This window comes from Polyodon spathula, chromosome 5, assembly GCF_017654505.1.
Source record: "Polyodon spathula isolate WHYD16114869_AA chromosome 5, ASM1765450v1, whole genome shotgun sequence".
NCBI lineage: Eukaryota > Metazoa > Chordata > Actinopteri > Acipenseriformes > Polyodontidae > Polyodon > Polyodon spathula.
This window is the reverse complement of record NC_054538.1, coordinates 67,743,324-67,815,412: the sequence shown is the minus strand read 5'-3', so window position 1 is coordinate 67,815,412 and position 72,089 is coordinate 67,743,324. Positions and strand designations below refer to the sequence as shown.

Below are 72,089 nucleotides of genomic sequence, written 5' to 3'. Positions count from 1 at the left end.
ACCGAGTACATCAGTGTTATTGTGAGATCTGCATGTAGAGGGAGAGGGATTGTGGCGTGGTGAGGAGGAGGCAGGGGGGATTGCGGAGGGTTGCATATCTGCTTAATGAAAAACTCAGATTTGCATTGCAACAGAAAATAAGTAAGCTACAGATGCTTAAATGCAGTGGTAGTCTTCACAGTTCTGTACTGTAATGTCATTTTAATTTAAGGGCCATTACACGTAACACCTCACGGCAGTTAAACTAGGCACCCTCACAAGACGATCGCTTCTCAAGTATACTGTAGTAAAATAGGATTCTGCAGCCTTGAGTAAACATAATTGTGATCATATAACAAGTTGCTTATCCATGAGAACTTGTTTTGATGTATCGTCCTCAGTGTTTGAGCACCATTGACATTTGTATACTGTATTTAAACTGCTGAGCGCGGAGGCGCTTTTGCTAATTGTATTGTAAATGAGTGTAAATGATCAGGCTGGAATCTTGATTTACAGTTTAAAACCAGTGTTAGTTTCATTTTTCTTACAGTGCGGTGGGGAAACAACCGTTAATAAAACAAACAAATAAAATAAACCTTGCTTTCAGTTGGAGAACTAAACAATACTTTGTGTGATCCCTGTGCAACATGTGGGAACTCATGACATCTAGTGGTCAACCCATTACACTGCAGGGAACAAAATTAATTCTCAAACTAACAAACTGACTCTGCAACACTTTTAAGAATCGACCGCTTAGAAGAATCAAATCATCTGGAATGGATGTGATTCTTATAAATAGAGTGCACTGTTTTCCTTAGGTGATTGCGGATTTGCTTTTAACACCTGTGTCTTATCCACACAAGAATGAAGAACTGGCTTCACACACAGTGATACACTAGTGATCGAAATCATTGACATGGAATTTGTTTTTTTTTTAATCTGTGCCCTCCGATTTTTACCCACATGCCTCCAGATAATCATAAATCAGCATTTTATATATGAAGTCTTCTAAACAAATGTATATTCCGCATGACAAAGTGCACAATTTTAAATGAAGTTTAGAAATTATACACAAAATAGATATTTTTATTTCCATTTGGCTGCTGCTCGCTGGTGCGAATTCTGCTTCTGTTTATTTTTCTTGATCTCGTTAACACGCATTTTGATTAACACGTTCCCCTTATCAAGTCGTTGAGACAGGAAGTGGCTTGCAAGTATGTGGCTTGCGACAGTGAATCTTTCTAACGACAAAAGTGTTCATTAATTACCTCATCATCTGATTTTTCAAAGCATTAATGTGTTGATTTGATTGACACATTTCATTTGAATGTCACTTGCTGCTAAAGCTCTCGTAACTGCACCACAAGTTCTATACAATAACACTGTTTTTTGAAAATCCTGCCCCCAGTCTCTGTAAAGGCAGTTTTTCAAGTAGATGAATGTCTCAAATAGTGCTGTCATTAGTGTAGTTGCTAAAACATTTGTTTATTTGTAAGATTTTCTTTATACCTGTACTTTTAGTACCTTTAGACATGGGCTTCATTTTTCCAATTTCCTACCTTTTTAAAATCCTATTATGTGTTTTGCATTATGTTCTGTTGCTGTTTCTGTTTCGATCAATAGGCTTAATAAATGATGTCATTTTTATTCATTCTGAAATGATAACACTATGTAACACAATTTCTGTTCCTGGGTAGTAAGTGTTATTTCCTAATTGCTTATGCCTCAAAAGTATAGAAAATGGCTATTATTCCCCACAAACTTTGCTTTTGTGACCAGGACAGTGATATTTCAAAATATCACTATTTCCAATGGGAAAACGGGGCAAATGTGTGTCTTTTCATTCACATAAAGTCAGAAAAAAAACATATGAATCCAAATTAACATGTATTTATACTAAAGTAATACAAAAATGACTACAAAAGACTTAGAAGTGAGTAGTTTTTCGAGATTTACAATTATACTGTAAATACAAAAGCAAAGTTTGTGGGGAATAATAGCCATTTTCTATACTTTTGAGGCATAAGCAATTAGGAAATAACACTTACTACCCAGGAACAAAAAAAATAAAACATTTGTTACACAGTGTTACTAACTGTAATTGTGGCACTTTTTATACTATGTATTAGTAAATGGAAAAGCACAAAAAACACAATCTCACATGGGGCAGAAATTTCAACTGACACAGCCTTAGTAGTCAGAAAGTCTGCATTAAGAATCTATTCAGACAAGATGGTAAAAAAAAAAAAAGAAAATGTAGTAGTTGGTAATTCTGATAAATAATGATTTATGCAGAAATAACAACAGAGAATGATAAAAGAACACACATAATAGGATGTATTAAACAAGTCAAACATTCAAAAAAATATTGATGGTATATGAATTATCCCAGTTTGTTGATATGTCCCTTGTTGCCAAGGAGGAATGCTGCATTATACTCCCTTCTTATACTGTCCATTGTGTGTTATGCTCAATGAATTCTAAAGCACGTCTCTGGTAAAATCTGCAAAGTCTTGACGTCAAAATGTGGCTGGAGGCTGCGTGGGAGCTGTCTGCGTGCTGTTGATAAGGCCTGGTACTTGATGTGTTTTGTGTAAGGGGTCAACGGCAGGCAGCTCTGTGAGCAGATAAATCTGTCTATGTGAGTGACTGGCCTCCTCGTCTGTGCAATGATAACAATGGCAACCTCAGTTTAGGGATGCAGAAGACCAGAGAATAGACAACCTATCCAGAGTGTGATGGAGAAGGTTACTCTGTGAGGTTCAAACGCAGGGGGAGGATACCAGGCTCTGCTGAAAACCTGCCTTCTGGGTTTGCGGATGCCCTAGTTGATTCCTGCTTTCAGCATGGTGCTCCAGTTTCATGTAGTTGTACTTTTGTGAATGGAGACCCACTGCCACGTAATTTTCTGTCCAGTTCTTTATCAATCAGGTCTCTCACACAGACACAGGTGAACAAGTTGACACTGCACTGTAGTTCAGGGAGAGACTCCAATCTCCTAAATGGTCTCCTATGAATAGCACACACATGTCCAATTTCTTACTTGCCTTGTTTCAGTTGTCTAGGGACCGTTACATTCTGGAAATAACAGTTTTGTAAAATAAAATATTAAACACAACTTAAATCTTCTTGATTTTTTTGTTTTGTTTTGTTTTTAAACACTATCTGTCTGTTTTGCTTCAAGTTATTGCTTAGTAACCCTTGACATTTTTGTGGCCATCTATTTTAATACATTTTTGTAAATCACTCTTGTTAGAAACCACTATGAATTATTTAAGTGTTATGTCGCAGCAGAGCTAATAAAGAAACCAGTAAAACGGGGAGTTTATAATCAGATCATGTCCCCCAAACCAATCACAGTACTGCTATAAGGATAATAAAAACAATACTTTCCTGGGAGGTTCTACGTCAGACAGCTGCACAACAACAACTAACTGAGGGAGGAAGAATAAAACATGATAGATCATAGGGGTCTGGTTTGTTAGTAGACAGACAGGACAGACATGACTCTCACTACTCGGAGAACCATGAGGAGCTTTCTCGGCGGTTTGGGAGAAAGATATCCATGAGAGCAAGAGGTTCCGGTATGGAACCGAAGAACATATAACACATGGAGAGTCCCTTTACTGCTCGGAGGACCAAGTTCTAGTGGCCTGGGGAGATGCGACTAACCACAGGGATGGAAAGGTCGCAGACCTGGAATAAGAAAGATTTAGACAGGGCCAGCACCAGGTGGTGACCTCGTGGTTGAGGTCAAGCCAGCGTCTAGTTCACGTGCCCCGAAGGAACCTGTGAACTTGAGACAGTTTAGAGACCAAGCTAAGACATATTTCTTGTTAGAGGAGAACGATTAGGATAGAGGGCCCACTTCAGGGCAAAAAGTGCATAATCTGCGAACGGCTCCCCTCTGGCTCCTGTTAGAACCCCTGCCGTGTAGGCGTATGGGTGGCACTGCCGAACTCGAGGCAGAGGGAGTGAGCTCACAACCCCCCAGAGAGAGTCCTGTGCATTGCTTGTGGTGTAAAAGAAGAGGACGAGGAGGAGGGAGGTGGAGGAAGAAAACAAACGCAAGACATAGACCGGAATTAGAATTGTGCTCATATAGGTCAATATAGATTGACAGGTAAGATGGACAAAGAGAAGCTTCCACTCTGCCCACCCAGGACTGATGAATTGGCAAGCGCAGCTCTGGAGCCAGGCTTTAAGATGGAGCTCGGGAGTGGAGGCAGAACCCCACAACCTGTGGCCACTATCATCGGGACTAATGGGAGGACTGGATTGAAACAGGATTGTGGTTGGAAATGGAGATTGTAGTGAGAGAGGGGCCCTCTCCAACACTCCCGAATTATTGCCTTAAGGCTGACATTTATGTGTATTTTTTACATTTTATTTTGTTTCAGATTAATTTTTACTCTATATTTTTGCAGTTGGTAGATTGGACTTATTTGATCTAGTAGGCCAACATCACTGACATCACCGTGATGTCCTGTGCTAAATTCTTATGAATTTTTTGTTTTCAGTTGAATGCACTACCGGTATTGGTAACGTTAGCTTAGTTGTCCTTAGCTGATCTTAATTTTCATATTCGGGAGACTTATCCCAGTCAGAATCTAAATTCCCAGTGGTTTGTGCTTGAGTGAGATGGTAACTACTTGTTGGTGTTTTGTGTTTTATGGTTTGAAATGGGTGAGGCAGCTCTGCCATGTATAGAAAAACATTCCGATTAAAAACGTTATTCCATAGTGATTTATTCCAACTATGTGAATAATTATTTTACTGAGTCACTCAGCTATGCGTGTTATATGACACAATGTTTATAATAGCTGCACTGTGGCCAAGTTGTAAGTGGTGCACAGGTTTAGAGCAGGTGCAGTGCAGATGCAGTAATCCCACAATGAAAAGACAGACAACAAAGTATGGGTGAAATGAGTTCTGTTTATTTTAATCCTGGTGTCTGATGACAAAACAGAAAACAAATCTGAGGGCTGGCAATACACAGTGATGTGTATTTCACAATGAATAATCAAGAGTTGCAGTCCAGCAAATAATAAACAATAATCTAGTACACAAAACATAAACATGGTCACCAGTCCAAAGTGAGTATTGTAGTGCTCGTGGTGAAAGTACAATTACAGTGGTGAACAAGTAGTGCTGTGTTGTCCGGGTTTAGTGGGTAACAGCTCCGGATTTTGTTAGCTGTCTAGTCTAACAAACAAACAAACAATGTGTTTTAGACAGACAGACAAAAGAAACAAAACACTTACAGTTAGTATCACAATACAGGTCCTTTCGGTCTTAGCGTTACCATCACAACGAACAGATCACCTCGCTATGTCCCCTTATAAACTGTCAACCATGATCCCTTGGTTAACGAGTGCAACAGCTCCTCCAATCCGCAGACGCCACATCAATTCCCTTCCGGATCAATGATTTAGTGTACCGTAGCTCCTCCCTCTTTTTAGATGGCCGACTTCTGCCGAACCCAGGGAATGAATTGCAGGTCATCCAGTACAGGGTACTCTGTTCCCTTTACACAGCTCCCTCTCAGGTCGGGAGGGAGATCTAGCACCAAGAATCATTCTATCTCTGTCACATACATAAATAGTAATGTTGAAGCTTGTGTGTTCTGTGCTTGTCTGTATGTTTTCCCATGTATTCACTGTACTTTATTCAATTTTGCTTTTACCTCAATAGACGGGTGAAGAATTGGTTCAGTACTGGAGCTGCACATTTAAGAAAGTACCACCCTACAACAAACATTCTTCAAATAAAAAACAAATTACTACAGTACCCAACCAGCTAATAACTGTCACCACACCTTCCCTTTGAACCTCCCACTCATTTAGCAAATCACTATCCTGGCATTGCTGAAACGAGACTTTAAATCATGATTTATTTATATAATTGATTTTAACTGAAAAAAATAAATAATGACTGAGTCATGAGCAAGTATTATTAATAAGACATTTGTAATTGAAATCATTTTGGTAAGGTTAATTATTATGATAATGCATTGCACCGACCGCATCACAGAAATCCCCGGACAGAGGAGAAGAAATTAATTTCACTTCAGATTCACAATGACAGTAGTTAATTATAACTGACTGCTTTTTCTTAGTGTCAAAACTCATTCATCAAAGGTAATAAGAAGTACTGTTTTTTATGTGAGTATAGAGTGTTTATCTTTATCAATGGTTGTACTTCTTTCATGGACATTTCTACAGTAACTAGTATTATCCAAGATACGACTCATACATAAGAATGTATGGTGTTTATTTATTATATAAACCTTTATTATATAAACCCTCAGCGCTTGTCAGGAGAATCAGGTCCAATTTATTTTCACATTCACTGTTTAATTTACATGCGCTGTTTAAAATATTTTTTGTCAAAGTAAAATAGGTTTAACAGGCACTGAATCGCAAAAGTACACTCAGTATTGCATCTCCAACCAAGCCCTGCCAGTTGTTGACTGTATTTTTCACATACCTCTTTATAAACGTGCATACTGATAAAACTCCTATCGGTCTCACTCGGCCATTGAAAGGTTTTCTCAGCTTTCTCTGGAGAAAAAACGACTTTATCTTTTAAACACCGTGACTGCTGATGGCTGACCACATCTCATAAACAGAACCCAACATCCTAACCGAGGGCAATTCCAATGCACCACCCATCTTTATTTGACATTAAGTTGTGATTTTGTGCATTTGTCTTCTCTTATCAGGGAGCTGTCAGTACCTTTCTGATTCAACAGATCCAAACCCCTCTAAGCTTTCATTTATCACAAGAAAACAACTGACACACTAAACTGAATCACTTTACAGCAATGCACATGAGCACTGACTGACTCCTGGTCATTCAATCCTATCATAGCATGGGTAAAAAGGAAGAATTCCAAAACCGTTTATTCATATTCATATTCAAGGGCTGAAGCAACCTTCCATTCACAGAGGTGTTATATTGAAAACAGAGCATGTTTGAACCCTAACCCGTACACCCTATAGGGATGCAAATAACATTACATTATAGAGCTAGTAGACATGTATTAATTGTTTTGTTATTCCTTAACAACCATAGATAATTATAGTTTCTAATTGGGTCTGGGCTATTCACGAAAGTCCCACCCACACCTATTCACGAAACACAAAAAAATAATTGAGGGACAGGCAGGGGGGCTTGGTTAGGACAGGGTTTGTTAAATTAGCACCAGTCAGCTCTCTGGTGCTAAACTTTCAAAACAGTTTAGCACCAATTTTTATAACATTTTACACCGTTGACCCTGCAAGTAGTACTGCATGCTTCTTCCCTATCCTCCTGCACCTGTAGAGAAATTGACAATTTGCTAATTGTGTAACTTTAGGATGTACTTCCGGGTCAACGTGCAACAACAAAATTAAGTTAGCACTCATGTAATTCTCTGTTTTGTTCAGTGCAACCTTTGTGCAAATGCTTCTTGGGTGACAATAGAGCCCTATTCTTTCCCAGGAAGCGTGCACTGCTTGTACCCTTTGAGGAAGGGAGGGACACAGCAGAGAGACGTGCCCCTTCAAGATGGCAGATGGCCAGAAAGTGTACTTATTTATGCTATGGTGTGGATAAAGAAACCACCTTTGTGTAACAAAGTGTGCAATAACAGGACTTCAGTAGAAGACAAACATTTACAGGGTGATTAATGAGCAACATAACAATTACATTATATTACAGAACATGTTTGAGATGAGCTCCACTAGTGGCCTGGCATCTACTAAGTTTACTTAGCTTGGACATGTATTCAAATTTCTAAACAGTGAAAAGCTAATTTAGATGAATAATCTCATTTTCGGTAGTGTTCTTGATATTGCTAGGACATTGTCAAGAATAGTGTACCCTTTATGCCTTGCTTATGAATCACCCTGTGTATATTAAACTCATACTAAAATCTGAAACTGCTTCCGGCCATGGTTGTCATGACAAAGTCTCCCTTTTTTCACTGGATGTTGACTGATAATTAAGAATCACCCACACAGTATGAATGCATTACAAATGTGATGTTGGAGCATTCTCTCCACACCCAAGAGGATATCTACATTTAATGACTTAAAGTGTGAATGTAATTTTGTTGTATTCTATAACCTGGATACACAAATATAATGTTGTATTCTTAACAGAGAGAATGATTCAAGCTATACAAATATGTCTCACATGGAAAACTCACAACCCAGAACAAATGGCAATTTTTTTAATACTAACAATTTGTAACATGGAACAATCGTGCAGAATTAAAACTGTTTAACCTTTCTATTGAAAGCTTTGCTTTGTATACCAAATATCAAATTGATATAATCTAAACAAAAACGGTATCTTAAAAAGGAAGAGGCTCTGAGCTGTCATTTTACTCCTCCAATTTAATCTTGCAAGCTGACAGCTGTTGAAGAATGGGAATACTTTGATTTTGCATGACACACAATATCAATATGATAGACTAAATACAAAATAAATAAACAACATAAAACTCATTTTTAGTTATTTTAACTATGTCCATATGTTACCCCATGGTTCTACCAAGTTAGAAAATAAACAGAACAACCTTTGTTCCTGCTGTCAAACCAATTAGCCAATCAACAGGCAACAGATGTTCCAAGCTACTGAGGTGTGGAGGCAATGGGCCAGCCTGTCCAGAATGGGTTGCTGTAGCGCAAAGAGACTGCTACCCGCAACCGCTTTTTTCCCCAAGCCCACAAGAGCGCAATGCAGAGTTTCCAGCAGGCCCCAGCCAAGTTCGGCAAATTGGCATGAACAGGATTCAAACACTTGCACTCCATGCTGTGTGATTTTTGCTATTTCAATCACTTATGGAGTAATTTAACTATGAATATTGAAATAACTGAAAAGTCTGCTAATTGTGCAGTACTGTATATACGCAATGAACTTTCTTACTTACATTTAAACAAACAAAACAAAACACTTTTGTAAACCAAAAGGCACATTGGCCAAAACAAACAAACAGATACAAAACAAGCGCTGTGCCTTTTCCACTCCAACACGTGTAGTAATTGTTATGATTTTATTTTTCCTCCTCTCTCCTGTTCTCCAAACTGCACACCTAACTCTGTGTGAGTGATTGGTGCATCTATATATATACAGCTGTGCCGGGATTCAATTACTAATTAATCATTCACTTGAATCCCAGCATGTGAACTTATTTGTGCAATCCTCGTGCCCACATACCAATGCACACTTTTTCTGCACGTTAAGTGATTTTGCAATCCCTGTGCCAAAATAGAACTATGTATTTTAAATTACCCATGATAACCCGCACTCCGTGCACCAATACATACACACCACATACAAGATATAACACAAAATTACATGTAAGTACCCAGCCTCACTCCCCTCCATGACAAAAAGTGTCTGCTGGGATTACCCATAATTGGCACTGGTTTTATCAATGCATCTTTCGATTTATACATGAATGTAAGAAAGGTTACAAAGAGGAGGAGGCCATTCAGCTCATCGATGCTCAACCGGTTTGTAGTAGCTAATTGATCCCAGAACGGTCTAGTCAGTTCTGTGGCTCTGGAGGACAAACTAACTGCACTTGTGTCACTGAGGGTTATTCTGCCTTCTGGGATTGAGATACATCTATAAATTATAGCCATTTCCCAACTCAGGAGACTCTGCTGTCATGTTAAAGGTCAATTTTAATCACTGTACATTTCACCCTCATTATAAAAAATATAATTTATAACACTCAGTTAGAAGATTTGTATACCCTCCAACTGTTGTAATAAGGGTACTAGTTATATGACTGTTGCTGACTGCTTTGAACTTTAAGGTAATATTATAATATCTCTGCCGGTGGAAGATTACTTCAGCCCTTGTTCTACAGATGCAATGTTATTGAACATAATATATTCCTCACTGAGATAATTAGCCTATGCCCTCCAGGCTCATAATAAAGATTTTGTAACGTCTGATAGTATATTCAGGACAGGAGCAAGTAATACTATACACTTTGCAGGCAGCGCTCACATTATATTGGTCAGCCTGATAAGTCTAGACAAGCTAAAAGAGAGCAAGCTCACAGAATAGCAGCCAGACTGGGGCCCTGCAGGGATCAATTTCATTACAGTGCCCAAATCAATGGTCACCCCTGAGGCCTAGAGTAGGACTAGAATACAGTCCAGAATACCTTTTTTTCATAAATATTTTGGCACGTTTACCACAGTTAAATATGAATAATCATACATCGGTTGAAATAAGTTAATCAACTCACAGTACATGGACTTTAACAAAATAAATTCTTGGAACAACGTTTAGTGTAGAAGTTTTTCTCAATATTTTCAATGATTCCTCTTGAACAAAATACCTGTTGTCAGGTAATATACCTTGATGGCCCACAACAATATTACAATATGATATCTCTGCTAACTTCTCAGGAATACAGCCACTGCTCTGTAAACCCCTTGGTTAAAGCAACTTGCCTCACACCTGCTGTGCATTTTATTCTGGTGCCTACTGAGCATAGTGTACTGTACATCTTGTTGTAAATTAGTAGTTCTAATATGGATGTTGTATTTGCCAAATTTCAAAACTAGGCCCTCAAACATTTGGAAATATGTGTTCCATGTCAGCAACAAGCTCATGAATATCATATATGTGCCTTGGTTATTTTTCATGTCTTGTTATTTTTCATTTTGACAACTGAGAGCCTGATAGTGATTCTTTTGTGGATAAATAACACAGCTCAAAAATGCAGACATTTCATTTCTCTTTATATTGTGCAAAATGCAAGATATGAATATAAAATAGACATGTATATATATATATATATATATATATATATATATATATATATATATATATATATATATATATATATATATATATATACAGTCAGTTTCTGTCACTATAGTCAAAACAATTGATTCTGTTTGACTTCCATCAAGTATTTAGAGGTGGTAATTATTAAAGAATGGTCACATATCCCAAGAATAATGGAAACATTAGTCTTGCAGCCTCACATTGAATTAACATCCAATTAACACTCAATGGGCCTCATTTGCGAAAGGGCACTAAATTTGGAGTTAGTGCACACATAAAATAGTGAGCCTAACGTGCGTGATCAATCTAAATTTACTGCCCCATGTACTAACAGAGAACGCATTAATTTACATGCACAGTTCCGTATTCGAGTACAGAGTGAAGAATCGAACTGCACATCACTAGTTTTCAGGCCAGAAATATAGCATCTATCAGTGATTAAAGGCTGAATTCCATACGCACTAATAAATTATAATTTTAATGCACGCACTAAAATTAATGTCCTTTAGTAAATATCTTGTGAATACAGCTCACCTCAGTATTCTGAGCTGGATGCTCATTTAAACACATTATCATACATTACCATACAAATCACATATTCATTTTGATTACCATAGTGTGGCATAATAAAATTAGTCTGCACCATAATATGGCCACTATTCCACGATAATACATACAATTGCAATAGTAAATACGGAAATCATTAACATGCACAGTAATTGCAATTATCATTAAATCATGTACCAGTAATTTTCACATTGCGTGAAAGTATGTTACGCACTTTCATAAACCCTGCCCAATGTGCCCTGACTAATATATACTATATATATATATATATATATATATATATATATATATATATATATATATATATATATATATATATATATATGCGCGCACACAGTTGTCTTGCATTATAACGCCCCCCTTTATATCGCCAGCCCTCTGTCTGCTACCAACCAACTTCCTAAACCAAGCAAATGTAAATATAAGCATTGTAGTTTTCCTCATTGTAGCAACAGCGAAATAATCATGGCCAATTAAAACAACAAAGTTATGCAGTTAACCTTTGACTCGCTTTCCTAAGTTGTTGTTAACTGAACGTTCATACCGGTGTCATCAGCACTCCCGTTCCCAAAGTAAAACAGAAAGTACAGCGTGGCGAGTCGACCCTACATTTAACACCAGAGCAAAAGAAAAAAATCTGCAAGAATTTTCTTTTAAAAAAAGAGTTTGCCTGTACATATTCAACGTTTTTTGTAACAGCTTAAAAAAGAATGCTCTTGAGCTTAAGTGCAAGTGAAATAGGGGACAGTATTCAGCAGTACAGTAAAACAAACATAAGCTTTTTTATGGAATTGTTGTTTGGGTGATTTGAAACTAAAGGAGTGTTTATTTTTTTCTTATTATTTTCTTAAAGTGTGCACTGTTCCTCTAAAATAACCATGTACGTTTCATACAGATGGGAAAATATGATAAAATGACACTAGTAGACCTACTGTTGTGTTAAGAACTAGTACTGGAGTTTTAAAAAAGATTAATGTTTTATTAAAATGGCCTGGAGATACTGTAATTGTATAACTAAAAAAAATAAAATGTTTGAATTTATTACAAATATAGAAGGTTTTGTGTATTTTTCTTTTTTTTTTTTGGTTGACCCTCACTATATGTCACCCTGGCTTGTTGCCCTTTTTTGCCCTTGGCCCTTACCTGGCGGTATAAAGAGGGTTGACTGTATATATCTTATAGTTTAAGCAAAATTGCTGTTGTCAATGTTATTGAAGTAGAAATTGCCAAAGAGTGATGAGTATTCATGTTTCTTTTTTTTTTTTCCATGGCAGGTCCCAGTGCATGATCTACCATGGACAAAGTGCTCTGCAGCCTCCTGATTCTTGGAACAGCAGCGATGATGGTCCACGCATGTCCTAAATACTGTGTCTGCCAGAACCTGTCTGAGTCTCTAGGCACACTCTGTCCTTCGAAGGGCCTCCTGTTTGTGCCTCTGGACATCGACCGCAGGACTGTGGAGCTCCGTTTGGGTGGCAACTACATCATCAGAATCACCCAGCAGGACTTTGCTAACATGACAGGGCTGGTAGATCTGACATTGTCCCGGAACACAATCAGCTCCATCCAGCCCTTCTCCTTCGTCGACCTTGAGACCCTGCGATCCCTTCACATGGACACCAACCGGCTAACAGAGATAGGGGCCGATGCCTTGAGGGGACTCTTCAACCTGCAGCACCTGATTCTCAACAACAACCAACTGAGCCGCATCTCAGATGAATCCTTTGAGGACTGCCTGTTGACCCTAGAGGATCTAGACCTCTCGTACAACAACCTCCAGGGTGTCCCGTGGGAATCCATCCGCAAGATGGTCAACCTGCATCAGCTCAGCTTGGACCACAACCTTATTGATTACATAGCAGAGGGTACCTTCACTGACCTCCAAAAGCTGGCCAGGTTGGACCTGACCTCCAACCGGCTGCAGAAGCTGCCCCCTGATCCCATCTTTGCCCGCTCACAGAACAACATGGTGCTGACAACCCCTTATGCCCCTCTCTTGACTCTCAGCATCGGGGGGAACCCTTTACACTGCAACTGTGAGCTCCTGTGGCTCAGGAGACTGGACCGTGAGGATGATATGGAAACCTGTGCTTCCCCTCCAAGCCTCAAGGGTCGGTACTTCTGGTATGTGAAAGAGGAGGAGTTTGTGTGTGAGCCGCCCCTGATCACCCAGCACACCCACAAGCTCCTGGTGCTGGAAGGCCAGACAGCAAGCCTCAAGTGCAAAGCCATAGGAGATCCATCACCAGTCATCCACTGGGTGGCTCCCGATGACAGGCTCATTGGAAACTCCTCCAGGGCAACAGTCTATGACAACGGCACTTTGGACATCATGATCACCACCTCCAAGGACTACGGCACCTTCACTTGCATCGCTGCCAATGCCGCTGGGGAGTCCACTGCCTTCATTGAGCTTTCCATCATCCAGCTACCCCACCTCAGCAATGGTACTGGCCGAACCTCACAGCCCAAGTCCAGGCTCTCGGACATCACCAGCTCAGCCAAGACCAACAAGGGGGAGGACAAGAGCCCCCCAGAGAGGGTGGTGTCCGTGTCAGAGGTGACGTCAGTCTCCGCCTTGGTCAAGTGGTCAGTCAGCAAAGCAGCACCCAAGGTTAAAATGTACCAGATCCAATACAATTGCTCTGATGATGAAGTCTTAATTTACAGGTAATTTGGCATAGTCAGCTGTCTTGATAAACAATTCGATGTAATACAACAGAATGCAGCTCCTATAGTTTAAGAGAATTGATTCATTTTAGAATGCTTAGTGAGTGCAAATAACGAGGGCTTCCGTTTATAGAGCCCAGGCTGCATAATAGCATAACTGCACTGTCTTACTAGGGAGTAGAAAGATGGATTGCAGTAGAGTACCTGAGGAAACAGATCGGAGGATCGTTTTTCAGCAAATCATTCAAGTAATACAGTCCAGTAACTATCCTAATATGCATTTGCTCGTCCATTTTGTCTATTTACATATTTCTAATTATTATTTTAAATTATACCACTTGTGAGACAGACAGCCACAGAGCTAAACTTAATATGATAAATGGCTAAGTTTACAATTTAAAATACAGAGATGGATAGGTGCAGGCAAATAATTTCCTACCTTTGCACCATATTAAGAAAAAAAAGCCCTGTGTGTACAATCTGATCCTCCACACTGTAGAAATCCATTTTAATAACCATCTTTCTGACAGTCTATACAAAGGATTTGGAATGAGACTGGGGTGGGTTTCCATCTTCTCATCAAAATCTGCATTCAGCTTTCATACAGACCCCTTTTTTGCAGTAGGAACAAAGCGAGTAGTCTGTAGTGTAAAGTAACTTACATGCTATATCCTCGTAGAAATGGGTAGGAATTTATCCTCCATAATGCAACCTGCAGATATCACAAAAATATCTTAAAAGTGATCTTAAATTGGGTAGTTCCTTCCCTTATAGATTCTCAGCAACTGCACTTACCACATAATTTTGTAGAGTTGTAGAGGTGTGCAGGATTTGTATTCCAAACCCTATGTGGGCACTAGTTTTTTACACAACTCTCGAAATTCTGCAGACCACAAACAGTTTGTATTAATAGGATCATTACTATACAATGGAATACAATGGCAACCACAACGGAAATTGAAAACTAACCAATGAGGCACTCGCATTGTAATTAATTACACAAATTAAAAGCAGTTAAAAAAAAACAAACAAACAAAAAAAAACAATAAATGCATGCAGTTAACTCATGGTATAGCTTTACATTACTGAGTTTTTTTTTTTTTTTTACTGTACAGATTTGATTCATATTTCATCCTAATTTCTGCCGCAACAGTGGTCTGTGCAATACAGTCTGATTAGTCAAACAGATGACCTTCCTCCAGTCCTCAAACATCAGATTGCTTCTAATTTACTGTGTTCACATGCTACATTTGTCCTGATCCCAAAATAGCATTAATTTAAAATTATGTGAATAAGTGCCTGTTAATGAATTTGTTCAGTTGTGAACAAATGTCAGTTATCTTTTATTAGGGACATATTACAAAGTTTGGAGTCTGTTAACAACTGCCTCGTATTGAGATTTATTAAATGCCTGTTAAATTATATAAATCAATTAATACTGTAGATATGTCATTAACTTTCCATGACTGCAGTAATATCATTGTTAAATGCTATATTAAAAAGCAAATTCGAAGCAGAAAAATGCCTCCAAGATTCACATTTTGGAGATGAGATGCATTAGTTTTCAGGACTCAGTTTAATGGTTAAATTCACTGAAAATGTTTTTCTGAAAAGAAAAAAAAAATACTGATTGCAATTACCATTAGAACCTTAGGACTTCCAGAAGTTACGAATGCTTTTTAATTTGTAGGAACATTTGACAAATGAAGATTTGTAAATAGGGGGCGGATGGAACAAAAGTGGAGGGAGAGGGCACAAGGGAGACAGAAACATGGCTCGACTGAAAGGAAAGAAAAAAAAAATAATATAGGTAAAAAGAAAATCTGAAGTGCACTATATTATCTGTATGTCTTGAAAAAAAACATACATGTGTATATTACATACCAAAGAGTGCATAAGAAGATACCAATATCATTCTACAGCACCATACTGTTACTATTGATAAGTTCAGTATTTTGTGCTTATAATATTATACAAGGTATTTCAACATAGTCTGGAGAACATGTTTTGAAATATAGAAAGGAATGAAATGGGAGAGGAGAAGCATGAAAGCAAAAAGGTAATGGGGATGGAGGAGGGGAATCATAATAGCAGAGGAAATGGGAAAAGGAAAAGGGCAGAGAGAGAGAGAGAGAGAGAGAGAGAGAGAGAGATAATAGTATGTGGCTAAGAATATACTGTACTGTATTCTGCACAAAATAAGATTCAAGGCAGACTAAAGCCAGACAGATGGATTCAGGATAGAAAGAGCACAAACAAATAGGTGGCACGAATCAAATGTAGACATGTCTGCTTGAAATGAAAACCTACAATAGGAAAAAAAAACAGGGAGACAAGTGGAAGAGGTGGAAAGCGAGAGGTCTGGAGAATAACTGAAGATATGTCTGTGCAAGGTCACAGATTTTCTTTTTTTCTTTTTAAATTATATTTCATTGTTTGTAATAACTACCTCCTTCAACTACCCAGGTTCAGAAAGTTTTTGCACAGAGATGACAAAACCCAAAGGATCACTTAGCTCTGTGAAAGGAGACTGATTTTATCTCATTTTTAACACCAGCAGCCATAATTAGTTTGTTCTATTGTGATGATGTAATACTCTAATTACAGTTTTTTGCTCATTAACTTTTTGGTCAAGTCATACAAAATGCAGCTGTCCCTTTTTAAAGATGGCATTTGTAAAGTTTGTAATACCTGGAGAAAAAAAAAGACAGTTAAAACCAACTGCGGTCAGCTCCATCCATGGGAAATGCACTTTTGCTTTATTGTCAAAGTAAATTGACAAGATGAGCTTCCCTCAGAATGATCTGCCTGTAAAATGAAATCTGACAACAAAGATAGCCCTAGGACAAGGGTTTTCAACCTTTTTTTGAAACTGTACTCCTTCTGTCTGGAGGTTTCAGTTCAAGTACCCCTTTACAATTTTCATTCTACTAAATGGTATAACAGTTGCAATAAAGGGGAGAATATTCTGATTAACACATTTCTTTTTTTCCCTGTTTATTTAATAAATAATTTACGTCACAACAGTTGGAATGACAAACTGCTGGGTTAGGACAGAATACCAAACAGTAGGCTTAATTCTTAAAGCATTTAATTACACATATTTGAATGCACAGAACTAAAAGATAGCATTTGGGAATATTTTTGTAAACACCTGTATTTGCTTTCTATTTGGCAAAGTTAGTATAAATAATACAAAATAGTTTGCACCGTAAATGTTTATCATGCTACCATTTACTTCCCATCTCAGCATAATTATATGTACCATTTAAAATGTTTAAAGCAGCAAAAACATTAACTTCAAGACTATGATAAACCTTTTTATTGAAGCCACATAAAAATTATCCAAAGGGATTCGGTATAACTTTACACTTTCTGTAGACACTTTTCTTTCTTTGCTTTTCTTCTGCAAGAAAGAAATGTATCCTTTTCATCAAACCCTGAAAACAAATTCAACCAGCCACTATTGCTGTTACTAAAATGCAGCTGTGCCTAATAAATAAAACAAAAAACTGTTAAAGCATGAGTATTATGATTATTATTTATGTTTATAGGAGTATTTATACTTTTAAAAAATGCAGAAAGATTGTGATTCCTCGGTGATCCAGTGGTTAAAGAAAGAGGCTTGTTATCAGAAGGTTCATTCCCAAGTTTCTAAGTCACTTTGAATAAAAGTGTCTGCTAAATGACTACACAATGTTTAGAATAATTAGTCTTCAGTTATACAACAGCAAAGTTCATGAGCTGCACAGCGCGCTCTCCTGCTTCACCCACCCTAATAATAGATGTCAGTGTGGAAATCCACTCAATTGAAATCACGCATGCATACAGAGGGAAAGAGGAACATACAGACATGATAGATTCTGTGGGGTTTTGCTTTTTTTCATCTGCCGTTCACTTTGAGCTACTTACCAAAAATGAAATATGTATGGTTTAGAGATAATATATAATACATTTAAAAAATCAATTCAAGAAAATTATTTTCTTTTACTTTCATTTTTATTTGTGCATTTCTGAGTTATCCTGTGTACCCTGTTGTCACAAAGATGGCCAGAGTGGGTGACGTCAGACCAGACACAGGAAATAAATGACAGAGATAGGTGGAGTTTGGTGGAGCTGAGTGAATGTTTTCGCTCAGCATTTAATGAGTTAACAGAACAGTAAGTAAAAAGGTTGTAACAAACAAAAACACAGGACACAGCACATTCGCCAAAACAAAAGAGACAAACAAAACGGACTATACAGACAAACACGGTGAGCTGATTTAACGATTATTATTATTCTTCCTATTCTTATTACCTCCGTCTCCAATCCCATTCTCCACTCACCGGACACACAACCCTGAGTATGTGAAAACATGCTGCTTTTATGCAGCTGTACCGAGACTTGGCTGCTAATCAATCATTCAATTGGAGTCGCGGTACAACTGCACGTGAATTAATAAAGTGCAATTCCCCGTGCTCGCATATTATTACATTTTACTTGCACATGAAGTGCTGTGCAGTCCTTGTGCCTAAATACAAATATACATTTTAAATACTCATGTTACACAAACCTGTTTATATCCCATGTACCAATGACTATACACCAACATTAAAACACAACACAACACAAAATTCACACAGGGGCGGGCACTTTGTCACACCCCTATAAACCTTAGAAGTACCCCCAGGGGTACATGTACCCACTGTTTACCTCCAGGGGTACATGTACCCACGGTTGAAAACCTCTGATCTAGGGTTTTCTGTGTAAATTATACTTTACCATTTTACCCACACTCATTCCGCATTGATTCACCTGTCCCAATATTAGGGTAGTGCATATGACACATAAAAAAACACATCTGAAACTAGCGATAGTGCAATGTGCTAATTTCTTTAAATGTGCTGGCACAGGGAGTACAAAATTAATATCTATATCATACTTTTTCTTCATCTAACTAAAATAAAACAGCATGCAATACATTACATTTTCCTTCTGCTAACTTAAATGAAATAGCACTCAGTAAGTTATGTTTGTTAGTCTGAAACTTTAAATCTTATGGTATACCAAAAATTGATCTGTTGAAGACAGTATTCTAGGATGTAGTGCAATGTGTAATTTACAGAGTGCAAGGGCTGCGTGGAGTAAAACTTGAAATAGGAATTATGTGCTTGTGACTTTAGAAAGAGCACAGGATTTCCCCTTGGCTCACAGAGAGCCGTCCTCGCGGAGGCTGGGAACGCAAATTTTACTTCCCCCAAGAGGAAAGGAAAAAATAGTGGATAGATCGAAGAGAAGTCTCCTCGACTTACAAGGGTCACCTACGCTTAGGGAGATCGGTGAAGGAATTGTTACTTCCCCCAAGGGGAACCTAGAGTGATAAAGAACGGGAAAAAGAAGATGTGTTCGGATAGGTTTGGCTGGGGGTTCCCTCTGGTTCACAGAGAACCTTCCTGGAAGAGAGCCTATTAGATGGAAGTTGGGAGGTCAGTGGAGAACAGGAAGTGTGTATTGGTTGCTAAGGGGTGGGACAAGAAGATGAGAGAGAACGGTAGTTGAGTGTGATGCAGTTGTTTTTCTTACGAAAAATATTACCTCTGAATATCGGTATGATTTCTGTTAAAACTAAAATATATCCTACTCGTTTTTTTTTTTTTTCTCACTGTAATTTACCTGTTTGTTTGTAATTTCTCTGTACGAGAAACCAAAACTAAATCTTCTCAGTATCAAGTTTATTTATTTTTTTTGTTTGTTTGTTTTTTAATATATAAATTGTACAGGTCTGAGTAAAATTCCAATTGAATAAAAAACAAAACAACTAAACCCCCTACAAGAAGATATCTTCAGCCAGCTTTCAAATAGCGCTTACAGTGACCAGAAAAGCTCCAAGTTCCTCTGAGTTTAAGTTTTCACCACCCAAGCTGACGATGAGGTAAACAGACAACCCTTGTTTTATCCCCTGTTGTGTTTATCCCCTGTTGGGAAAAAGGGACACAAGGGACTGCTGTGCTGTAGGTAGTTTGTCTTGGGCTGTCTGTCAGGACTGTACCATAAAATAAAACGTGCTTACTAAGGTGTGTGTACGTTAGTTTGTATTACATGGTGGATTGAGGCTGCAGCCTCTTTGGGGGTGTCACATGCACATAGCCAGAGTTGCGTGTTTCTTTATTTTTTGAACAGGGGTAGAAAAAAAAAATACCTTTACGCTTCTTTATTGAGAGCGGCATTTATTCGAGGGCAGCGTCTATCAAAAAGCTAATATCTAATTTGAAGTAATGTGGTGTGTGTGTGTGTGTGTGTGTGTGTGTGTGTGTGTGTGTGTGTGTGTGTGTGTGTGTGTGTGTGTGTGTGTATATATATATATATATATATATATATATATATATATATATATAAATTGCATTCTTAAACAATCTTTTCAAGCCTGGTCCTATTGTTGCACAGAATATTGATTGGAAATGACTATATTCCTATGCAGTCATTTGCTTTCATGAGAAATACTTTTGTTTTATTAAAAAAATACATTTACAGTATATTATAAAATCTGAAAGTGTACTTAAAGCACTTTGTTATTTGAAAGATTCTAGAAACTGAGTTCAGTTTACATTATTCTTTACAAGAAATTAACCATCATAAATACATACATGTTAATTAAATGTTTTCAATTGACATGTATATGTTATACTGCAAGTATTATTGTTATAACACTAACTAAAGTTAAAACAATGTAAAACAGTAAAACCAAAGCAATCACCAGCCAGCCTGCATGCAACTAATCACAATGAAGCTGTGCACTATGAACCTTACCCTGCAATTCTGTGCCCTTGTTGCTTTCTGGGCTGGCACTCTGTAAGTTTATCCTGAGTTACTACAGAGAAAAGAGGCAGAGACAACAGCGTCACAGCAGGGGCGTCACTTCTTCAAGAGCTTGAGGGGGGGTTAGGGTTAGGGTTAGGGTTGGGGGCAAAGAATGCATTTAGCGGCCCTCATCCATACTAATAAAACTCTGCAGCAAACAAAAAAAACAACCTCTGGCATTGCATGAATAAATCTAGTGAAGCAGTGGGTATCGTCTAGGCGTCATTTTTGCAAAGATATCAGGATACCAGGACATCAAAATCAAGTTGTTTTTTTGGGGGCTTTTTTTACCAATGATTTTTCAGTTGCCATGACAAGCAGATCACTCAGACTAGACTTGGTCATGGAAGTTCGTAAATAGGTTTTAACCAAACTTAAAACAGAAAACAGACGCTCATTGTTGCAGTGGTTACTAGAAAAAAGAGTGATGACTACCTTGCATTTCTTACTCGTTTTGTTTTTCTGTTTCAGTCACCAACTAGGAAGTTACATACAAGTACACTTAAGTAAAACTCAAAATTCAAATAATACAGATGTGTAAATCAACCACAGGTGCAATTCCCAACACATTAAGTAAATTACATTGCTATAAAAAGACAGGCGTTGCATTCTCAGTTTTAGATTCACAAATTACTATAAAAAAATAAATAAAAAGCTTTTCATAAACTAGTGCTGACAGTGTTCTAAATCGTCAGGTACTTCCCTTCATTATAATGTTTAAAACTAGCTTGTACATTCTCTGGCAACCAAACCAATATCTTATTTCAGGTCTGCCAACAGTACAGACTTATTTAAATCACAGAAACAAAGCGAATGCATTGTGTCAAGTTTACACAGTAGTTAACTTGTTTACAGTTGCACATGATACACACACACATACACTCAGCACTACACTAGCAAAAACCAGGGAAAGGAAAGACAGACGCACACATACAGATACAGAAGTGGCATTTTTGTTTTTATGCTGCTCTCCATATACTGTTTTTACTATAGAACAGCCTAAGGCTGAAGTCAAGATGTGGAAATATTTATCAGAGCTCAGCTCCAGATAGCTCCGGCTGAATTTAAGCCCTGAGTATAATAGCAAGTGTCTTTTTAGCGTTGTACAAGCTCAAAAAGAGAATACAATCTAGTGGTGGTGCAAGTTTAGCTTTTCCTTCCCCTCTTCGACGCAGTAACTTCTTAATTAGTTAATATGGCACTGGCTATTATCAGGGTTGCTTTAATATCCATGCGGTGGACCTCCAGTGCCTCCCACCTTCACCTCCAAATAAAATATTTTTCTATCAAAAAGTTTTTCATAATCGGTAGTCCATCACTAAACCAGACATGTCTGGCTGTCTGATTTAAAAAATGAAAAAAAAAAAAGTCTATACACTAGGCCACTAAATTATATATATATTTCAAAGTAAAAGGGGGGAGAGCTGAAAAGTTTCACTGCACTGCACAAATACAGTTTAGTTGAGTGAAAACAAAACTAGTCCTAAGGCTGCTGGAGTAGGATAGCTGACACAGAGATAGTACATTTACTCAAACAGTATTTCCAATTTTATTTCTGTGTGTATGTGTGGGCCCCCCTCTGGCGTCCGGGCCCCGGGTGCTTGCCCGGGTTGCCTTGGTGATGACACGGCCCTGGCTAGTATTTTGCTATTTGCTTAGTGGCTGTGACATGATAGATGTTATAAACTAAGCACTTTTACTGACAAGTTCCCAGAACACATCTTAAACACTTGAACAGAATTATAAGTAAAACGTACCTTTCTCTTTTGCTTTTTGTAACACAACATCTCATATTGTTAATTTTGAATTTCAACAAATGCAAATTATCGCATTGTCAGGCTAGTCGCTGCACTTTCAGTGTCGCGAAGCCCATCCGACTTGTCTTTTAACTTCTTCTCACAGAACGGCCCATTTTATGGCCCCGTATAGCTCCGGGACTTGTCGTTTTTGAAAACAGACTGTTGTCTCAACACACATTTTTTTTTTGTTTTTTTTTTTTATCCTGTGTCCACAAGTTTATAATTGTGTTTATTTTATTTAATTTTTCTCAACTGAGGTGACACTTTTTGGTCAGGTCGTCATATGTCCAGTAATTAACGAGGAACAATTGGCTGTTATTGTTTTTTCAACTGTTGTTATTTTAAATGCCATATTCCCTAAAGAAAAAACAAAGCCATGTAAAGGCTTTTTTTAAAAATGTATTTAATTTTTTTATTTTTTTATTTTTAAAATTAGCGCTTCTTTATGACAGGATATGCAAGCCGTGCAATCAGCATTATAAGAACCAATCAGAGATCGCGAATTGCCACATGATTGCCTATGTCTACAGAAGTCGCTCAGGAGTTTGCTTGGAAAGTAGAGCCCGGCTCTACTTCAAGCGACTGGTTGACGTTCACATATAAGCGACTTGGTTACCTGCGACTAAGTTGCACAACTGATCACTCATATGTAGACCAGCTTAATAAAGTACTGCAGAGTTTCTTTACCCCTTAACAAGGCCCCTAAATCACAAGAATGTCCAAGAACAGGGGGTTGAATACAATGATAAATGCTCCTTAAAGATCCCTGGGGAAAGAAAGTATGGGGAAATTAAGGTAAAATTTGGAAGGGAACTTTTCTCTTACTTTCCCGTATACTTTGTCTTAAGAGCAATTAAGAAAAATCAGAAAGTGACAATATTCTGTTGCCATCGCGCTATACCATGTTGTTTTCAGTGATGTAAGCTACCATGTTACAGATGCTGCCTATCATACATAGCTGGAAGCTTCTTGTACTATGATCATGTGCTTCTCAATGCAGAGGTTTAATTATAATTATTCCAAAGGACAGGGTGTCAACAGAGGTTGAATTATATTGAACTTTGTAGAACAGCGATGAATGCTGTAGGATCAAAAACCTAACATCCTTTTATTGACCCTACAGAACCCACAATTAAACCTGATGTTCGATAGCATGGTTTTATATATTGTACAGAAAGGGTCAACAGACCAGGAGATACATTTGTACAGCTTTAAATAGTGTTTAGGTCTAATAAATCATAATGGAAAGAGAATGATGGTTCAGGAGTTTCAAGACCAAGAACATCCATTTACAAAATGAGAGATTGTAATATTTACACACTAAACACCAAACCTGTTCTATGTTAAAACATTAACATAACAATGTTTTTTTCAGACACTGGTATTGTTGTGCTTAGGCTGTATTATTTCGATTCCATTAAGATATAAGTGTCTCCCAAGTATAAGTGCAGAAAGTAATTTTAAGTATGGTGGTTAGTGTAAATTGATATAGATTGCTTATAAAACATGCTGATAAAGGAAAACATAAAATTTAATAATTGATTCAGCTTTTCTTGTAACTTTACGGAGCCATGTAAAAAATTATATCAATGCCATAAAGCATACTTTCACAATATGAATATATATATATATATATATATATATATATATATATATATATATATATATATATATATATATATATTTACATGCCCTATTCAATTAGTGTAGTTTATTCACTTTGTGCCCACAGGGCCAGCATAGGCACATCCCAATGGTACAGCACTAATACAAGAGAATATTTTCTTTGTTATTGGTTTCTCTTCTCATTTGTTTTGTCACCATTACAATATGATCCTATATCTATTAAACTAGTGTTGATTTAAATCAGTTCCTTTCTTTGAGGTATTAATCGGTTTGAAATAGTTTGGCAGGTTTTCCAGATGAGGATACATTAATTATTGGCATGCCAGATGTTTGCCTTGGAAGCATTGCTTGGTCTCCTCAACTGTAACTGATAGTGTTTTTATTGTAGCTCAGTGATATGGTAATTGTTACATCTCAATGAACCAGCTATCTCCAAGTTTTAATAAAAAAATAACAAAAAACATAATAGGATTGCTTTTTTTTAATGCTTAGCTAGAACTTTGTAGAGATTTTTTTTTTTTTGGCAAGAGTTTTCTGACTGCTAAGCAGAACAAAAGAAACAAGTGGATGGCATTAAACTGGCAAAACAGAAGAAAAACTTTATAAATACTTGGGTACACATAGGTAGGTGATGCTTTTAAAAAGTTGGCCATTTGAAATTATCCTTCACTAGTCTATTTCAGAATCATCTGAAAACAGAAATACTAAAGTAATTGTAGCTAACATAATTACAAAAGTATTCCATATAGCTTAACAGTGTGCATGTTTCTTTGAAAACTTGGTTGCTTTTCTGGAAAGGAGAATCTGCACCTAACCAACATGTCATCACCAAGCGCCATAAGGCTCCGTGTGGCTTTCACTCGTGTTGCTTCTTTTGTTTTGGCCTCTCAGTCACGCGCAGTGAGGCCGAAGCGGGAGACGACCGTTTCAGAGCCTGGAGGAAGGGCTACCCTCAGCCATGGATTCCCTGAGGTATCCCCCTACCAACAAAAAATTTTAAATAATGTGAGTAGGGGGGTTTTCATTACCTGAGCACTGAGCAGTTCGTATTTAACTCTGCTGGAGAGCCTGGGCTCTTTCCCTCAGTGCAGTCATGATCTGGGGGGCGGGCCGTGTCTCAGCTGCTTCACTTTCATTGATGTTTTTCTATATTTTTGGGGGGTAGGTGGCAGTGCACCACTGCGGTTTATTGCATTAATCATTCATTATTATTTTATCCATTCATGGTTTGGCGGCCCTATGCGGGGGAGGTGGCCCTGAGTGCCACTTCCTATCTGCAGCACTAGAATGTATGATATCATTCGTGTTTCCTAGCCAGGTATAACTGTCGAGCACTCACGGACAAGGTCTCCGGGCACATTTATCACGCCTCATTAAATCGTCTTTTAAATGCAGATCCTCCGTTCTGAAATACATTATTCTCTATGGGATATTGTATATGTTGCGCCTCAGTTGTGCTTTCTAGTTTAAAGATTGTTACTGGCTGAAAGAATGTCAGTCAATAGGGAAAGCAAGTGGTTGGCTAATTATAGGAAATAAGCCATTGAATGGGTGGTAACAAGCAAGTGCAAGACTGGCAAACCAGATACCAAATGTTATATATAAAAACAAAAATACATGCTCACTGTAACGTGTTTCTTTCAAAACTGGACGTTTGAGACTTAGAGTACATAAAGAGTAGAAGTGAACGACAATCACCTTAATCACAGCGTATAATATACACAGTCTTCTTATTTCCTTCCCTTGTACTAATGCATATTTTTTTATGAGATTGTTATATGCTTTAGCAGTCAAGGGGCCCCATTTACAAAAGGGCATTAAACATTATAGTTCTCCATAATTGCAATTAATGTGCAGTACGTTCATGCTTTTTCTATTTACTATTGCAATTGTATTCATTATCGCACTAAATACTGAGCATATTATGGCACACAGTCTGATTTTATTTGTGCCACACTATGGTAATCAGAATACATATGTGATTTGTATGGTACTTAAATGAGGCACCACGCTCTGAATAATGAGAGGAACTTTATTCACACCGTATTTACTAAAGGGTGATAATCGTAGTGTGCACCTTAAAGTGAGCGGTAATTAGTTTGTTCGGAAACCAGGCTTTAACCACTGATATCAACCGCTGGCATCATGGAAGCATTACTTGCATTAAAGTTTTCATATAGAGCAGTGAAAATGACCTGTAAATAACAGGTTATATTAAGAGTGAAAAAACATGAATTATGGTTATAATTTCCTAGATTGTATTTAGTAGTTCTTTACATTGCTACAAATAGTAGAGTGGTTAAATAAAACACAATAAAACAAGGTATTATAATTTAAATAAACCTCCTCCACTAGAATTTTTAACTCCTCTGCGTGCAGTTTTAGTTTGCGTTGCCTCTGCCTGTCCCCTGCAGAGGGCTGTGTCTGTTGATCGCTCATTTTCAGTCAATGTAAGCCACCTCCACCTTTCACAATAAGCCCTGACTAAAAGATATGCCTGGACTGCTGGGGTTTTTTATATCATGGTGGTCACGGGAAAGTCTTGGAAATTATCATGCACATAAAATTAGTACTCCCAATATGTGTAGTGTGCACGCTGTGACATGTAAATTAGCCAGATAGTGTGCATGTTAATTAATGCTTTCTCTGTAGTAAATGGGACAGTACATTTAGATTTATAATGCACGTTAGGCTCACTACTTAATGTGCACATTACAGCTACATTTAGTGCCCTTTCGTAAATGAGGCCCAAGGACTATATTTTGCTGGTATCTGATTGCTTGGCCAGTAAGTAGCCGAAAACTGAAGAGGGTTGTGAAGGGATTCTGTGAAATCAGGCATTTACAATTGTGATGGCCTTTGTGCTTTCTGGTAACACACTTGCAGTGTAAAACAAATGCTTGCTAAATTTGACAAACATGCATGCTGATTAATATATGCCCACTCATTTAGTGTGCTATTATTATTATCAACCATATTCAACAAAAATAGTATTTGTTTGATATGCCTGCTAACCACTGTTTGTTGTTGTTGTTTTTTTTGGGTTTTTTTAAAAGGATGATTCCGACTGCAAGCAAAGCCTTCCTTGTGAACAATCTGGTGTCTGGAGTTCAGTATGACTTGTGTGTCCTGGCCATATGGGATGACACAGCCACCACTCTCACAGCCACCAACGTGGTGGGGTGTGCCACATTCATTACCAGTGAGGACTACCCACAGTGCCAGTCTCTACACAGCCAGTTCCTGGGCGGAACCATGATCCTGATCATTGGAGGGATTATCGTGGCCACCCTGCTTGTCTTCATCGTCATCCTGATGGTCCGGTATAAGGCAACCAGCAGCGGCAATTCTGGGAAGTTACCAGATGTCAGTAATACTTACTCGCAGACTAATGGGGGTCATACTGTCCAAAATGGGGTGTTGCCTCAAGTGAAGCCCAAAGTGGTAGTGCGAGATGAGCTAATGGAATTTAACTGTGGCTCTTTGCAGAGCAGCTTGTCCTCATCCTCTAGCTCTCTGGTCAGTAGAGACTGTGACGATTACAGCCTCCACAGTGACAGGAGCACCCTGTCCAACAAGTGGACACCAGTTTCCAGGTCCCGGCACAACTTGGACCACCTTTTGGGGGCCTTCACCTCTCTGGAACTGAGGGGTCAGAGGCGAGAGGATGTTCCGACCAATACCAGGAACTCCATTCTTGCACCGCAGTCTGACAAGGAGCCCCTACTGGGCCGTGGGGAGACCAAGCTCAGAAGCTTTCTCACATTACCTTTGGAGAGCAAGCCCAAGCGGAGCCACTCCTTTGACATGGGGAACTTTGTCACCACCCAGTGCTGCAGCTATCCCAAAAAGATCACAAACATCTGGACTAAGAGGAGCCTCTCGGTCAATGGGATGCTCCTGCAATATGATGAGGGTGACCTGGCAGAGAGCAAAGTGAACTCCGGGAGCTCTGAATGGGTCTTGGAAAGCACTGTCTAATGTTCAGTCACTGGGTCTTCAATAAGAGAAAATAAAAAGTGGGACACCTTGACATCCTACACCTGTAGTGCATGAAGACCATCAGTGTGTGACACCTGTTGACCTGCGTTCCTTTAGAATTATTTTTAATCACAATGCATTGACTTCCAGGAGGCCTTGCACAGGATGAATCAAGCTCTCAACTTGGAAAGCATAAAGATGGATTTTGTATAATACCAAGGATTGTAGGGTGACCAAACATTGTTAGCCGGTTGTATGTTTATGAAATGCCTGCACAAAAAAAAATTATGTGCTAATGTAAATCTATCTTCAGAGAAGTCACATTTTGGGTCAAGGGCTGATTTTGAGAAGCGTTGTTTAAGAACGAGAATAGAATGGAATGATCCTACCAATAAACTTGGATTGCAACAAAGAAAATCCTAAAATGAAATCTGATGCAGATCGGGATTCAGTTAAGGCAAATTAAGGCAAATCGTTACTGTATGTGTAGTATAAATAAAAGATATATTTTTGCCTGCAAAAAGAAACTAAGTTGAAATTGATTTCCAAGTCATGCTTTCCTGTTAATAAGGTCCATTGAGAGTGGTGGCTGCAAAGTATCTGGTTAAGATCTGGAGATGTGAATTTCCCTTACTGCACTTGCATGAAGAATGAAAAAACAATTGTGGATGCCTACCTGCCCCTTTAAAGACCATTAATGTTGATCTAAAGTTGTGGGTACTCTCATCCTTTCCTTATTGTGTTCTTTCTAAAAAACAAACACCTGCTGGAATGTTGAACATGACGACGCCCTCCCCTAATCCCAAAGGTATTCAGATGAATTTGAAATGCATTCTGAGCCAACCAAAATCTCCACCAGTGGTTTCTGGAATATGCATCCTTTGTAAATTCCTCCATCAACCAAAATTCAGTTAGACACTTGAATATTTATTTATTTATTTATGTGTTATTTTTTTTTATTAAGATCCTTGCAGAACAGCATGAGAAAAGTATAAGTCATGGTTCAAGGACATGGTAAGACATATGGAGTATATCTACAATAAAACAAACACTTGTGAGATATCTGTTTTAAACAACAAAAAAAAAAAAAAAAAACTATGAAACTGAGACCAAGTTAATATGTTTTCAGTTATCAGCTAATTTGATTAAAACCTTTTTCTTAACTCGACTGTTCTTATTTTTTTTTTTTTTTTACAAATCTGTATTTCTCCCATGAAGCACAAATGTTCTTCAGATACCTTCAATCAACATTCTTAACGATAGCCTCTATGTTTCTCCGAATTAGTTACATTTCGTTCAATTTACTTTTATTATGTATTTATTTATTTATGGGTTTCTGACTGTAATGTTCTGTATATTCCATATGTTGTACAATAATTAAGTATGATGAGAAACTGTACACTACTATTTCTTTCTGTTTGTGTGTGTGTGGGGAGGTGGGTGGGGTACTATATCTTATTGTTACATGAACGTGTGTTTGATTCTGCAGTCACATTTCTCACCTTTAGTTGTAGGAAAAAGTTTCTGTGGTTAAAACTTTCTTTTGCTACTAAACGATAAACATGAAGAATTCTCAAAAAAAGAAAAAAAAAAACCTCACATGTGTGCAATTTATTTCATAACATTCCAAAGTTTACCGGCAGGCTACAGTACTGTGGCCCATGTACCTTTTTGACAGAGTTATGAAGTGTTATGACAGCTATATCTGTGCTAATTATTAGTGCTGTGCAGTTTGTTTAACTCTTTAGCCTGGTGTACTCTATCTTGTACTTGGGGAGTGTGTTTATATATCCAGATTGGTGAAGGGATTTTCACAGATCAAGCCTCTTTACTGTAATATGTTCTATCAATCTACCTCAGCACTGTCCTTATTAGAAAATCAAGGAGACAGACATGTGCTCCAGCCTAAAATAAGACGTTAATTCATAATCTGTCAGAAAAGATGCTTACTCCAGCACTACAGCTATGGCCACAAGTTTTGCATCACCCTACAGAATTAACAAATTTTGCTTCATAAAGTCAAATGAAACCTGCTGAATAATGTTACATTAGCATATTGAATTATATAGCGCTTTGAGTTTTCCATGTACTTAATGAAAAACTGACAAAACTTAACAAGAAATACTGTGCTATTCTTTTGTAGTATTCTTCTGTAGTTAATTTGCTTTTTTTATTTTTTATTATGTTTTAATCCTACAATTTTAGGTGACGCAAAATTTTTGGCCATAGCTGTACTAATGTAATCTGAGATTGGGTGCCACAGATTACCACAGGATGCCTGATTGTCTGCTTGCATAACATTGAACTGTTGCCTGTTCTTTTTAATTTCACATCACAAAATGTTTTGGATCAGGTAGAGGAGCTACAGTAGGCTAATGTAACATTTATTTTCCTGTGTTTATTAAGCAGGGTTCTACTTAAGATCTGGTCATTTATACCAGCCCAATTCTTGTTTGGGTTTTGTTTTTTTTATTTGTTTTTTTGCACTGTATTTTTGCAGTTTTCCCATTTTTTTCCCATGGTTATATTATGCTTTTACCATAGTTTACCATGGTTTGCCGTGCTTATCAATATGCTCTACTGTGCCATGCTGGTCTTTAAAATGCTTCCCTAAGCATGACCATGCTTTCATTGTGCATTATTACACTTGCTATGCTTTTATTATGGTAATCTTGTATAATGGCACGAGCATTGTCATTGCTTGCATCATTTGTTGCACCTAGTCACTGAAGTGCATGCTGGTAAATAACACAGCCTTAGCACTTTAGAATACCGTGCATTCATAACCTTTTATTACCACAGTAAAACATGGGTGATCATCAATTGTTTTACATCATTGATATACTCTTTTGCACCTTGTGTTCAGGAAAAATACACTGCTGTATTTGTTTCCCTTTTTGATCTTCCCCTGAATTTTGAATGAAATGTGTGGAGTTTCTTGGGAATAGGTGAGATTTAAGAGATACATGAGCTATGCTGGAGGATTACTAAGAGGATTCAATGTTTTCTTGCAATCAAGTAATAGGAAATGTTTAGTGATTTGTTGTGTCTATTTGCTGATTTATTTTTTTATTTTTTTCTAATCAGAACTTTTGGGATGAAAAGTACGACATTCATTTGTTTTATATTCAGCACAATTAAGGTCACAGTCCAATCCAATTAAGGTCACAGTCCAATCCAATTAAGGTCAGTCAGATAGCTTAACCTTTAACATTCTGAAGTCCTAACTGACTCTTTTTTGGAACATGGCACAGCAGTGGAACACAGACCCTACTTACAGAACTTTAAGGACTGTTTTAAATACATTTTTTAAGGAATGTTTTTATAAATCCCTCAAAAACAGTTGACAAGGGTTTCAGAAACTAAAAAATTGATTTAATTAAATAGGCCTTCTCAAAATAAATCTTTAAAATTTACATAAAACATTTTGTGAATGGGGCCCACTATCTTTATGCCATCAAGATTTCTTTGTAATGACAGTTGATTTAACAAGTTTTCAAAAATGCCATTACAATTAGCATATTGTAATCTGTGTTAAGGTGCTTTAATGTCAGATCTAGTTGGTTGCCATAGACATACGTTAAGTAGGCTAGCTCATCCAACGGTTCTTTACATTAGTAACTATGGATTACTAGAAATACAATAGGAAGATACAAAAAAGCCGATCACTAGATGGCGCTGGCTCTTACTTCTATACAGACACTTTGGCACATCTAGCATATGCTATTTATGACTGGGGGAGGCAATTAGAAACAAAGGGCAGCTTATGAACTCAGTAAAGGCATAGATTTACCAAACCATTAAAAAAAAAAAAAAACAAGATTTGAGTATTTGCAATAAGAATGACTCATTAATTTAGACATTATAAAGCAGTAAAATAAATAAATAAATATGAATATTCATAAAACTGCTCTAGGCCGTTGTAACTGTAACCAGCATGAGTCTTAAGTAGTTTCACAAATGTCAAAGTGAATCTAAATCATCAAAACAGACTTGTAATACTGTAGAATAGAATAACAAAATTGGGCAATGCAGATTGCAATCTTATATCAACCATTTTGCTGTCATTCCTCACAAATCATTTTGAGTGTTTCACACATCCACTACAAATGCCTGATTTGAAAAAGAAATGTATTTCTTTGTAGCTTCCCATGTATGGTTTCAGAATCAGAGATTATGCATATTATTATACTTGACGTCACACGCAATGCATGTGTCGAGTCACATGAAGATGACACGGTATTAAGAGCCGCTGTATTTGAGTTGAGAACAGTGGATCTAGAGGTTATGGTTGTTTTTCTTTGTTTTTGTTCTTCATATATTACTGAATACAATTTAAATGCAACCCCTGTGCTTCCTCAGCATCCCAGAGATGTACTGTTCTCTCTTCCGACTCGCTGCACGCCATGTTGTTCATCTTTCTCAAGTGTACTGACTGACTCAATGCAATGATGAAAATCTTCAACCCAGTCCCTGGCCCTGTTCAGCTATGGGCAATATTCAGATGTGTTGTGAGGCCAGAGTTGCAAGGTTTGGTTCTAGTTTGTCTTGACAAATTGCCAGTAGAAAACCAGACCCTCAAGAGTTGGATGTGCCAATGTAAAAAGGGCTTATATGTGTGTTTCAAATTAAACAATATATGTATTTTTTCTGATTACTTATCCAGCTGTGTCTAAGAGTTCTCTTTTCAGTACATTCGGTTTTTTGAGTTCAGAGAAAAGCCAGTCTTACTCCTGTTTAATCCCCAGAGGTTACCTTTAAGGAAAGGGTTGTCAGACTAGCTGCTTATAACCAGGGCATGACCTATAGTACACAGCTCGAGTAACATATTTATGTGTTGAAATGCTGGGAACTTTTTATAAAACATTATTTTCATTACACGTTTTAATATACGTGGAAATGTGTTGCACAATTCGTACTATATTTGCACCAATTTTTTAAAAAACGAGAAAAAAACTCCTTAAGTAATAAAAAACAACAAGATGCAAGTGAACCTTTGAAAGGATTATTTTCATTTTCTTTTTAGAAAATAAAATGGTACTAACTGAGCACTGGGGTCAATGTAGCTGTTTAAAAGCTCCTTTTTGTTTTCTGGCCTTTTTTCAGTGACTTTTTTCAGTGTTTATGAAAAAAAAGCACTGTAAAGGACTCTTACAAGGTAGGGCATAGAGGGTGTACAAAATCAAATATTTCTCACCGATGTAATATTTCTCACACATATATTATTCATGGTATTTGGTTTCCAATTCTTTCTTTGTTTCCGTTTTTTTTTTTTTTTTTTTAAAGTTTAAGCTCAGCAAGCTTCATAGCAATATGTTCTCTACTGCAGACCACTAGTGCACAATATTAATAGTTCCTCAAAAATACTTTTTGCAACAAAATGTATTATTCATATTATGTAGAACACCCAGAGCCTAAAGTTGTCTTGTGAATTAAAAAAAAAAAAAACAGTTCTGTGCAGAAGGATTTAAAATGCACCTGCCATCATTATTATCATTTCCTTTTTAAAATCCTAGTTTAATGGTAGTGCTTACAGTTAGACACTGGAGTTTTCTTCATTAAGAGGACTTGAAATATATGGCCCTGTGACAATAATAGTGTATTTCCATGCTGGGTTGTGTAATGTGTTCTTTCTACATCCAGCTTTGGATTACTTAATCTATATTTGTGTCAGGACAATCAGCATGCACAATTCATCATTTTTTATTTTAGTTTCTTTTTCTGACACAGGTATAAAATGCACATGAAAAATGCTAAGTGGTAAAATATTTCAAAATGTGATATTTTCAGCTGGAGAAAAAAAAAAGTGTTTTTAATGTAAGAAAGGAAAAAGAAAGAAACACTAGAATGTTTAGGATTGTCATTCTTTGAGGTAAAATCGTTTGTTCTCTATCCTGTGGCAATATCCAACCAGACTATCCAGAAGTATAGCATATCTATAAGCTTTACTGATGAAGACACAGGGTGTGAGCAGACCTTAATTCAAACGGCTCTCTTGGGCGGTATGTTGTGGCAGCCACAAGGCAAGGTGGCTATCTCCTGTATCCATGGAGACACGGTGACATACCCTGTATTAAAAGGATATTTATCGGTATGCCTCATCAAACATCACCTGGTAGTAGGTGCAGCAGAAAGGCTTCTACACCCAGTAATTCAGGACCGGGACTGGCTAAACTATAAGGAATTAGTGAAATGAATGTCAGCCCCAATCTCACATGTAAATGTGGCAGAAAAAAAGAAAGGGAACTCGAGTGGTGAGATTTTCCTCTTATAACTGATATGTTCTCCCTCACTTTTCATCCTACAAAAACAAAGAGAGATTGATTGATAAGTGGGAGGGAGCATCAATAAGACGAGGCCTGTAGGTTTCTGTGATTTGACTCTGATGGTAACAAAAGATTACAGCAAGTATACAAAATACTCAAAAAAACGTCCCATCTGCACCTCTGTTTATCATCCTCAGACAGATGATTTGGTGGAACATTTCAATCAGACTTTGAAGCAGATGCTGAGACTTTTTGCTGTGATACATACTGCAGAGTTTGACAGGGTTCTCTCCCTTCAAGCTCTTGTACAGCCAACAGCCTCACAGCATCCTCTATCTGGTGAGAGGGGTGGGAGGAGCACAAAGCATGTGCTCCTATTCCGAGATCGCCCAGATTTGGTTGGTCGATTGGCACGGGACAATTTAAAATCGGCTCAGCGCCAACAACCGCAGCAGAACAAATGGCATTTGTAGCAATATGGGATTTTTTGTAATATCTGCTTCTGTAAAGGAATTATATTAAACAGTATACATGTGTTATTATTGTACACTATTCCTCATATATTTACTGTTTGTCACATACACACAGACACACACCTCCTAATATCACCACCAGTCCTTCCCCTTTGTGTGCTTATGCCTTAATGATTACTTTCAGTATTTCCCTCCATGTACTCTGTGTGAAATGTGTAAGGTCCAGAGGCTTAGGTCACCCCATCACTGAGGCGGCTGAAGCCTAACGAGTGATGACAGGCTTTGCAAAATAGCATTGTGTGACTGCTAGAAGAGGCATGGCATAGGCTGATATTAAACAGCTTACCACTGAGGTATTGAGGGCATGAGGATGGGGTCTTCAGCAGCCTCTAATAGAGAGGGAACTGTGATTGCATTTGCAAATTGCTAATCTACGGTAGATAAACAGAGATTACAGTGCAGGCCCGGTCAGCGTGGAATATCAATGCTTTTTGTCTGTAACTAAAATGATTGGAGCTTCTGATGAGTTCAACAGTGTGGCAATGTTATTTAATATGTGTGATTAAGACATGGCTCCTATAGAGAAATGGTTAAGTATGTGTCAGCAAGACATATCATAGTTAAAACAATAAAACAGATTGTTCGGATGATTACAAAATTGTTTTAAAACAACACCAACTGCAAAACAGTTTTATGAAGCATCTTTCATGACAGAATCAGCAATTTTCTGGTCAATTAATTAGAACAATAAAACAACACTTTGTAAAAATGTATTTAACAAAATAACTTTGTTCAACCCTGATGGTAACAGTCTGTTTGGTAATGATTGTACATGACTGTTTGGAGGATCACTGTTGCCAACCCAACAGGGTAAGAAGAAACCCCAAAACTGGACAGACCTATCTACTCTCCTGCAGCTCAACAGGTAGTCTCACCAGCAGTGCAAGCCAATGGAAACTCAAGCCTCATGCTGCAGCCTCCATACATTAAAGATGGGCAGTGGAAAGTATGACAATAACAACTGTAACAGCATGGAACCCATTTGCATTAAAAAAAAATAATGAGGGTTAGCTGTGGTTTTAGGGCTGTTGTTTTTGCAGGTTTTTGGTAACTACTCCACCCCCACCCAATCTACACTATTTGTGTCCAACATGACAAGACCCTACAAGTTCATATAATTGAAATGTTTGTGTCTTTTGTAGCAGGGAGTATGGGCTCACGGTATGGGCAGGTCTACTAAAGTAAAAGGGCTGTTTTGATGGTTCAAAAAAGGGCTGTATATAATGCCACAAATGTTGAACTCCAGTGTGGTACTCAGAAAAGCATCGACTTACTGAAAGCTTTGGAATGTAGCTGAAGATGTGTACTTGTTATACTGGCTTGCCCTAGCAGATGGCTATAAATATGACCCTTTAGCTTATAGCCTTGCTACCTGACCCAAGCCCAATTCAGTCAGGGACAGAGTTAAGGATTTGTGTCATTACGTTGCATCAGTCACTACACTCCAGAAAGACAAACAACAAGCAAGCAAGGCAGGCAGTGAGTGTGATGGGAGAAAACTACAGCCCAAAACAAAATACAACTCTTGAAAAAACAACTATCCATCCTTAAATGGGATATCTTTGGCAAATCATATTTTTAAAGCCTTTTTTTTCCCCTTCAACAGAACTAATTGAGTTTTATTAAGTCGATATAATCAATACAATTTGTGGATTATAAAGAAATTCCTAAATATATTTACAAAATATAGCCATACAAGATACAGCTGTACTGTTGGTCTATTAATTTTTGAAGAGCATTTGTTTGTGCATCATTTGGCAAGCTAAGTTAATTAATAGCAATAATTAATAACAACTGTCTTTTTTTTACATGTGACGTCAGTAGCACAGCTCGGCTCTCCTTAACAGCACCTTGAGGGATTGTTACGGCCCCAGCGCAGCTCGGTTGTACAGTGGAAAAGAGGCATGCTATAAGTGTTGGGTTCCAGTCAGGTCAGGAGTAGTTTGTATTTTATAGTTCAGGTTTGGGTCTGGTGAGTGGATTATGGCTTTTAAAATTTTAAGTGAGGGTTTTTTTCTTCCTCTGTGTACAAGTGCTTCCTAAAACCTCCTTTTTTGTCTGTCTGAAAATACTTTGCAAAAGTGAAGCACTGCCGTGAGTGGCGAGGACATCTATCGTGCTCGTCAAGGAAAGATTCGCTACATTAAAAATACTGAGGAGAATATGTAGCAGTGGAACTTTCCGTTACTAGAAAGAATAGGTCTAAATCCACTGTTTGGAAAAATTACAACACTGTTGTATTCAGCAATAATAAAAGTCCATGTGGCTTTGTACAATGCAAATCTGCAAAATATTACTGAAATATAACAGCAAAAAGATTCAAATTCAAATTCATCTCTGCAGTGACACATTGAAAAGGGATGTGTTCGTCCTGTAGCTCGGTCAAGTCGGTCGTACATGACTTCTTTTGTTTATGCGAATTTGCAAGAGCATCTTAATGTGTGGCTATTTATGGTAACAAAGTTTTGAAGAAGCCTGTTGTTGTCTTCTCTTAAACCATGCAGTATTAGGAAAGTAAGGAAGTATATGAAATATGATTAATTGAGAGTGATTATTTATTTATTTATTTATGTTTTAACTAGAAATCGAGAATAGACTACACGGAAGGTAATTCATTTCAATAGCGTATTTTTGGAATTATGATATTTGTGGAGATAGTCAGTTGGGGTCAGGTCGGGTATGCAAATATTTCAAAGGGTGCGGGTTTGGATTTGTTTCGTTTTAAATTTAGGCCCGAGCAGACTTCTACTTTAATTAACCAAGGCCGAGTGCCATCAGCAAACACCAACAGCTCTTAGAAAAGGAGAAGATATTCCCCTCCAAATACAGTCATGGATCTTGGTCAATTAGAGTGCTTGGTTTGACCGAGCGATTTTATAACATGCTTTCATTTTACTAGACTTTGCTATGCCTTACCATTAAATAGTGCAGTAAATTTTATAAAGGTTTTTTGTTTTTTACTGTATTTTTTAAATATCCTATTCTTAATAGTGTGACAGGTAAATCAGAAGTGTGGAATTCTCGAATGAAAATAATGTGACTGGATTCAGGTGTAGCTCCCTTTCAACTGTTTGCACAAAAAGAATAAACAGGTATTTTATAGATTAGTAAGTAGAGATAGATAATATGTTACTATGTTAAAATATATCCAGACCACTAGAGCAAGCTACCATGCTGTATAGCCTATTGTATAAACTTGATCCATGGAAAGTGGTAGATATATCTGTGTGTGAATGTGAGAGCGTGAGAGAGTCAGTCGACGCAAGCAGTAGGTAATGGTCTTATTAAAGTGGGTCGGATTGCAAGTAAGAAGACAGTTCTGCAGGGGGTTGAGGGTTGTAAAAATGGGACCCACGCAGGACTCTGACAGTGAGTACTCCCTCAGGCTAATGCAGGTCAAATAAACCACCCCCCCTTTCTTGCTAATATTATCCTGCATGCCACTAAATGAATGGGAGATTTAAAATATCTGCTTTTATCTTTTATAGACCAAGTCATGAACTGGTTCCAAGAAGTTTCCTGATTCTAAGGGGGGGTGGGGGGTGGGGAGTCTTAGTAATGTATCTGGGAGCCCTCTCCTCTATTTGTTTTTTCAAAGTAACATTCACAGTTGCAGTGTTAACACCTACTGGTGGAAAGAGGTAGAGCATGCTTCCTCTTTCTGTTTATGATTATAACAGTTAACTTTTCCCTGAAGGTTGTAGAGGTTCACGAGTGCACCTCCTCTTTTATTTCAAACTCCAGGTGGGACCTGTGACCAGAGATATGATGAATAAGCACTTGTAGACAATTAAATCACAGTCTTTGTTTTGATGTGTCTCATGAACCCAATTTATTACCTCTGTGAACTGAACTTAGACTCCCCAGCACCTTGATGTGTGGCTCTTCTCTGAATAATTTTAGCATATCTTTCAGCGCTCGTTGCCTTGAAGTGGAAATCTGTGGAGATTGTCTTTGAAGCTGTCTTGTCTTATCTGTGTCATTTCTTTAAGGGAGTAGGGATTTGTTGTCTAACCCATAGATGGCAGAGAATTCAAAATTAGTTGCAAAAATACCAGGCAACAAAAAATTATTTTTCAATTTTTGACTGACTGGAAATATCATTGTCATAATGTAGCATGTTATTGTTTTTACTGTGCTGTACTCTTCTTGTCATTAAAACTGATTAAGTCAATTTAGATTTTTGTTTCTGTTTAAATCTAAAAATATGTTTGTTGACCACCCTGCTAGTATGTTTTTTAGTACTCCGCTCTGTATTACTTTTACTTTTTACGACATCTCTGGGGGTTCTGGTACTATTTCGGGGAAGTTTTGACTTACCCATTCTTCAATTGTCATGTTATTAAAAAGGTTAACATTTACATTAAACAACATGTTGTTACAAATAAAACTAGTGAATGTGATACTGTTAGATTTTTTTTTCTTTTTTGTGATGCAGTTGCAAACATTCTAAGACATATACTAGGAATGGTATACTTCCAGCTCAGCCAATCATATTTCAGGGGATATTTCTATTGATGTATACTCACACCATACATGCCAACAGTCCCTATATGGTTGAAATAGTCACGATTTCCTGGCAACTGGGTCTGTGGCAATGCCGACTGCCTCAACAACGTGCATGCCAGCCCCTTCCATATACGCATACACACACTGCTGTGCAAAAGTCTTAGACATGTTGCATTTTTCTACTTTGATGCATTATGAGCATCAACAAAGGCCTCCACTAGTTTTTTTTTTTACTATTATAACAACCTTGACTTGAATAAAGAAAAGAGAAAAACATTGAGTGAAATAACTCGCATCACTTGATTTTCAAGGTGTGGTATCCGAAGCATAGTCAACAAGTACAGAGAAACATCATCTGTAATTGACAAACCCAGGACTGGAAGACCCCACAATTTATTTATTTGAACTATACAAAATAATTCCCTCATACAAAGATTTTCGATTTTGTTAACTTACTTAGAATTGAACTGTAATTCTCAGCTAACATAGCTTTTTGAACATAGCATAGAATAACGTATAATCCATAAACACTGAAAAGCATTAAACTACGTTTTTTACTGCCCTGTGGTCTCCAAGCACCAGTAACCTCAGTCTTTAACACATTTGGACTGTAAAGCACCCAACAATCTCAGCTTGATTACTTTATTCTGCATTTAGATATTATTTTATGTTTTAAGTGTGCTGCTGTTCATAAAACCATAAAAAGCAGAATTTCTCTCTAAACTTGAAAATGAAGCATAATATTGAGGAGGAAAAAAGAAATAAAACCATTCCTATGCATTGAGAAACTCTTAATATAACGTGATGATGCATCTTCTACAAAGACATAATAATGCACCTTGTTTGTTCAAAATGACTGAAACACTGGTTAAATAAATGTTTTATAAAGCACTCTGGGCACTTACTGAAAGATAATTATTGCCAGAAGGTCATTTTAAAGCTATTGTTCCTAATTATGGACATGAATATGAAAATGAATAAGAGGATGAATATGAAGATGTATAAGATACAGAATCAGATATGAATAATGGTGAAAAATAATTTTCTGGCACACTGGATGAGATTTGTTTCCATTTTAGTAACATCTGACGGATAAGAGTTGCAGATCAAGTAATTGAATGTTTAATGTTGCCCACAAATGTTCTGCCTCTTATTCTGCTCGCCTTTTCCAATCCAAGCACATACAACTGACATATCCATTTCAACGTTTGTTTTTCATGATGACCCCACAGCGACCCCATATGACCACTTGACATTAAGCGTGACCTCATTACCTATTTTATACAATAAGGTTTAAATTTTATGCAAGGAAAGTTTGGAAAAAATTGTAAAATTACATTACATCTATATTTGGCAGTTTCTATACAAAGAGGTATGCTAACAGCACAAAATAAATAAAGAAATACTTGTGAGGGGCTGAACCAGTGATAATTCGCTATTAAATGGTATGAGAATTAGCCTGGGCTAAAATTCACAGGGGTGACAGTATACCAGGGTGAGGATTAGGCTGTGACATGGGCAGGTTTGTGTATAAATAGAAAGGAGAGGATGCATGAGATAAGCTGTCTGCTTTATCAACATTTATGTCTTGACTGGATGCCTAGATCATTGAAACCTTAGCTAGAACCATGTTCATAGAGTTCGGTTTATTCATTTTACTGTGCTGCATTTAATCTGAAATGAATACCATCACATTTTTTATTCTTATTATGACCCTTTGTCACAAAGACGGCCGCAATGGGTGATGACAGACCAGAAACAGGAACTGACTCAGAACACAGGTTTTGGAATGGTGAAGATATTTTTTCTTAAAAATATTTCCCAACATAAAACCAATGTCACCTTACAATAATTGATTCGGAGTTTCAGTGTTTTATTATTATTATTATTCATATCCAGAGATCATCGGTGCTTATATATAAATATATATATATTACATGGTACCATGTTTAAACAAAGCAGTTATAGTACTGTATAGTGTGTTAATCAAGGTTTGCCATGCAGTTTTTCCTTTTTGTTTACCATGCTTTACATTTCATTTTGACACCTTTTAGTATAGCCGATAATGGATTAGTCCTTTTTGAATTATGAATGCATTTATTCAGCATTTAAAACAAGCTCATTCACAAACAATATTTTGTATTTTGCTTTTTGGCATGCCAAAAGCATTCCATTTTAAAACACAATTTGAATACAAAATGGAAGCACCTCCTAATTTATGATGTTTGCATCTAAATAAGCTTAATTTGGAGAGTGTGGAGCAAAGCACGATCAGCTGGCAAGACCTATGGACAATGGAACAGAGCAGGATCAATTTCCTCATCAAATCAACATATAATGTTCTCCCATCAGCACAGAACCTAAACCTCTGGGTGGATGAGGATCCCTCATGTCCTTTCTGTTCATCACCTGCAACATTAAGGCATATTTTGACAGAATGTAAGGTGGGTCTTAGCCAAGGATGGTTTACTTGGTGCCATGACCAGGTGCTGCAATGTTTGGCCTTAGCATTGGAAGACAAGCGTAACATGACCAATAAGTTGCCACCAGTTCCATCAACATTACACACAAAATACAACATCCCTCCACCCAGGAGAGTAACCATGAAGAAAAGGTGTTAAAACCAAGCCTCACCCTGGACAACTGGAAGCTGCTAGAGACTGGAAAATGTTGTCAAATGTTGGTCAACGGCTTATTTTTCTACCTGAGATTGCCACCACTAACCTTCGACCAGATATTGTCTTGTGGTCTGGATCAGCATGCCTTGTTCACCTGGTACAGTGCCATGGGAGGATGCTGTAGATGAGGCGTATGAGAGGAAGAAACTGCAATATGCTCAACTAGCTCCTGAAGCGGAACAGCAAGGATGGAGAGTCCGGGTTTACCCAGTGGAGGTGGGTTGTCAAGGATTTGTGGCACACTCTACAACCTCAGAGACGTCAGATTCAGTGGTCAAGAGTTGTGTCGAACAGAGAAGAACTTATCTGAAGCAGCAGAGAAGACAGCAGTAACTGACTCTTGAAGACCCCAGAGATGTACCCTACTTAGTTCAATCCAGACAGTTGTCATGCTGATGCGCTGGGGAGACAGCACTGTGGTTGATCCCCGGAGCCAGCATCACAGCCATTGTTTGTCCTGATGCTCTGGGGAGGCAAAATGAGCTGATCTCTGGAGCCAGCATTACACTTTAGCCATCAACACAAGGCAGAAGGATCTTTACATCATCAGATGGAAGGAAACGCAAATGGATGGCAACGCAAATGGATCATATTAGTTTAGTGTAAAGCTATGTCTTAGTTGTTGCATATCTTGGCGAGAGTCGAGTTCAAATCAGCATGAAGTTTTGACAGCTACTCTCATGTAATGGAAATCATGGGAATTCAATTAAATAAATAATCAGTGAAACCACTGAGATGACTGTGCTGCTATCAGACCCCTGACAGAGGTGTGAGGATTCATATTGTATCTTAGTCTCAATGACAGCCTCTCAAGGTGCAGTTCTCATTTCTGGATTGGCATCAGGCCATGCTGGCATTACAGAGGCATCATGAAACCAGAGCTGCCTGAAAATCAAACATGATGTCAGGCAACATCACAAGCACTACTGGCTTTCTGGTTTTCTGGCTTTGTTTAAATGCTACACTGCTGTTTGTCTGTCTGTCAACCAGCATGGTGTTAACATAAGCAGTGTTGAAGTTTCAGTATTTCAGGATGCACATTTTTAGATGTTTTAACTTTTAGATTAGGAGGAAATGCAGGATCCATTTATCTAGTAATGTGAACTAGTAATGTAATGCAAAATGTATTTTCACTGCAACACCCACAAAACAGCTAGCTTAAATTATTTACTTATATACTTCTACTGTACATACATTGGCGGTATTCACATGGAAAAGCGATGAGCATTAGCCTTTTAAGACTATTCCTTCCAGTCTGACAATTGAAGAACAGATTACAAACAGAAACAATGTTGCCCATGCTTGAAAATCCTTTTTTTTTTGTTCCAGCACATTCAGTTTCAGCTGAACATTCTGCTGCAGTACAACCCAATCCCTGCCTAGTAAACCTCGAGCATCTGTGCAGGGCACCATTTTATTATCTTTCCTGTGGTTTTTGCCCTTAAAGTATGAATAAAATTAATGGAGCAGTGCCTTAAATATCCAAAAGCTTCAAGTATCATAATTCTGTGTCCATACATCTTTACACACAGATGACTTAAGGTACTTTACAAAAGACAAGAGATGCAGTGACTACAGTATGCAACAACAGCAGTCATAACCTCCTCATTCACTGTATTAATCTGAATAAATGTTGAGATTTTGTTCATGGCATTCTCTTCCTAGGTTCCCAGCACCAAACAGATCTGCCAGATAGGGGAGATAATATTGTAAAATGGCTATAACGAAGATAAGGTTATTGGATATTCACTCTCAGAACTATGGAACCAGATGGTCTCAATAAAGGTTTGGATTTTTTATCTTTAATTGACACAGTGTAACTGTTAATTATAACAATTCTGATTGCTAATAAATATATTTTGATTGCTTTCACAATTGAGTAAATTATTTTGTAAGATAAATCAAAATGAGAAACTAATATGATAAATTGACAATGAATTATACTTTGTTTTTATGCTTAGTATTTTATTCTTAATAGATGCATGTAATTTGAGATATTTAATTGATACCATTTAGATTGACTAAGAACTAATCATGAATTAAATCTTAAACACTCTATGTAAATGATTAGTACTCTTTTTGTTTCTAAGAACAAAAGGATCTTTCCTATTTTCTTTGTTTATGACTCTTTATACAGTTCCATGTAAAGGTACAGTTTACTTTTGAACTTTGAACTGAAACTATATATATATATATATATTCTATATATATATATATATATAGATATATATATATATATATCTATATATATATTTCCCGACGAGTCTAATGGTCTATTACCTGGTTGATTGGATGTCCGAGTTGTCATTTTTTTAACTTACTAATGGTCTAGTCAAGGACCAACTAATCAACTACAGAGTTGATCACAGATAAAAAAAAATAAAAAAAATTGAATGTAATCATACAGATTGTTATATTTATTGTTTTACAATACAATCAGAAGATCTGCATTTTCTCTGTGGCAGTCCAATCATAAGTGAGCAGAAGAATCAGGACATAAACAGTTGAAGGTCTTTAGTAGGTAGAACCAGTGACAGAGTCAAAGATCTGCCCCTAGTTTCTGATTACGACAGCATGTTATACAGGTGTCCAATCATGAGTGAGCAGAGGTGGGACATATTTGGGAGTTTAACCAATGGGAAAGTCAAAGATCTGCCCTGGTTTTGCAGCTCTCCAATCATAAGTGAGCAGAGGTGGGATATAAATAAGGGTAAGCAGTACAAGAATAGGTGAATTTTGTGTTATATTGCTTATTATAGAGACCATTATTGAGAATTATATTGAGAAGTAATATTTCAAATTGCTTCTTACAAATGATAAAAAAAAATGTCATCAGACAACTGAGACATTGTAGTCGATTTGGTTATGGATCTATTTTCTCATAAAAAAATAGAGGTATACACCGCAAATAAAAAAGACAGAATTCCTATTGGGCTTGATTTATATTTATTTATTTTAGTATCACTATGCAGGACAGCCGCTACAAGTTCGCTACCTTTATTAAAAATCTACAGATTAATCGACTAGAGCCCAAGTTAATACATTCAGTAATCTCCCATCCAGTATGCCTTACAGACCTTTTGTCTTGCTTTTTGGAGCCCATACGGAACAAAAAAATATATTTTTAATATATAATAAGAAATGTATGATACTTATATTCTTCCAATATCATTCTTGAATTATATAGAATATAATAAAAATATATATATGTTATCAAGATATTTTATACATTTTTAATTAACCAAAATTGGCCCCTTTTCTAGATATGAAAAATATATGAGATATATGGTAAATATATGTTTTATGTATTTAAAATATATAAATGTGTATATATGTTAAATATATCATTAATGCTTTTAAAATATAAAGTAAATATATTGAGAAATATATAATTTATATGAGAAAAATGCATTATGTATACATTTGAAATATTAAATTTAATATACAATGTTCTTTGTATTGCCAACACAGTGACACACACCTCACTAACATGAGCACAAGCACACAGGGTGATCCTCTTGCGGACACACAACCTGTCAGGGTGATTTTTGCCAATTAATAACAAATCACAGGAATACTCCCAAATGAACCATAAACATATAAAACAATAACTTGAACAACTAGCACAAAAACAGTAATGAAATATTTACAATAATCAACAAATGATCACAGTTTCCACACAAAATCCCAACCCCCAGCATCTCCTGGTCAAGTTCCATTGCTGATGTTGTCCTAGGCAATTTGTCATTTTACCACCACTTTGATTTGACCTCTGGTCGAGTCAACAGATCAATAATACACTTTAATTCACCGTAAGATGGTATTCTCTCAGTGAAGTTCCATTGTAGGTTCCAGAATTTGGCCTTTTGCTGACACTTTGTTTTAAACCCTTGTCCACAGTGCTTTGTGTTTGCAGGCCATTCTGCTCCCTGGAGATGATTTATTTTTGTTCATAGTAGCCCTAAATGTGAGGTATTTTGTAAAGAATTACTTACTGCAGTGTCCAGAGATTGTAGCAGCTATGTAAATTGTGCTGTACAAATAAAACAAAAACAAACACGCCCACATTTGTTTTGGACAAAATACTGCCTTTGTTTGTAGTTTTACAAAACCATATATATAGTATATATATATATATATATATATATATATATATATATATATAATTATATATATATGATATATATATATATATATCCATAACCAATTGTAGGTTAAAGAGACAGATAGTGAGACATGTATACATACAGAGAGACAGACTGATGGTCACTGGTTTGCTGCTAAATGTCAACACAGGCGACTTGTTTCCACCCTGAACATAAACAAGACTCTAAGCTAGCCTATAGTTGCAGTGTCTTTGTGAGCGATGGGCTATTACCTTTTTCGTGCCTGACTAGGCTTCATCTTTACAGATGTATTATAAATGATGCTCTTACCGATTGAGAAAGAGGCCCCAGTAGAGCCCAAGATGCTGCTGAGTTATAAAGATCGACAGACACATAATTCAGAGGAAAAACAGCTTTTCCTTAGACGTGCAGAAATGTAGACGTATATTATAATCCATCAATTCTCTTTAAATGAAAAAAATGAGTGGGTGTAAATCTGAATGGTGTGAAAGAATCAAAATCTGACAGCCATCCTTGATTTAGATTTAGATTTTTGTTTTGTTTTAGTTTATAAAATCTAATTTAGCCCTTCAAAGTCAAAGTCAAGTTAGAGTCAACGAGGTGCAAAAACTACTGCCATGTGCCCCCTCTACCTGTGGCCAACTAACCTTGTCTGTCTCTTTGCTTCTGATCTTGCTCCCTCCATTATGCACACTCACAACCTGTCCCTGAACTCTGGTTTGGTTCCTGCTGCCATCAAGCTTGCCAGAGTTACGCCAGTACTCAAAAAACCCTCCCTTGACCCGGCTGACTTATTTAATTTCTGTCCCATCTCCAATCTCCATTTTCTCTCAAAAACTCTTGAAAGGTCTGTAGCCAGTCAGCTGATGAAACATCTCACGGACAACAATCTACTTGACTCTCTACAGTCTGGTTTCCAGCCGCATCACAGCACTGAAACTGTTTTGCTCCGGATTGTGGATGATCTCCTGCTCAATGCTGGTGCTGGTACTCCCTTTATGCTTGTCCTTCTTCACCTAACAGCTGCTTTTGACACCATAGATCATGGCATTCCTCTTGACTGCTTTCAAAAGTATGCTGGAATCTCTGGAACTTGTCTCTCCTGGATGTCCTCTTACCTATCCGGATGCATGCAGTCTGTGTTTTATGCTGAATTCAGTGGTGCTGCAAACCCAGTCACTTGTGGTGTCCCCCAATGATCTGTTCTTGGGCCCCTTCTCTTCAATATCTACATGCTTCCCTTGGGTCACCTCATCTGCCAACACAACCTTATGTCTCATTCCTATCCTGACGACATCCAGCTCTACTTAAAACTCAACCCTGGTAGCCCCTCTGCCATGGTCCAGCTACCTGCCTGCATTCAAGGCATCAAGGCCTGGATGTCTGCTAATTTTCTTCATCTGAGCAGTAACAAATCTGAACTCCTTCTAGTACGATCTACAACTCAACTTAAGAATCTCAATATAGCTGACCTGAACCTCTGAAACTCTCGAAACCACAGTACGAAGCCTTGGTGTACTTCTTGACAACAACCTCTCCTTTGATGCCAACATCTCCTCTTTGGTCAGATCTTCCTTACACCATCTTCGAAACATCTCCAAAGTCTGTCCCTACCTTTCCCTCCTAGATGCAGAGATACTTTGCATTCGCATTTGTCTCCTCTCTACTTGACAACTGCAGCTCTCTAGACGGTGGTCTCCCAGCAAGCATCATAAACCGACTGCAGCTAGTTCAGAATGTTGCTGCCAGGATCCTTACCAGATGTAAAAAATGTGATCACATCATCTGCACCTTGCCCAGCTGCACTGGCTACCTGTAAAGTTCAGGATTATGTTCACAACTCTCCTGCTAACCTACAATGCCCTTTATCACACAGGTCCTGAGTACCTCCTCAACCTGCTGACCTGCTATGTCCCTGCCCGCAAGCTGAGTTCCCCCGACTCTGGCCTGCTCTTGGACAACGCCTATTTAGCTTCATGGCTCCAACTCTTTGGAACTCTCTCCCATCTTTGGTGCATGATGCTCCTACTGTTACTCGCTTTAAATCAACTCTCAAGACCCACCTGTTCTCTTTTGCTTTACATGATCTTTAAGCCTAATATTTGCTATTAGCTGCTGTTACTATTTCATATATTATGTTACTATCATGTATTACGCACTGTCTACTGTATTTAATATACTATTTCATGTATTATGCACTTTCCATTGTATTTAGTGTACTATTTCATGTATTATGCACTTTCCACTGTATTTAGTGAACTATTTCATGTATTTTGTACTTTCCACAGTAACATATTATCTTTTTTTTTGTTTACAGTATAACATGTATTATGCAATTTTCTGTATTTGAAGTATTATTGACTTTCTTTTCTTCCTTTTCAGTTTCCTCATCAGATCAACATATGATGTTCTCCCATCAGCACAGAACCTAAACTTCTGGGTGGGTGAGGATCCCTCATGTCACCTGTGTTCATCACCTGCAACATTAAAGCACATTTTAACAGGATGTAAGGTGGGTCTTAGCCAAGGATGGTTTACTTGATGGTTCACATCATCAAATGGAAAGAAACGCAAATGGATCACATTAGTTTACTGTAAAGCTACATCTTAGTTGGTATTTATCTTGGCGAGAGCCAAGTTCAAATCAGCATGAAGTTTTAATATTTACTTTCATGTAATGGAAATCATTTTCAATCCTGAAGTAGTTTTTGATGATTTAATAAGCAATAGCCTTTTCAAATAAACATACTGTAACTTAAAACCAAGAAAACAACAATTACGAGACAAAAAACTGTTTTTTTAATGACATATATGTTGACTTTTCCAAATAATAATAATAATAATAATAATAATAATAATAATAATAATAATAATAAAGTACTGTACTGAACTATGTGCAATAAGATTACAAATACCTGTTTACAAGTTGAAGTAGTCGTATCTAAACTTGAATCTAGATTTATTAAAGGGTACATCAGCACTACATGAAAGTTAAAACATAAACTATCCCACCTTGCTATTCCAAATGTATTTGGTCATTGTACTTCCGCATGTACCCTCACATGTACTCTGAAATGTACCATCGCATTCCCAATGAAGCGTTGTATTAGCTATATTACCTCCTTGTGGAAACACACTAGTCTGTGTGACAAACATGGTCCATCTAGTTTTCCATGAGGAAGGAAAACAGGGAATGTACAGGGAATGTGCAAAATAATGGCAGACAATATTTCAATATCAGATTGTTCATAAATTGATAGGGAGACGGAATTTGTGGACGAATTCGAATTTGCCACTCAGTGGTATGTAGATGACTGTAAATGTGTTGTCAGGCAATGCAAATGAAAACCAAATACGAAGGATGAAAAAATGCAATATTTATTTTTTTAAGTCAGATTGTCCTCAAAGACCTAATTCCGAAAGGAAATACATCATTTCCGAATCTCATTAGCTAGTGTATTTGATACGTGTCAATTCTGTAAACATTCTGAATCAGCTGGAGCTGTATTTAAGACTTTGGGGACATACTGAAATAACACAGTGCTGCTATAATGGTGGGTAGGTCCCTTGGAAATGAGAGGGTAGTTGGAAATGAGAACAATGCCATCTTGGATTTTCTTTTATTTAATTATTATTATTGAATACATCATTAATCACAATAATACATCAAAATACAACATGCAAAGAAACATGTACAGTGTGAAAGATGTCTACTACACAAAACGAAAGCAGGTACACATTCCTTCCTTATGGAAAATTAGACGGACCATGTTTGTCACACAGACTAATGTATTTCCACAAGGAGGTAACAAGGTTTATGCAACGCTTCATTGGGCATGCGCCAGTACATTTCAGAGCGCATGTGAGGGTAAATGCTGAAGTGATGCTCGAGAAGCAGTGATTTTGGATATAGCAGTGTAGCATTATGCAGCTGTTTGGACGCATACAGATTATTATACATTGACCAAATATATTCGGAACAGTAAGGTGGGATAGCTTATGTTTTATTTTTCATGTAGTGCTGATGTACCCTTTAAGTTAATGGTATTAAATATCTATTGGCTGCTTAATAACATGTAACTGAACTTCAATAAACAAGTAATAACTTTTTACCAAAGTTTTACCACATTTTTTCAGCTGCACAAGTTATAAGAAAACAGCATCTGTATTGGATAAACAAATTCTGCCTCACATTATTAAATTACTTTAATTAATTTTGCAATCAACATTGAATCTTTTTTTCCTCTGCCTTGAGTGATTACTACAATCATATTAAAATGGGATATAGCTAGATGTTAAATGTAAAAGATGTGATGTAGCTCCAAAATGCTTGGGTTCTGTGATTCAATTTAGAATTACAAATTGTAGCCAGTGTCTCCTGAAGAGAAAGACTTGCTACCTGACAGCCTGGCTCCATCTTATCTGTTTAATGAAGACCCCTTGAAGATTTCACTTTTAATCCCACACAGCTTGATTGATAGCTTGCTTAAAAATTGAATTTTCATCAGGGTTGAAGCTGATTCTGTTGAAGCAATCCATAAGAAGCAAAAAAAAAAAAAAAAAAATTACAGATGGGGATTAGTTCAGTATATTTAGATTATGCAATATAAATATGCATTATATGTAAATCAAAGCATACTGGGTGTCAAGACAAGCACATATATTGATGAGGATCTTGTGTAACTTGCAGTGTTCTGACCACTGCTGGGAAGATCAGGTTAAAAGCTCTATAATGACTCCTGCAGAGGAGACGGCTCTTCCCACAGTAGTTAAAACTACAGAGTTCTTGCACATCCTCTGCCCTGCTACACTTGTAATAATTTAGAGGTTTGCATAGCAGCCTTTGACTATGTCTCCCTCGTGACTTAGAAGTATGTCTGTGACTGGGCTATAGGTACATAATAACAGTACAGCTTTGTCTTTGCGTCAGATCAATACAGGTTGTTCAGCTGAGGCTTTTTCATGTCACCAAGATCTGTGCGCAAGTGTACATTGTGCCATTTAAAACAAGCTTGTCAGTAACGGATGACCAGGACATGCATCAACAGTATGTACAGATAGAGTACAAATTACAATATGAGTGATTCTCCAGATATATGGAAAAATGTGTAACACAGCAATGGACGGATGGATGTACGAACAGACAAACAACCCCACTATATCAACAGAATCTGACCTCACAATACCGTGAACAAAAATAATGTTAATACTAAGTTCCACGAGAATAGGATATGTGGTTCTCCAGATATAGGGAAAAATGTGTGGCATATGTATGATAATCTCGACTTTGCAAGGGATATCATTCAGTGGGAGAGTGTTGCATAGAGATGTGGGCGAATATAAATAATGCTGAATTACACTTTTATATTGCTTTAACTCTTAGTTACTTTCATTGAATATAATGTAACGGATACACAGCAGTCCACTGGTTTTGCAACTGCTATTGCACTCCTCGTAAAATGATGGAAGTGATTGAGGAGGACCTTAACTGGCTCCCAATTAGAAAGATACAATGACTACAGCCTCAAGGGATGTTCCAAAGCCACTTATGTTACTTCAGGAAGGCTGAAGGCAGCAAACCAAATTTAAGTCATGCTCATGAATTAAAAGCCCTCTTCTGGATAATGACATGTATGGCATGCTTTGAATTTCTTAGAAGCAAAATTAGAAGCAATGGGTAGAAGCAAATTATCCATTGCTGTAATATGGTATCTTGCATTACACAGTGCAACATCACACACACACACACACAAATGCTATCACAGTAACATTATCCACATATATTGCGAAAATGGTCTACATGCTCAGTCATGGCCCCCAACAAGTGTACTTGTACTTTCAATTATTTCCTGAAATCTTAATGAATGTCTACATGCTTCAATTGATGGCTCTATCCAACACGAGGATGCTTCAGATTTGAACATGACAGCCGTTCTTGAAGTGTAATTTATTTTTTAGTAGCTATACATTGGGTAGTGTCCTATGTACTTTACCTACCACTTGTATTTCAAAGGCTATACGCTCACTACAGTATACTGCTGTGCACATATTTGAGTGCTTAATTATTTTTTTTTACACTTGGGCTGCTTGAGTTTCAAGTATGTAATGTGGCAAATGCACTTGTTAATTAGTAACGTGAGTCACTCGCAATAGGGTTGCTCAGTCATAAAGCTAGTCAAGTAATTCAATTGTGGTTTTTGGAGTGCAAGTGATTTGGAGTAGACTAATAGGCTAATATGCTTTCCTCACTACGTAAAGAACGCCTGATCAACATGCGCTGGAAACCATGTTGGTTTTCAACACAGGATGATCGTATATATTCTAGAAATAGTGTCCTTAGGGCATTAAAAAAAAAAAAAAAACTTGTAAAGGAGTATCCATTCATTAGATATCTTGTCTTTCAAATTGAAATCCAAGCATAGTGAAACTAATGCATCTTCTGATATTAAGGTGTTTTACATTTCTTTCATTCTAGAGATTTAAAAAAAAAAAAAAGTGGGAAGTTTTATTAGATTTAGACCTTTTGTTATATTTCAACCCCCCCCCCCCCCAAAAAAAAAAATTGATTTCAAACAAACAAAGTACATTTGTGTTCATATATGTGTTTAAAAAGCTATTGTTCTGTAAAAGTAATTTACTTCAGCACACAGCACACTTATTTGGTAGGTCGATCTTTAATCAGTGTAAAATAAGAAATTATTTAAAACTATATAGATTAAGGGATGATTGCTCAACTATGTTTTATTACTAACATATTCGTATTACAAGATTCAGTGTAAAATATTAGAATAACAATTTCATATGGTCCGTTTGAAAGTAATGTGAGGAAATAACTAGTCACATGAGCTATTTTGTGTTTTGATGTTTTTATACTGTCTAAAAAGTAGATTTAGTTTATAATACCAAAAGTTTACATTTAAACCACGGCTATGAATAAATTAATAGCTTGTTGCATCTTTTGAAGTAAGTGTAAAGTAATTTTTAGAAAAATGTGTAGATTTATACTGGGTTGTGACCCCACCACCACAAAAGGAAAAAAATATATGATTCGCAAACAACAGCAGGAATAAGCAGCATGCTTTTCAAGTAACCTGACTTTCACAATTTGATTGCCTGCAGTAAGTCTACGCCTTCAGGAAATAGGATGTACTGCAAAGAATGTGTCTAATATGACAAAAGCCAGAGTGGCACATTTATGACAGGGTCGTCTACCTTTGAGACAGTCGATTTTAAAGCACATAAAAAATCAAGTAATCATTATACTCTAACTGTGTGAAACTGATGATGGCAAAGACTGCCAAACAAGGCACATCAAAAGTGTAACAATTACTGCCCACCATAAACACCTCTGTGATTTTAAAGTTAAAAGTGCTTTTTAGAACAGCTCACGTCCTTGCAAAGCATGCACAACCATATTCTGATTTTGAATGGAGGTGTGACCGGGATGAGGTAAAAGGATTAAATATGGGGAAAACCTATAGCAGTTCTAAACAGGCACAGGAGGACCCAGCGTACAGCCGACTTAACCAGAATGGCAACTGCTAAATATTTGTCAGTTATCTCGAAGAGTTCTACAGATAGTTCCATTACTGAGGAGATGATGTGCTATGTGAAGTATGCTGTCAATGGCACATACACTTTATTGGGGTTCGGAATGTGGGGAAGGCAGATGCAGAAACCCAATCAATGTATCTGGAAATGAGCATACTATTTATTGTATTTATTGTTTTTTTTAAATACATTTTCAATTAAGTTTTTAGGAAAATAACATTTATTTTTAGGGACCCAACGTCACAAAAGGACTAGCAAGTTTACACATGGACTAGCAAGCTTCAAAAGATACTTGTCCTTAGGACTAGTACCACAGTTTTGTTAGTTTCTAACCCTGCTTAGAGCAAACTGCGCATGGACGATATGATCTCCATGACTATAACGGTAGCCTGCACCAATCCGTTACTTGGCAAACTAGCAGATAACAACAGATGGGCACGTATACTGTTCAAGCCTGTCAAGGCCATTCTAACAGTGTCAGAAAAGCCTGTGAAGAGTCTTGGGAGGTGGTACGATGGGGATTTAAAGAGATAGCAGGCAGTGCAAGGGCTGAAGAGGATCGACAGTAGTGCCCTACCGGGCAAGCTTAAAATCTGGTGTTTTCAGTTTGGTTTTCTTCCATGGTTGCTGAGGTTGTTTACTGTGTATGAGGTTTCCCTGTCAGCAGTAGAGAGACTGGAATCCTTGGTTAGTTCATACATTAGGAAATTGCTGAGAGTTCCACGATGCCTTAACAGGGTAGCACTCTACAGTAAAGGGAAACTACAGCTGCCAGACTCTAACTGAGGAATTCAATTGCACTAAGGTTTGGCTTGAAGTGACAGAGAGAAAGTAGGCAGCAAAATAAGTGGTGGAAGATGCAAAGGCTGTCCTTTGTATCAGTGATATCATGGGGCACATACAACAGGGAAAAGGAGGTCTTGGTCTCAGTTAGGCTCCTCTGAGAGGTACACAGAAGCTCCAGCTGAAAGGAGGAAGTTGGTAGTTGCTGAAATACAAAAGAAAAGCCATGTCACAGGCTAAGAAGGGAGAATGGAGGAGATGGAAAAATGTGAAACATTGTAAGATTGGATGGCGAGCCTGTGGACAATGGAACAGAGGAGGATCAGCTTCTTAACCAGGTCCACATTTGCTGTTCTTCCATCACCGCAGAGCCTGCTTTTGGGTAGGTGAGAACCCTGCACGTCCTTTGTGTTCATCACCAGCTCCCCTGAAGCACATCCTTACATGATGTAAGGTGGATCTGAGCTAGGGCTTCTTTATTTTGCGTCATAACCAGGTACTGCGATGCTTGGCATTAGCACTGGAAGAATGGCATAATAAGATCAACAGCTCACCACCAATATCAGCAATAGCTAGCAACCAGAGAACGACATTCCTCCGTCCAAGAGAGCAGCCAGCAGGAAAGGTTTTCACTTAGTTTAGTTTATTCACTTTGTGTCCTCAGAGCCAGCAAAGGAAAAACTAAGATTTGCCCAGAAAAATAGGAGGCTGCTAGAGATTGGTGAATACAGGCAGATCTTTGCCAGCACTTTATTTTCCCAGCTGAAATTGCTACAACTACCCTTCGGCCTGACATTGTCCTGTGGTCAGACTCAGCATTCATTGCTCTTCTGGTGGATATTACAGTGCCATGTGGGGATTCTGTGAATGAGGCATGTAAGAGGAAGAAATTCTGGTATGCTGAGGTGCTGAGGTAGAACAGTAGAGGTGGGTTGTCAGGGAACCGTTGTGCACCCTCCATGATCTGGCTTATCAGAGATACTGAATTCAGTGGACAGGAGTTGCAGCGTATAGTGAAGACTCTATCCGAAAGATGCAGAGAGAAGTTGCAACTGGCTCTGTCTGACACAGAAAAAACACCTGGAGACCTAAAAAGAGAGGTGATGGAGGAAGTTACCATTATACCATTATAAATTGATAGCATGCTGGTGTTATTTAAGAGCGGTAAAACTACCACATTATTTCAGGCTAATCGCTCTTGTCAAACACAAGTGTCCTTAATGAATTAATAATCATAAAAAATATGAGTAGAAGAGTTATGTCACTTACTATATACAAGTACTGCACATAAAATGAGATTCCTTCCTTCAATTATTTAAACAACTGATACACTAAACATAGATACAGAATTAAAAATTGGCTAGAAATGTGGGTTAATTTTTTAAACAAGAAAACTTAACAATACCTATATATCCATAAGGGGGGAAATCACTGTTGGTTAACTTATTATTTAAGTGGTAAAATGTGATTACCATTTAGAGTCATAAAGTCTGCGGTTTACACATGGTTACAGAATACTAATGTGGTTCTCGTAGAAAATTGACTATCTGTTATTTATGTGGCTTACTGGTGAACAGGTACTGTGTTTACATTACCGGTAGGTCAGAATGATGTTCCTTATTAAATCCCTAATTTCAGCCCTGATGTTAATTGATCTCAGATGCCTGAATAGCAACCAGTGCATTATGTTTATTACCGGGAGACCGTTTTGATGGACACATTGCTCAATGCTGCCACTCTGTTGAGGGCCAAAACGGTTACAAAGGCACCTACTAGCATACTCCTTTTGTCTTCCCATGATTGTTGCTGAATAGTTGCACACAGCATAGGTCTAGTGGTTACATGGCACATGACATGACTGCATACATTTTCATAAATTGCAAAGTAGGGGATTTTCCATTTTTACTTTTGGAAAATCTATGTATATTGATAATCTCACAGTTCGAAAAATGAAAAAACAAATCCAGCAAGTTGGAGTACTGATTAAGTGCACATATATTATACACTGCGAATATGACTTGGCATCCCATTTGGAAATTGGCCAATAATAATAAAAAACAAGAAAGAAGCAAGAGATAGGCTTTGGAGTCACAGTTTTATAAAAAAAAAAAAAAAAAAAAACACTGTCTTGAAGCCTTTTCCCTAACTTCATTTACATCATTTAGCTGCGAGATGTTGCAATAACTTCTCTCTCTCTCTCTCTCTCTCTCTCTCTCTCTCTCTCTCTCTCTCTCTCTCTCTCTCTCTCTCTCTCTCCACCCAACTCTGTGTCTCATTCGAGGACTCATTGAAAGAGACAGTTAATCAATAGCTGTTCCTCAGCATCTCCACTCATATTGACTTTGGTTTCAAAAAGACTATAAAGAGTAATTTGGGAAATTCTGTCACTTTGGGTTGAATCCTGCAGAATTAAATCCCCCAAACTTATATTAACTGCCCATTCACCTTAGGAACTTTTAACAAGTAAGTAATTGCACCTTCTTGATGATCTGATACCTGGTCAGTAATTTTTGTACATTTGTATCACTTCAAAAAAAAACACTAGAGCTTTGTAAATTTTTAATGCAGAGACAATCTTATTTCTCTTTTATATTTGTAATGTATTAAGAATGGGCTTTCTCTCTCTCTCTCTCACACACACACACACACACACACACGCACACACACAAACGCACAAAGTAGTCTAAGTGGCCCTGAAAAGAGGTGATGGAGGAAGTTACCATTAGGGAGAACCAGATTGCACCGAGCAATACAAAACAAATTCAGAATATATAAAGCATTGAGATACTGTACTGTTATGTCAGTGTATAACACTGAACAAACAGCCATATAAACAGAACCTGAAATAAGGCACTCGGACTATAATGGATTACCAGTATGTATTGATTCAAACAATACAAATGTGATATCACTGCTATGTCATTTATGCGAAGGAGTGTGGTTAGCCCTGCTGACAGGTGTGTGGTTAGCCCTGCTGACAGGTGTAACTAGGTATTATAATATTTAAATTTTTTTTACAAGTTAATGCCTGAGGAAGTTGCCCCTGAAGTATAAGTGCCTGTGAAAATCCTTGCTGCCATACCTGACAGGTGAAAGATATGCTGTCAATATATAATGATGCAGCATAAACTGTTGCTTCATGTTTGTGGCACAAACAAGAAGCAACAATGCTTCAAAAAGACCAAAAAAAACCAACAAAACTTTTTCCATTTTTCATAGTAAATTTGACAGTTTAATTATTTGGATGGAATTGCTATGTAAGAGCTGAAGAGAACAGTAAGGCAATACTACACGCTGTCTTCCACTGGAGAATCTGATAAAATATCAGTCTTGACAGAAAATATATTAATCAGAGTTTAGAAAGATTTGTGGCTGAATGTGTGGGTTGCTTGATGGGTTTCAGGGGTGAGATGAGAATGGAATTCCCAAAGTGCAAGACTGAGGTAAGATTGAAGACAGTATTTAATTAAATTAATACTATTCAGCCCTTTAATTGTCTACCATATTCCTCTGCTTTTAGTTGAGTAGGGGTGTAGTGGTGTTCTTCATGAGCCATGTGATCACATTGTGGTATTGTGTGTGTGTGTGTGTGTGTGTGTGTGTGTGTGTGTGTCTGTGTCTGTGTGTCTGTGTGTCTGTGTGTCTGTGTCTAGTCAGTGGAATTGCTTTGGTTTTACTTGGGGTTCATCTTCAACCCAAACCAGAGACTTAAAAGTAATGAAGACAAAGGCATACTTTACTGACTGCAATGAAATAATATGAAAACGAAATTTTTACTGACTGGCTTCTACAATTATTTAGAACACTTCACATAAAATGCTGATGTCATTTGGAGAATTGAAATAGGCTACAGTTACATTGATAACACTGTGTAACACATTTTTATTTTTTTTTGTTCCTGGGTAGTAAGTGTTATTTCCTAATTGCTTATGCCACAAAAGTATAGAAAATGGCTATTATTCCCCACAAACTTTGCTTTTGAGACCAGGACAGTGATATTTCAAAATATCACTATTTCCAATGGGAAAACGGGAAAATGTGTGTCTTTTCGTTCACATAAAGTCAGAAAAAAACAACATATGAATCCAAATTAACATGTATTTATACTAAAGTAATACAAAAATGACTACAAAAGATTTAAAAGTGAGTAGTTTTTTGAGATTTACGATTATACTGTAAATTCTGTTTCAAGGTGAGTTATACACTCTTTCATTAATTAAAACCCTCCTTTTCCAAGTGCAAATTAACTCCTGATAAATTATGACAATAGTCACAAGAAGCACTGCTTGTTAAGATATTAATATTATTTTGGAAATCAACATATTTTCGGAAATCACATTAAGGCTATTATTTAATAATGAAATAGGCATAACGACCGCTTGACAATACCAAAATCAATACTACATACAGACTTCTTGATTAACACTGGAGTTATCACTTACGGATCACTTTTGAAAATCCTGCCCAGTATGTTTAATCGTGAAATATCTTGAAATGCCTATTTTTAGACAGTGAAATAAGCCATTTTTACTGTGAAAAAAATACCACCCAATCCATAACTAAACAGCAGTTAAACCACCTTCTCCTCCATATTCAGAAACATCTGACACAGGCCTTAACTTTTTTTGGAAAGATCTGAATTCATACAATCTAGTGTTAAAGTAAAAATGTACACAAAGGCTATATGTACAAGTGGCATTGTCAAAGCCAGTACACTCCTGTTGTGTTTGTGTCTGAACAGCAGAGTAAATAGTTTCAAGAACAAAGCAACACTCTCCAAGGAGAAATCTGTAGGTTTTCTCCAAACATTTCAATGCTGCTTTTTCTTATAAAGATATTGGGGGAATAATTATCTCGATTGATGGCTCATATCTCGGGAAAACATTCAATTCCTTGAAGTTGTTTAGAACTACAGTGCCAAGAATGAACATGTAACATGAACATGTAATATAATGATATGCCTTTGTTCTGGTTATTTATTTTACAGTTCTATTTTGTGAGACGTGTGTTAGAAATGTTTGTTAGAAAATTGATTTTAGGGGGAAAAAAACACTTCTTTCTCTTCAAAATATTCTCTAATATTTGTTTGACAGAGAGTTCAAGAATATGAGCAGCTGGGATCTGTGGTGAAAAACAATAACTATTTAATATCACAGTCTACTGTAACCCAGAAACTTTGTCTCCATCATCAGTGTTTGCCATCATGTTAACATGAATTCAAAAGAAATGATCCTGGCATTTCTTCTTTAATTAGTCAAGCCAGTTCTATAGAGATTTGGATTAACATATCTATCCCTGCTCACAATGAGATGAACAATACTGTACAAGATACTGTCAAAACAGAAATAATTACTTTTGAAGTGAGTAATATATCTCCACATTTCTACAATCCGTAGGAGAATAAAACCAGTATCTCAGTTAATTCAGTAATAAGGTCTGGAATAATCCTACTGGTGATTGTAGCTAACAACATAATCCTATCCATTCACTATACTAATACTATGCCATGTGTTCATTTAAAGGAAGATAAAACATCAGGTCTGGCAATGTTACCCCAAATTCAAGAGAAATCATGATGCCCATATATGATTTTCTTTTTTGAAGTTCTCATTTAACATTCAAGTCATGTCAGATACAGCATGTCTTTGAATGACAAAACTATTAATAAACAAAAAAATGGGGAGATCACGTGACCCACTGGCGGTATGGCAAGCCAAATGATCATTTATAGATATCTCAAATTGCATTATACCAGATATCTTTAATTGTGCAGTTTTTAAGGTATCTACAATTAATTTAAAGATATCTGTAAATTAAATTGAGATATCTAAAAATTCAATAGATATCTCAAATTGATTTAAAGATATATTTAAATACTATGGAAACCATATAGATTGTACTAGCATGGCACGCCAAACTGTCATTCAGAGATATCTTAAAATTAGGGTTTTAAAGATATCTCTAAATCATGTAAAGATATCTCTAAATAACACCCTGTTCACTTAAAGATATCTCTAAATCATTTGAAGATATCTTCAAATAACGTCCTGTTCATTTAGAGATATCTTTAAATGGTCAGGAAGTCCATTGAAAACATTTGAGAGCATTTTCACAGGACGTCATTTCAAGATATCTTGAAATGGCTTCCTGTTCATTTGAAGATATCTTCAAATGATATAGAGATATCTCTAAATGAACAGGAAGTTATTTTGAGATATCTTCAAATGATTTACAGATATCTTTAAATGATTTAGAGATATCTTTTAATGAACAGGACATTATTTAGAGCTATCTCTAAATTATTTAAAGATATCTGAAAAGCATTTGAAGCTCCATTTAAAGATATCTGTAAATCATTTTGAGATCTCTCTAAATGTATTTTAGATATCTTAAAATGATTCAGAGATATCTTTAAATATTTAGATATCTGCAAATTATTTAGACATATCGTCAAATATTTAGAGATATCTATAAATTAATTTGAGATATCTCTAAATGACAATTTGGCTTGCCATACTGGTAGTAATGGTCACTGTTCACAAGAGCTCCATTTTCAACTAGTTTTAGTTTTACAATTACATTTTCACCTGGTTTTTCAACATCCTCCCTTCACTGAGATGCCAGAACCTCAAAAAAAACCTTCCTCTTAATCTTTCTGACGCCTGGGTGATGGACACCATTTCTGAAGTGCTGGCTAAACAGCAAAGCTCCCCTGAAACTTTAATGACCAATATTGTGAGGCAAGCTGTACATAAATTTAACTGTACACTCTACGAGACCAAGGATACAATGCAGTCGCTTTAAACAGACATTGTCTCCCATATGGCAGTAGTCCGTAATTTAATTTCTAAGGTGGATTCTCTATGGGCCAAGGCAAGAGCGAATGAACAAGACCGTAGCCAATGTATGTCTCAGCTGGATGAGGTGGAGCTCAAAATTGAGGCTCTGGAACATCATTCAAGGTGCAATAACATAAGGTTTGTCAGACTGAAAGAAGGTGAAGAAGGAAATGAACCGATAAGCTTTCTACAGAATACAGTGAAAAATACATAAAACATGTTTTACAGTGAAAAATGTATAATACACAATACATTAGCATAAATCATTAAATAGCAGCAAAAACACAGTAGCTAATAGCAGATATCAGGCTTAAAGAGCATGGAAAGCAAGAGAGAACAAGTGGTTCTTGAGAGTAGATTAAAAGCGAGTGATGGTGGGAGCATCATGCATCAAAGCTGGGAGAGAGTTCCAAAGAGTCGGAGCCATGAAGCTAAACGAGTGTTCCCCAAGTGTGCTACACTTTTGCTTGGGGATTACAAGCAGGCCAGAGTCGGAGGACCTCAGCTTGCGGGCAGGGACACAGCAGGTCAGCAGGTTGAGGAGGTACTCGGGACCTATGTGATGAAGGGCATTGTAGGTGAGCGGGAGAACTGTGAATATAATCCTCAATTTTACAGGTAGCAAGTGCAGTGAAATGGAGAATGCTTTTGTTTATCCTCAGCCCATGAGGTTGAATCATTTTTTGTCGCAAAGCAATAGCAAAAATGTATTTAAACTACTGAACTATTCTGAGAGGCATTATTGTTTTTTAAGATGCTTATTTTTATTAGAAGGCTGTTTTGTGATTAAAGACACTGGGGGAGCCTCAAGTATTCTTTATATTTGTCAGGGGTAGTATTAGAAGGGGGAAGGAGTGATTGATTTTTAAACTATACTGACAGTGCTTTGAAGGTGATTTAGATGTTATGGCTGGAATGGAGGAGGGACTGAGGCCTGGTAATAGACATCACTACATGGTTGCCATGGATCCTTAAAAGGATGGTGAGCGAAAGGGAGGAATGTCAGGTGGACAGGGTCCCTCCCTGTCTCAGGGTTTGGGGGTGGTTGGGGGGAGAAGGGTGTTTGAATTATGTAATATTAGTTTTTTTCAATTTTTGTACTTGAAAAGGGGGGGGGGGACCTGCGGGGAGAGAGGAGGAGAAGGTTTTGGATGCCAAAAAACTTTTATGAACCACAAATACTGTTTTATTTTCTTTTTATTGATGTATACTTACATTAATGGGTGCTTTAGGCATGTGCAATCTTTTTTCAGACACCTTTTCTCACAAACACTCTCAATGCACCTGCTTTCTGACCCACAGGGTCTTTCTTTGCCTTTTTGGTCTACATTTCCTAACCTAATTTTTGATTATGGCTAATCTCTCACTCATTTCCTGGAATCTGAGGGGACTAAACATCCCAAATAAACTTGTTTACATTACATAAGGAAGACATTGATATTGCATTGTTACAGAAGACACATCTATGTGAATCTGATGCGCACATGATTCAAAACAAATATTATAAGCTGGCTGTAGCCTAGTGATACCATGAAATCAAAAGGTGTTCTTATTTTAGTGAGGCGCAGCCTTCAGTTAACAGTAGAAAAAGTTGGCAAGGACAAATCTGACAGATTGGCATATATCTGTATTACATTACAGGGCAAAAAGATAGCCTTTATTTCACTATATACTCATAGTACTTCTGAAGCAGACTTTTTTCCCCAGGAGAACTACTTGCGCTATCTGATTACTCTTTGTTAATTCGTGCTGATATAATGTGGTGTTTGATATCTCTCTAGATAGAGCGGATCCTAGCTCTTCCTACTTCTAAACAAGGGCATCCTGTGCATTAAAACAGTTTACACAAAATCTAATATCTCTGGTGACTACAAAATACTTCAGGCAGGGACTAAACTTGCTTTTCGACTAGACATAAGACACATTCTAGACTATATTTTGGTCTCCTCCAAACTATTTTCAGATGCAATTGCAGCTAAGATATTTCCTGCAATTCTCTCCAATCACAATCCAATGTAATGCGAATTTCAGTTCTGCCCCACAACATAGAGAGAGCTGCATGACGGCGATTTAAAATGACTTTACTTCAAAATTCCGAATTCTTTGCCCAGTATAAAACAAAAGCTTCTCACCTAAATAAATCACGGCAAATTCATGATTTAGAAAAGTGCCGTCACATACTGGAGTGTGCACAAAATCCACTTACACGCAGTTAGGAGAAGATAACCTACGAATAACTAGGGCAGAACTTCATGATTTATTGCGACATATTTATTATGCACAGGGTTTGTCAAAAAAATTACTTCATGGCAGTAGATCAAGTTGTTTATTTGCAATAAATTAAAGCAAAATGATGCCTGCTCCTCCATTTAGGTTATTTGATCCCCCTCAGAAGGTATGGTCTCTGACTACAAAGAAATTAGTGCAGCCTTTCCTATGTTTTATTCTGATTTATCTAGCCTTACTTGCTCCTTAGACCTAGAGGCTTGCTCCTGTTTTTTATAGAGCTTAAATCTTCCTAAATTATCTACCGAAGAAGCCGCAGAATTGGGCAAGCCCATCTCTTTTGATGAATTAAGATTGTAAAGAAAGGCAAAGTACCTGACATAGATGGTATTCCCCCTGAATTATTACTAGCATTTTGAGATTTATTAGGAGCAATTTTGCTTGAAGCATTGCACTCAGCAAATGAAAAAGGTGCATTTCATCGTGACCTCAATATTGCTCAGATCTCCCTACTTCCAAAAAAGGGCAAAGACCTCACGACTGCTCTAATGTCCATCCTGTTTCTTCGATTAATTTAGATATTAAATTATATGCTGAGTTTTGGCTATGCATCTTGAAAAGTTTATGGACAGACTTGTTCAACCTGATCAAACTGGCTTTAAGAAAGGACATCTTGCTTCAGATAATGTGCTCAGATAATACTCCATGCGCTGTATTATCTTTGGATGCAGAGAAAGCATTTGATCGGCTACAATGGCACTTTTTATGGTTTGCATTAGATCGCTTTGGGCTATGGACAGATTTATTAATATGATACGTATGATGTATACCAATCCCTCTGCCATGGTATATATCACTCTGAACATTTTACTATTCATAGGGGCACCAGACAAGGCTGACCGCTTTATCTACTTTTGTTTGCTCTCTCACTTGAACCTTTTCTCAGAATACAACAGCGCCCTCTATTGAATTGAAGTTGTTTAAGCATGCCATTTCCCTGTATGCAGATGATATTCTGCTCTGTTTTGCAGATATTCAACACCCTCTCCCCACAATCCAGTCAGCTTTCTATTCATTCAGTGTTTGGTCTGGTTATGAAATGAATTGTCAAAATCTGCCCTGATGCCTCTCAATGCTGCTGCTGGTAGGGTTCCCTTACCATCCATTATTTTAACTTTTGTGGGTATCGATATTTACTCCACCCTGCAAACTGCTGTCTACAGTGCCCTGGCGAGCAATCAAGGAAGCTTTGGTCTCACCCATCAGACTACAAGACATTTTATTTGTTGGGCTTACGTCTAAACAATGGGCTTTACATTGTGGTCCTATTATAGCTAACTCCCCCCCCCCCCCCCCCCCCCCCGGTTTAAGCTTCCTTATGGGTATTACCTCAAACTCATAGTGTGGACTCTGGTCCCTGTTTTATGGGAGATCCCTGGGTCAAATCCTGGCTCACTCATTGTGTGACTGAGCAAGTCTCTTAACCTCCCTGTGCTCTGTCTTTCAGGTGAGATGTTGTTGTAAGTGGCTGATGCATTGTCTCTGTAAGTTGCCTTGGATAAAGGTGTCTGCTAAATAAACAAATAATAAGAAGCTGCACCTTGAACAGGGTAAGTTATTGCAAAATCAATAGTACGTCTCATGTTTTTTTTTTTAGAAGCAGAGTTTTTTTTTGTTTTGTTTTATCTTTGATAATGTTTCATTAATTTGTTAGTATGTTGCAAAAGTTATACATGGGAATGCATTTATTTTCAAACCACGCAATGGGACTGTGACAGAGACAGAATGATTCTTTGTGATAAATCTCTCTTTTGACCTGTGAGGGCGTTGTATAAAGGGAACAGAGTGCCCTGGACTGGATGGCCTGACAATTCATTCCCAGGGTTAGATGGAAGCCTGCCATCTAGAAAGGGGGCACAGCTGTGGTACATTAAGTCATTGCCCCAGCATGAAAGCGATGTGGCAACCGCGGATTGGAGGAGAAACGACTGCACTCGCTAACCAAGGGGGTGTAACTGAAGGTACAAAAAATGGATGTGGCTAGGTGATCTATTCCTTTGTTTATGGTGAAGAGAACGCTAAAGGACGAGCGAAATATAACCGTGAGTGTTTTGTTTGTTTGTATCGTCTAATTGTACCATTTGTTATTTATTAGATGACTAAAGTGATCTGGAGCTGTCGCTTAAGGCCAGCACAAACCCGGACAACACTGCACCTTTGTTCACAGATTAAAATTGTATTTCATCACAAGCACTACAGCACTCACTCTGGACTTGTGACCGTGTCTGTGTTTCGTGTGTGTGTTTAACTGTATCTATTATTTAGGGACTGCAACCCATTGTTTATTTAACTATGCAATACACACCGTTGTGTATTGCCAACCCTCCATTTCTTTACTGTTATCATCAGACTTGGTTATCAACAGTGAACTACAAGGAAAGAAGGGCACTTTTTTATTTAAAGAATGGCTGCTTGAAGAAATTGGAACTAGAATGTGCTTCACATGTACACTGCTGTGCAAAAGTTTTAGACATGCTGCCTTTTTCTACTCTGATGAATTATGAGCAGCAACAATTTATTCAAAACCTCCACGAGTGTTTTCTGCTATTATAACAACCTTGACTTGCATAAAGAAGGAAAAACACTGAGTGAAATAGATTGCATCACTTGATTTTCAAGGTGTGGTATCCAAAGCAAAACCAACACGTACAGAGAAACATCATCTGTAATTGACAAACCCAGGACTGGAAGACCCAAAAAGCTGTCTAACAAGGATGAGCAATACTTGAAGATAATATCCTTAAGGAATAGAAAGAAGACAAGTGTAGCAGAAGGCACAGGTGTTGTTGTCCATCAAATCAAAAGTACGAAGGTCACACTTGAAATCAGGGCTTAAAGGTTGTGTTGCAGTAAGAATACATCTGTTAAGAAAAAGGAACAAGTCTAAAAGGCTAAAATATGCACAAGAAACAAGAAATTGGTCTATGGAACAATGGTCAATGGTGCTTTGGACTGTTGATGGATGGCAATGACACCTGTGCCTTGTGCCAGTTCTTCTGTCAATGCTTGTCTTCTTTCTATTGTCAGCTACTGGTGCTCTCTCTTAAGCTGCTAGCTTTGGTTGAAGTGTAAAATTTTTAAAAAAAGTTTTTTTTTTTTATAAAAATATATTAAAATAACGTAATTGTTTGGTTACTATTTTTCTATCAGTTGTATTTTCTGTCTTTTTCCACAGAAATACTAACGCTGGAGCTGGGATCAATCTGCTTGCAGCTCTGCCACAGTGTCTCAATGCCACATTAAGGTCTGCCTGCAGAATTAGTGTGAAGACTGTTAGGGCTATAGCAATAGGCTTTCCTCGGGTTGGTTAGCCAAAAAGCATTATAGGTGGGCATCCCTATCTCACTCCTGTTGTAACTGCAGGTCCCAGACCTGCTCTCGTTCCAGCTGGTACTTTGTACAAAGAGCGAGGTTACCCTGCAGATTCACTAGCCGGTGCTGGGCTCAGCTCTGCTTCGAGTCTGACTGCTCGTAGTCCTTCCTGCAGTGTTTCATTGCTGCTCTGGTCTCTGCTTGCAATGCCATTGCAAAGACTGTCATAGCTTGACAGCAGGCTTCCTCCAATCTTAGCGCTGTTTTGTGTTAAGCCAGAAGATATTTGGGTGGGCATCCATGTACTGTGCACTGTACTGTACCAGGGGTACCGTGCTTTCTACACCATACCGTACCGTTGGCACCGTACCCTGTGTACCATGCATTGGTTGCTGAACTGTACTGTTTACACCCGTACCATACAGTAATCCACGCACCGTACCATACCATTTGATCCATACGTGTATACTGTGCATTGCCCGCCATACTGTACCGTGCATCGAACCATACCAGGGGTACCGTGTTCTGTTCACCGTACCTTTTGCATCGTACCGTGCATTGTGTACTGTACCATGCATACTTAACCGTTGCACAGTACAGCTCTTTGTACACTGTACCGTATCGACTGCACAGTACCATGTGTACCATGCACCATAACGTAACGGAGGTACAGTGCCCCATGCACCGTGCATTGCACATAACACCCATGTCCCATGGGAAAGCTCTGTCTAAACAGAGACTATCAAGATGGATCATAAATACGGTTAAGTCTGCATATGAACGATCCAACTTGCCCCCTCCAGAGAAGCTCACTGCCAATTCTACCAGGGCCATGGCAACTTCATGGTCTTTGTTCCAGGGCGCATCTGTCAGGGACATTTGCGATGCATCAGTTTGGGCTACTCCCTATACTTTTATGTGGTTCTATCGACTGAAAATGTCATAGATCCACAAAACCCTGGGTTTGGAACAAGAGTGTTAAGGGCTGCTTTGAGCTCAACCGTTACAGCACAAACACAGAGGTGCCATTTTTTAGCCCTGTCTACTTGTACTGGGATCCTCATGGTAATGCGCAAGGTGGCCTTTGCCAAGCCTTGTAACATTCCAGTTGGTCTGCAATAATCCTTACGAAAGCTTTGGTATGTCTACCCATGAGGTAATGGTTACATGTCGTCCTTGATAGGGAACGTTAGGTTATTATCATAACCCTAGTTCCCTGAAATATAAATGTACCCATTAACCTTCAAGGACACTTTGTCTATATTGCAGCAGTCTTGAAGGAAAAATGATGCCGATACTTGTGTCAGTGGTCATTTATACCCTTGGGGGTGAGCACGGCTACGTCACAGGCATTACGTGCATCTCGGAAGCATTTAAACTAGAAAGGAAGGGGGGAGAAATCAACAAAAAAACAGAAGGGAGACCGCATCAAAACAAGAACAACAACTCAGGTAAGACAACCATTAAATGTATTTATCTAAATGCTAGAAGTATCAGAAACAAAATTCTAGAACTTGAAGCTACTGCACTAACAGGTAACTATGATGTGATAGGTGTTACAGAAACGTGGTTATCTGAGAGTGATGGGGACGAATATAATATTTGTGGGTATACACTGTATAGGAAAGACAGGCAGGACAGAAGAGGAGGAGGGGTAGCGCTATATATAAGAAACAGTCTTGAAGCCCAGGTGTTAAACCTGGACAAAGAAAATAAAACCGAATCAATATGGGTCAGAATAACAGACAAAAATTCCAAAGGCATAATAATAGGAGCATGCTATAGACCGCCAGATTCAGACGGTGAGCACAATAATCTGTTATACAATGACATTAGAAATGTGTGTAGCAAAGGAGAAGCCATACTAATGGGGGATTTCAACTTCCCCCAAATAAAATGGGAAAACCCGGTGGGTAGCGCGAAGGATGAAATAGAAATGGTGGAAATGACAAATGACTGCTTCCTAACACAATTTGTGAAGGCACCCACTAGAGGGGAGGCATGCCTTGATTTAGTCTTTTCAAATAACGAAGACAGAATAACTAAAACAGAGGTCAGAGAACCACTGGCAAACTCAGACCACAACATGGTCTCATTTGAAGTGTTTTTTAAATCCCCAAAAGTAAAGACTAAAGCTAAGGTTTACAATTTTAGAAAAGCAAACTATGAAGGTATGAAACAGAGACTAACAGAAGTAGATTGGAGTAAAATAGAGAAAACACCCACAGAAGAAGGATGGTTGTTCTTCAAAAATGTAGTACTAGAGGCGCAAAACAATTACATCCCTAAAGTAGACAAATCTAAATGTAAAACTAAATTGCCAAAATGGTTTAATAGATCAATTAAAAAAAATATTCAGCGAAAAAAGGCACTTTACAGAGCATTAAAAAAGGACCAAAAAGAAAGTACGCAGAAAGAGTACACGGAACTGCAAACGCAAGTCAAAAAGGAAGTTAGAAAGGCCAAGAGAGAAATAGAAATGAACATTGCTAAGGGAGCTAAAACCAATTCCAAAATGTTTTTCCAATATTACAACAGCAAGAGAACATTCAAAGAGGAGATTAAATGTTTAAGAGATACAAATGGCAAAATCGTAGAGGAAGAAAAAAAAATAGCAAATATGTTAAATGATTACTTTTCACAAGTTTTTACAAAGGAAGATACTGACAACATGCCCCACATGTCATCCAGTTCCTATCCAGTTTTAAATAACTTTAGCATAACTGAGGCAGAAGTGTTAAAGGGACTAGGAGCTCTTAAAATAAACAAATCCCCTGGGCCGGATGAGATCCTCCCAGTAGTACTCAAAGAAATGAAAGAAGTAATTTACAAACCGCTAACCAAGATCATGCAGCAGTCTCTTGACACAGGGGTGGTACCGACAGACTGGAAAATTGCAAACGTAATACCGATCCACAAAAAGGGAAACAAAACTGAACCAGGTAACTACAGACCAGTAAGCCTGACTTCTATTATATGCAAACTTATGGAAACTATAATAAGATCCAAAATGGAAAATTACCTATATGGTAACAGGGTACTGGGAGACAGTCAACATGGTTTTAGGAAAGGGAGATCGTGCCTAACTAACTTGCTTGATTTTTTTGAGGATGCAACATCCATAATGGATAATTGCAAAGCATATGACATGGTTTATTTAGATTTCCAGAAAGCTTTTGACAAAGTCCCGCACAAAAGATTAATTCTCAAACTGAACGCAGTTGGGATTCAAGGAAACGCATGTACATGGATTAGGGAGTGGTTAACATGTAGAAAACAGAAAGTACTGATTAGAGGAAAAACCTCAGAATGGAGTGTGGTAACCAGCGGTGTACCACAGGGATCAGTATTAGGTCCTCTGCTATTCCTAATCTACATTAATGATTTAGATTCTGGTATAGTAAGCAAACTTGTTAAATTTGCAGATGACACAAAAGTAGGAGGAGTGGCAAACACTGTTGCAGCAGCAAAGGTCATTCAAAATGATCTAGACAAGATTCAGAACTGGGCAGACACATGGCAAATGACATTTAATAGAGAAAAGTGTAAGGTACTGCACGCAGGAAATAAAAATGTACATTATAAATATCATATGGGAGATATTGAAATTGGAGAAGGAATCTATGAAAAAGACCTAGGAGTTTTTGTTGACTCAGAAATGTCTTCATCTAGGCAATGTGGGGAAGCTATAAAAAAGGCTAACAAGATGCTTGGATACATTGTGAAAAGTGTTGAATTTAAATCAAGGGAAGTAATGTTAAAACTGTACAATGCACTTGTAAGACCTCATCTTGAATATTGTGTGCAGTTCTGGTCACCTCGCTATAAAAAAGATATTGCTGCTCTAGAAAGAGTGCAAAGAAGAGCGACCAGAATTATTCCGGGCTTAAAAGGCATGTCATATGCAGACAGGCTAAAAGAATTGAATCTGTTCAGTCTTGAACAAAGAAGACTACGTGGCGACCTAATTCAAGCATTCAAAATTCTAAAAGGTATTGACAGTGTCGACCCAAGGGACTTTTTCAGCCTGAAAAAAGAAACAAGGACCAGGGGTCACAAATGGAGTTTAGAAAAAGGGGCATTCAGAACAGAAAATAGGAGACACTTTTTTACACAGAGAATTGTGAGGGTCTGGAATCAACTCCCCAGTAATGTTGTTGAAGCTGACACCCTGGGATCCTTCAAGAAGCTGCTTGATGAGATTTTGGGATCAATAAGCTACTAACAACCAAACGAGCAAGATGGGCCGAATGGCCTCCTCTCGTTTGTAAACTTTCTTATGTTCTTATGTTCTTATCTTTGATATATCTATTCAGGTTAGACAGTATTAAAGGATTAACACCCATGAGGTAATGGTTACATTTCTATTTCTGGGAACAAGAATTATGATAATAACCTAACGTTCTCTTTTATGTGCTTGTCATTTGTGGCAATCAGAAATTAAGGATGAAATTGCATTCTTTACTGCAAGCAGGGGAACAACATACTGAGCTGCATAATAATATCTGCACTGCACTGTGATCGCGTAGAAAAACAGGCACTCGATTCTTTGACTTATTTCAGACCTAACAAAGGCACAACCAGTCAAATCATAAAGAAAACTGATAAGGAAACACAAATACAGGTGCTGACACTGAATAAATTAAAAAGGGATTTGATAGATCAAGGTGGGACATACAAAGGTAAATAAGTAAATAAGCTTGTGTTGTGAGTAAGGATAGAATGATTATTAATTTAGAAACGGATTTGATAGATCAAGGTGGGACATACAAAGGTAAATAAGTAAATAAGCTTGTGTTGTGATAGAATGATTATTAATTTAGAAATCTCGAGCTGAACAGTCATATATATATATATATATATATATATTAGATATATATAATATATATTTATATTAATATATATATATATATATAATATATTGACAATGCCTGAAACAG

The 72,089-nt window shown here is 37.5% G+C and overlaps 1 protein-coding gene across 1 annotated transcript; it reads left to right on the top strand.

Annotated features, from left to right (window-relative positions):
* Positions 1-12,630: 12,630 nt before the first annotated feature.
* LOC121316209 (leucine-rich repeat and fibronectin type-III domain-containing protein 2) lies at positions 12,631-29,515 on the top strand. The gene is made up of 2 exons (XM_041251110.1): positions 12,631-14,019; positions 27,341-29,515. The coding sequence occupies exons 1-2, from the start codon at positions 12,644-12,646 to the stop codon at positions 28,263-28,265; spliced, it is 2,301 nt and encodes a 766-aa protein (XP_041107044.1). The 5' UTR covers positions 12,631-12,643; the 3' UTR covers positions 28,266-29,515.
* The last annotated feature ends 42,574 nt before the right edge of the window (positions 29,516-72,089 follow it).

Excerpts from the sequence above, each read along its gene's own strand:
- LOC121316209 (XM_041251110.1), top strand. The coding sequence starts at position 12,644 with ATGGACAAAGTGCTCTGCAGCCTCCTGATTCTTGGAACAGCAGCGATG. Across the intron at positions 14,020-27,340 it reads GATGAAGTCTTAATTTACAG|GATGATTCCGACTGCAAGCA; the intron begins GTAATTTGGCAT and ends TTTTTTTAAAAG.